Here is a 51,777-nt window from a genome sequence, read left to right on the forward strand (position 1 = left end):
CGGATCATTGGATCGGAAAACAACAAGTTCAAACGCTGGATCAAGGAGGCCATTGAAATCAGGAAACGAGGCACGGACAGCATTAACCGTGATGACGGCGCGTTCCTCCTTTCACACACCTGGGACACCCTCCTCCAGAGAACACCGGGCGACGGGAGGCGTGGTCAGTCTGAGCGACCTGCCAGGTCCATCAGGCTGACCACGCCTACAGGAAGTAACAACAGCTGATATACGACACGTCACCACCAACACCGGTGACAGTTCTGAAGATGGCTTGCAGCTAGCAGCCGAAACATGTCAACAAGGTAAATACACTTTACTGCATTGTCTTTAAAAAGAACCCAAGAAGTTAAAGTATATAAGAAGACAAAATGAACATCTGTTGCTTAATACTAGTTCAAAGTTTATGCTTATATGAATACATAAACGGTCGTGACAAGATATCAGTTTTCAATGGAGCTTTGTTCAGCTTCTCCAAACAGTGAGGCTATTCAATCAGATGTATTTTACCAGTCGAGGCTTCACAAAAATGTTGATTTAACCAACAGAAACAACTAAAAACTTAACAGTCATTTATCAATAAAAAATATACATGTATTCAAAACTTACGCACATCAGACTGCAGTTTACACTTGTGCCAGTCTGCTCCTAAAACTACAATAACCAAACTAAATCTCATTCTGTATGTTGTGATATTGATGAGCAAATGTGTTCTTGAGTGTGGGAATGACCATACAGTGAATATTTGATTTTGATTTGGGTTAACAGGAAAATTATCTGGAAACAAAGTACAACCTGACCAATGGCTTTGTTGACTGTCAGGAGAGTGGCCCTGTCCACAACAGGATCTACTCCATCACTATCAATGTGGGAATTCTCTCAGCTATGGGTCAGGCTCACTCCAAGAAACAGGCCAGAGCCCGTGCAGTGGTCAACATTCTGGAACCTCTGAAGGAAATGTGTCGTAAAATGGACCTTAAACCCAATGGGCACCTGTTCGAAGTGGCACAGGCAAATGGGTGGGGGTTCCCGAAGTACGTGCTGTTAGACTCCAGGCTTCTCCCCTGGGGCTGGCTCTTCACTATGAGGGTCTCAGTGCAGGGGGTAGATGCAGTTGGGACAGGTCCTACCAAGAAAGCTGCCAAACACAATGCAGCAGCCAAAATGTTAGAGGTATTGGAATTTGAGTGCCCCAAGTACAACCCCCTAATTGATAAAAACATCTCAACAACTCTACAGGTACAAAGACAAAGATGTACTTTTTATGACACAAACATTATATCTGTAAAGCTTAAATATCTATAAATAAGAACAATAGTAGAGTACATTTAAAGCTGTGAAATGTATTAGATTTTTTTTTCCCCAGTAGATGAGATGTGAAACTTGCTGGAAATATAAACTGTTGGTCAAAGCATTTGGTTGCAGTTTGTTTCTAAATTTGTGTTATTTGTTTCTAGAGCTTATCCCACATTTGAATGCCATTATTAATAATTAATATTTATTTCATCTATATTTACGTTGAACCAGGTTATTAAGCAGCAGGTGGACGAAAAAGGACCTGATGGAGAACAGGACTTTCATTAAATTCTGAAACGTGTTGGAATCAGGATCATCAGGATATGTGCGGATCTCCTGATGTCATTGTAGAGGAGATTGTAGAATACCTTAAAAAGGCCTCTGATTGTTGGACCTGAGATGTCGAGGTAAAATGCAAAAAAAAACATTTGCTCCTATATAGAAACACTGCTATACATAGATCTTATCTTATCAATTACTGATACTGTTAGAACAGCACTTAATCATGATTCTTTTACAGTGAACCAGAGGGTGAAATGGAAGGCGTTTTTGGAGGGCTGTGGGAAAAGGTGCAGCCAAAGACCTCCTAAAGGATATTAAACTGCAGTAGGCTCAGATGAGCGCAGAGGATGAGGCCTTTTAGGAATCTATGTTGAAACACATCGACAATCGCCTCAGCAACTTCCTCCTAAGAAGACGGGACTCTCTCGACTGTGTGCAGCTGTGGGCAAATTCTTCTGTGCCCAATGAACTTATTCATTGCATTTCAAAAAGCATTATGTTTTTGTCTTCTTTTATGTAAGATAATAATCAATACTTTGTGGTGTTAATAAAACAATAAAGGCCAACAATTCAAACTAATACTTGAGTAATACAAATATTTATAAAAAATATACTCACTTTTTTGACTTTGCATTGCATTCAGTTTTAATGTCCAACAATCATGAATATGTCACATGTAAGAATTGTAATGCTAATGTATTCTTAATTACAACAAATATGGTCAAGTTATTTACATTATAATCTAATGTTTTGGTTCTCAAGGCAATTATTCAATCAGAACTGTGTTTGAATGCCAAAATCCAGTTGGAAGGTCTCTTTTTAATCTGAATCCTCACTACCTAAACCACAGCACCTGTAGCCAGCCATTATGCTGCTGTATATGCTGTCCAATTACTGAACATGTGGAAACCTTGTATATGTCCTTACATGTTAATTTATTGGCAACTCAGGTTCAGGTGTGATTACCTTTTTTAAAACTAATAAAATTCAGGCTACATAAAGTTCTTTTAAAACTGCACTATGTAGCATTTCTGTAAGAAGGTGCAGTACATGCGTGCGTCCACCCTGTTGCTTTCATTTGAATATTCCTCAGTATGGGATAAACATATCTGCCTTGCAGATATGTTTATTCTGCTAATACAGTTATTTTTGCTGCTTAAAACAAACTTGTAAAATAAACTTGCGGCAATAGTAGTAGAGTAGTAGTAGTAGCTGTTGTTGTAGTAGTGTTGGCAGTAGTGGGGTAGCAGTAATAGTAGCAGTAGACAAATTAAGGCTTAGATAGATTTAAGAGTAGGAAATTTAGTCCACTGCACCTGGGGTTCCTTCTCCAGATCTTGAGCTACTGACTGATTAACTGAGCGTGTGGAATTTACTGTTCATGTTTTGGATTGATGGAGGAAACAGGGCAGCCCAGAAGTCAGAGCTGGAACGTTCTTGCAAAGAGGAGAGTCATTGTGCCATCATACTAGCAGCAACAGCAGCACTAGCAGACAAAGTCCAGTCCGGTCATATATCTCTCCTTGGGCTGTGGAGGACACCTGCTTAGAGAAGCTGTGTGTTACTATGGCCCCCAGGAGCCTCACAAACCTCCCACTGGAGTCTTCAGAGCCTTCATCCAGAATTTATGATGTCTGCATATACACAAACCAACTGAGAGGGGTAGAGAGCTTCACTTTCACTGGGTTTGTTTAGAATAGGTTGGCTGTAGAGTAGAACCTGCCATTCTTCATACAGAAACAATTAGTAATATGGGCACCCTGGGCACAAATGAGCAATTGAAGATGGTCCAAAATGGTAAAATGCATTACTCTTGTAAATTACAGCATATTGTGTTTTACTGCAAAAATGCAATCAAATTCATACACTAAACAGCACCAGTGCTTCTATGTTACAAACTGGTGATGTGGCACAAAGATTCATATTTATAGTGCTCTATATTTTATATTGTTATAAAAATGAATGGATTGATTTCATAAGTAAGTCAATAATAATAATAATAATAATAATAATAATAATATTATTATTATTATTATTATTATTATTATTGTTATTATTATTATTATTATTATAGTTGTTGTAGTTGGCGGACTATTCCAGTACAATTAAGCAGCCTACCACCATTAGTCAAGTAAGGAGCTCCCCTCCATAACTGCGCCCCTGCACGCTCTTTGGCTAAACCCCAAACTGTAGCCCAAAAAACGCAGAACCAACCAAAGGCATGAACACGCGCTGAGAAATGACCCGTTTGTTTGATGTGAGTGAAAAGTGTGTAGAGGAAGCGGGACAGGTGTTTGTGCGCGTGCGGACGTGTGTGTGTCTGTGCGTAACGGCGTGCGTAAAAGCCGGGGGAGCGCGCAGAGCTGAGAGAGGCGCGCTCCCGCTCGCAGAGGAGCAGGTGCGCAGCGCATTACCATACAGCTGAGGAGAGAAGCCAACTCACTCCTTGCGCTCTCACAATGACGCTGGCCACGCGAGCCGACTCCGCTATGCGCGTGCCCTGTCGCTCGCACGCGCTTCTTTTCTATTCACTGAAGGAGAGCGCGCGCAGGCAGGAGTCGTTTACCTCATCGCGTTGCTGTGCCAAGGAATGTTTTCTTTTAGTCGTCGCTTATTTGGTGGCAATTCAAGACCCAAATTCTTCCCACAATTAGAAATAACTTAAGAACTGTGTCGTGCGCGTGAGAGGGCGTGCGCGTGCGTGTGGATGAAAAGAAAAAAGGAGGAGTGTAAACAATTAGCTCAGTCAGGGTTCTTCTGTTTTAGAGATTCATTTCAACACACTTTTTTTGACAATTGGACCACATTTTTGAGGCTTAGAGTTTCAAACGTATACGTATACGTTTCAAACATTCACATTCAAATGCACCAAACATGTTTTCACCAGTTCATTTGTGAACTTAATACTGAAGTGGGTATAATACTCAGCTACTCTTACTCAGTTAAGTAATATTTAAGAAGTAACAGTACTCTGATCTAAAAATAACTTCCACAAATTCCAAAAAACTTTATCTTGACAATACTACATTTTGTGCACTATTTGATATCATGTCCTTCCAGTTAAGTTAAATCTGATGTTACGTCCTGACTCAATTTTTCCCCAAATAGCTTTTCACTCTTACTCAAGTAATTTCTTGAACTATTTCATACTTTACTTGTGTAATATTATTTTCCAAGTAATGTTAGTCTTACTTGAGTATATTTTTGGGCTACTCTGCTCATATCTGCATTGATGTTTGATTGTATTCCTATTAAGATTTGCAGCCATTTATAGCAGAGGGAGCAGAGTTTTCCTTTGGGGGAGGGACAAACATGTTCTGCCCTCTTGATGCATTTCTTAGACTGTATTGCCATCATTTAAGCAGCACTGTATCTATTGATGACTTAACATTTCTTGATTGGACATCAAACATTATCTTATCACACTAATAACACTCAACTCACACTAAATGACCTATCTCTGTTACTATTTATACTGAAGAAAAAGTCCATATCTTTACTTTAATCTGGCACTTTAGCATTTTGTAAAAAAAAAATATATATATATATAACCTTCTATATCATATTGGCATTATATTTTAAGACCAAGTAAATATCTCCACTCTGAGACTGATTTAAAAAAAAGGTTTATCTTTTAATCACGCCTTGTTACTTACATATTTATTAGTCTTATCTAAGGTATTCAGCATTCTGTCTGAATAGAGAAGGGTCTGGAAATGGACCATAGAGCATAAAAACCTCTGTGCTAACTTGGAAAGATCCAGGCACAGCTGCTAATTTGTGTCATGTCTCAAATGCGGAAGACATCTCCTCTCTAAAATTCTTTTAACATTCAGAACAAAGTATATAACTTATTTTAACTGAGATAAGTAATAGTTGAGTGCTTTAATTGCTAATTCTGTAGAAAACTGAGCTGTTTTAGTCCTCTGTGTTATTTTTTCCTCCTTGTTTACATATAAACAGCCATGTCTGCTTTGACAGAACCAGACTAAAACTAAAGTTTTGTCAGAGCGTATGGTTCTGGCTGTCCTCGTAAACTACATAGTCATGTAACTTTATTATGCTGATAGTGTTGTGTTAGTTTATTGTAACTCTTTACAGCATAATTTATCTTTATCTTGAGTTTGATAGCATGTCCCTATTTTCCTGTTCTTCTTGACCTTTGCATTATATATATTGGTGGACTGGGCTGCTGTGGAGTTTGCATGTTTCTCCCCATGTCTGGATGGGTTTCTTCCAGACACTCCAGTTTAGACCATTGTTTTTTTTTTTTTTTTTGTTTTGTTTGTTTTGTTTTTTTGTTTATCCACAAGGGAAATTATCTGGACACAGTAGCTCACACAGAGACATAAATATAATGACAAAGATCAAAAATATAAATGGTAAAAAAAATTAATGGTATAAATTCAAAAGTTTCCCCCATCTAGCCAAAACATTGGGCAACAATAGCACAGGGCAGAATGCCCTGGAAGCACTGGTTAAAGGAAGGGTCAAATGCAAGAATACATTTCAGTCACAAATGGATCATGAGGGATTCATAAAATATACCTGAACCTTAAACCTTGACTAAAATTATTAGAGAAATGGTGGACCTCATGCAGTAAATCCATATACCTAAAGTTATGGATGCCCCTTTTCCTATAATTTAAGTCAGTTTTCTTAATTTCCCATTAAAGAACATAGCTGTGATTAGAATGTGTTTTAAATCAACACACTTCACTTTCAGAATGCATACATGGTTAATTGGATGCTTGAATTTTCAACAGAAGTGGTTTACAGTTGATAATTGGAAATCTCATGCAGAGTTAAAGATTGTCCCCCACTGACTGTCATTCAAATGTTAAGAAATACTAAGTCAGTACTATACAGTTATAATGCCGATGGCTGTATTGATCTGTGTCTTTTCAGTTTTGGAGGGTCCATCTGCAGGTTATTGATAGATCTGGAGCACATATGATCCCCTGCAGAGGACTAACAGGGAGTGATTGACAGTCTCATGCTAAAAAGCTCTGACATTCAACAGTTTTCTGGAGTCCTCACATTGCTAGGCCAATTTGGTCTTAACTAAAACGATGGGGTATCATGGAAAGTCAACTTTTTGGAGCTTTGTTCCATGCTATAACTTTGTTCTCACATGAAAAAGAAGCTTGAAGTGGGTTTATGTGTTATCTAATGCGTATTTGAGTAATCTTGTGATCTCCCCTAGGCATTACTGAAACCCTCCTTATACAATTAGTAGTGCTAGCCCAATCTTACAAGAGTTAGGCCACAAGTCTACAAAACCAGGAAGCTCTCTGCAGCATTCCCACATAGCCATTTTTCATGAATATATAAGAGCATGATACAAAACAATACACTACCATTTCACAAACTTGATGTTTTTGTTTTGCTTTGTTATCAGTTTTTTTTTTTTTTTTTTTTTTAATGAAAGGAAAGCACAACTTGCGCAGGAAACTGCCTCTTGTTTCTCAACTGTTTGTGTGGAAATAGTACATTTCATTTTAAAAGTCCAGATTATAATCACATATTGGTCTGCATGTGAAGCACTTACTGGCCAACTTCTTAAATACACCTGTTCACATGCATGTTGACACAGATCAGTCAGCAATATGTTTTTCGTGTAACTTAATACTTTTCACAGGACAAAGAAAGAAAAATCACATACTTCTAAATGTTAAAACGTACACACTGAGTACAACACAATCATTTTCTATTCTATGTCAAATAACAAAGATTTCTAATTGTGTTTTTGCAATAAAAGTTTGATTCAATAAAAGTTAACAATAATTGCCCCATGTGTTATATGTCAAGATATGTCAAATCATGTTACATCTCTAATCCCAAAAAACTATCAAAAGAATGATTCCTGTTGCAGAAAATTCTGAAACTTTCCAAATCAACAGCACAATGTTATTATACATTTTTAGGTGAGTCATATGGACAATACAATATGATATTTCTTCATGGCATCAAAGTAGTTAGAAAGAGCAATAACAGTATAATCTAGTCTGCAGCATATTTTAATCTCCAAAATCCTATAGACCCCTGGAAGCAGCTGTGGAAGGTCATATTGCTTCACTGTGAGAGAATGCTAAATGCTAATGCTAATGTGACAGTGTAGTGTAGGAGGAGGCACAACACAGCACCAGGTCCATGGAGCTGGAGGAGGAATATGTTACTATCAGCTGTCAATCAAATGCCTCCTGAGAGTCTCAACTGGTGGGTCTGTGTCCAAGTGTCTGAAAAAATGTACACTGACGTGACTAATAATACATGTTTAATAATAATAATACATTTTATTCAGACTGCTTTCAAAGCTCTCAAGATCAGAATTATCACCATCTGTTAAAAGTGTGTTATTAGTTATTGTTAATACTATTAGTTTCATAATTACTTACATCTCTAGGCAAGGCAGTAACATCACCACAGAGACAAGCAGGTGTATCCTCCTTCTCCAGAAAGGTTACATAATGCACCTTTTTCCATATACCCTTTTTCCAGGAACTCATAGTGATGATTTACCATGCAGCCATCCGTTTTGTCACAGGTGCTTCGTGTACCCATTACTGTGCACTTTATTTCCTGGTGAAGTGACACTCTCTCCACACCCACAGACAAACTCACTGGTTATTGTTCATTTACAAATGTTTAATAACATGTAACACTCCATCCTACCTCAGCTCACTGCACATCCACAGCTCTAGCCGCACACTGCACTCCAACACATGCATGACCCTGGTTATTCCTAAAGCCTGCACAGCTTTGGGTCGCTCCTCATTTCAGTTCTCTGCAGCAAATGACTGGAACCACCTTCAACAGACATTGCAGATGCTTTTAACACTTTTATATCTTTATTCTGCAAATGTTTCACTGTCTCACATCTCTTTTCACTGTTTCTTGTTATGGTTGATGTGTGAGCGTATTCTTCTTGTGCTGTTTTGTGCTGCCTCTTGGTCAAGTTGTCATTGCAAATGAGGAGGTGTTCTCAACTGACTTACCTGGTAAAATACTGAATAAATAAAATAAAAATATCCAGCTTCTTCATACTTGAATGTGGTAAGCTACTTCTTCAGCCACAGCTGCCATGGTGTAGACTAATGGAAGCAAGACTGCCAATCTGCGCCATCTGCTGCTCTGAAGACCGCCATATTCATACATAGGTAAGGTGGGTAAAGTGTCTTGCCCAACAACATAAGGGCAGTTGAAGGGGGCAGAACCTCTACACTGTTTATATGTCTGTCAGAATTTGAAAATGTACTGTTCTGCAATTGATCTGTAACTTGGTTTGGCGGCTTACTGCCATACTGTGGAACATTCCAGGAAAGCAATAAAATCTCTATGGAAACAAGCAGCTGGTGAATCATCTCCCAGAAAAGTTACATAGAGCACTTTTTAAATCAACAAGTGTGGTCTGCTTTCTCTTGTCAACAAAAAATGGATTCTAACTGTACCAAAGTGTAATTTGATAAAGGCACCATGGCACCATTAGCCAGCTAGCCCAAATGCTAAAGGCTTACTCCACCAAGCACAAAACATTTCAATGGAAACTTTAAGATTTTCAAAACAAAAACTAGAAACTACATTTAGGCATACAGCAGCAGGTAGATTTCAAAACCAATCGTGAAATAACCCCGTCTAAACTACAAACAATCCCAAAATAAAGCCATAGCCTAAACTAGCAGTAAACCAGGGCTAACCCGGGACTAAAGCGCTCCCACGCTGCTGTGATGTTGCTCTATTGTAAAGGCACAGGGCCAGATTGGGAGACAGTGCAGTGTGGAGGGAGGAGGAGGTGCATTTCCATGTCATTACCATAGCATGTGTCCGGTGGTATATAACGGCACAGAGGCACGCGCACAGCCCACAGAAAGACACAAACGGGACAAGGGAAGCATGTTGGACAATTGAGAAACAGAAAAACACCCCGTCCACGCTTCCACCATAAGGATTTTCAGTATTGGATTATAACGCGTGGTGGACTCAAGACGCAGCGAACTTTTGGGAATTACCGCTTTTATATTCGTGCTCCTCGGGACACGACTCAATGAATGAAAGAGACAGAAGCGCGCTCTCGATGCATCAACAACAGCGGGACTGAAACAGAGGAGGCACCCAAGCTCTTCACCTATTTATTTTATATTTATTTTATATTTATTGAATATGGGGCACGTTATCCTGCTGACTTTCTCCGTCATGTCTATGCTACTTTGCCAGGTAAGAGTCGCTATAATGAACTTTTACGCACGCATTAAAGTTACGTAGAACAGATAGCAAAGTATTGAAATTAGAATTAACAGGTAGTTTTCATGTCAAGAAAGTAGATGCAAGTTGTATTATGGTGATAACTTGCACTTTTTTGTATTGTAGCTCACTTGATTGGTACAAACTACAGCATCCTTCAGTGCGCTAACTAGAGTAACTTTCTTTGCAGGGCTTGTGTTCGGGAGTCTTTGAGCTGAAGTTACAAGAATTTTTGAACAAGAAGGGAATACAGGGAAACAAAAACTGCTGTAAAGGCGGACTGACGTCATCTTTCCAACAGCAGTGCGAGTGTAAAACATTTTTCAGAATCTGTCTCAAGCACTACCAGCCCAACGCGTCGCCTGAGCCCCCGTGTACGTACGGCGGAGCTGTGACGCCAGTGCTTGGGTCCAACTCCTTCCAAGTCCCCGAAGCCATTCCGGAGAGCGCCTTCACCAACCCAGTCAGGATAAACTTCGGCTTCACGTGGCCGGTAAGTGTGCACAGTAGTAAAAGTAACCGTGCGTAAAAGCGTGAAGACAGATGAAATGGCGCCTTTTTGTCTCTCGTAAAAGCGGTGTTTAGTTTCATTGGGTGCACGCTAGCGCTATAGTCGCCTTGGGTCTTTTCTTGCCTGATGTTATCGCCGCATCACGCTGGCCACCTGTCTCACCAAGCCATTTGTGTTCCCAGGGGACCTTCTCACTGATCATCGAGGCATTGCACACGGACTCCAAAGACGACCTCTCCACAGGTAACGAGCCCCACACGAGCCTTTTACGCACGCCACGCGCACGTCACACACGCGCGCACGTTCCCTTTCCCATGCGTCTTTTGTCTCATAGAGGATTCAGTATGCGTCTTGCACTATGCTGTTGTGTTATTCGTAAAACCCACAAAAGAAGACCCTATTGTAAACGTTGAGCGTGTCAAAACAGGTTTCCCTTATCAAACTTGTTGAAGTATATGGAGTTTCGTGAATAACTTTAAAAAAATACAAAGGGATTTCACTAATCAAGAAGTGTAGAAATTGTGAGATAGGTGAAGAACAGTTCAGAACTCCCTAATTGGTTGTAGCAATGCTTGAGTTCATCCTATCTATAAATTAGCCAAACATATGTGATTCCATAATTCCAACCCACAACACTGTTCTGTTACACTTTTAATAACTTTCTTTTTATTCATTGTAGAAAACCCAGATCGCATCATCAGCACTATGACAACACAGAGGCACCTAACTGTTGGCGACGAATGGTCCCAGGACCTCCACAGCAGCGGAAGAACTGAACTCAAATACTCATATAGATTTGTATGTGATGAGCACTACTATGGCGAGGGATGCTCCGTCTTCTGCAGACCCAGGGACGATGCTTTCGGACACTTCACCTGTGGAGAGAGAGGAGAAATCGTCTGTGATGCTGGCTGGAAAGGACAATACTGCACAGAACGTGAGTAGAACAAATAATTAGGATAGAAACTGGTTGATTAAACTGGAAAGAACGCCATTGGAAAGTAGGTTAGAAGTTGAGGATGTGTTGTTTCTTGTATTGTGAATAGGAAGTGGATTGATATCGCATACGAAACTTAGACAAAGCTTAATTTCAAATGTGCTTTGATTCTTGACTATAACAGAAGAAAGTAGACAAAAAGCCAGTGAAAGTTGCACATATCAAAGCTGGCATATTGGTTCAACTTCCAAAATAGTATGGTTCTCCACTATTTAGAAATGGGCTGAAATGCATAGACATTTCAATTACATCTTAGGTAATAAAGCACATTGTACATTGAGGTAATTATTGAGACGTATAGGAGTTGATTGGGTTTAGCCATCAAAACAGCTATTCATTCATTGTATTTCAGCCAAGTGATAAATTATGTATACCAAAACATAGCCAAAACAGTTCAAATATCAAACTGAAAATGATGGCTTAGCTTGGTCTGTTTTGCCCAGTTTCTTGTATCCAAAGTGCAATTCAGCTTGACTAATGAGTGAGTGCCGTTAGAAAGGGCGAAGACAACTTATGCGTAAACAGCCCCAGTGCCCTAACTCCCCCCCATCCTCCCCACCTCCTCCTCTTCTCCTCTCCTCCTCTCCCACACGACCACTTGATTTATTCTAAGGAAAGTTTTTTGGGGGAATAATCTCACGCGTGCCATAAATTTACATGCTGCCTCCGGATTGGCCCGTGCCGCGGTGGGCTTGGCTTTTGATTGGTCGAGGCGGGGCATGTATTGTTTGAAGTAGGCAGCTGCCGGCAGAGTGTAGACAATGGAGCAGCTGTCTCGCACTGGCAATACACTCGCCACCTGTCCACTCTTATCTGCCCCAATCCGAGACATTAAGGGGAGCGCGCAAAAGAGGGGGAGAATAAAAGAGTTTTGACCCTGAAGCAAAAGAAGAAGGGAGGAAAAAAAGAAAGGAGTTTGGTGGTAGTGGAGGTGGGGTGGGGTCTTAAGGGGGCTTGCATTCACACACTATTGCCTTTGTCCCAGGCCTATGTTAAGCAGCAAATTCTTCCACGCTGATAAAGAGATAAGCAAGAGGTAGCATCCACCAGGCTTAGGACAATTGGCAGGGCTATTGTAGTCAGTAACTTTGAATTTAGTTGAAAAAGTTTGCATTCAAGATAACACAGAGAGATTGTGATATTTTGAATTGAAACAGGTTGCTGACAAAAGGGTTAGGGGAAAAGGCATTGGTCATTGTTACTGTTTTAGACACCAGATACAGAAAAGCATTTACTTTATATACTTTATGTATTGTATTGTATATTGTATTGTATGTAAAAACTTCAACTGAAAATTGTTTTTGAAAGTTATATACATCTGGGGGGAAAAAAAGCCTCGGTTAACAAGAAAGAACATATCAAATGAAATAAAGAGAAAAAAATTACGAGTGGATAGATTTAAAATTTAAATTGTAATATAGTATTTACTTGTAATCACTTTATTTTCTATCATTTTTTAAATACTTTTAAATGTTTTTTACAGCCATCTGTCTTCCTGGGTGTGATGACGAACACGGATTTTGCGAGAAACCAGGCGAGTGCAAGTAAGTGTACCATGATTGGCTGGTTATTTAGCAAAAGGTAATGTGATTGGCCCAAACTCACCTGTGTTTTTCCTTATTTTTATTTGAACAGGTGCAGAGTAGGATTCAAAGGGCGATACTGCGATGAGTGTATCCGCTATCCGGGCTGCCTCCACGGGACCTGCCAACAGCCCTGGCAGTGTAACTGCCAAGAAGGATGGGGTGGTCTCTTCTGCAACCAAGGTGAGATTTAGATTATTGTATTAAGCGAATTGGATAATCTACATTCAGTCTCCTATAGTATAATTGTGTGTTCACTGTTGCTTATAATGCAGAGTTGCTAGTATAGGCTTACTTATAGTGGTGCCCTGAATGGAAATAGGGGAGTGAACGGCTTTATTAAATGAAATAAAAGTTTCACAGTTAAGATGCATACAAACATAGAAACCATCGAACTGAAGAGCCTAAACATTTAGCAAAATGGTAAACATTACATTCTAATAAAGATATAAAAGTCCAGGAACAGTGCAATTTTATATTCCCTTGATGAATTACTGGACTCTCTTAGATCCAAAATAGACAAAAGCAAACCAAAACTTTTATATAAATGACAGAAATTTCACAGCCAACAGTTACTTAAGTACATGAACAATACCTAATAATAAAAAGTTAAATCTGACTCCTGGAATGAGTCTTTTGAAGTTTGAAGTTGTCTGTGGGTGGCAACATGAAGCTATTTCCAATGCATTTGTGTGCACCAGACATAAAAAGGAGTCAGGGTGGGTGGGGTGGCTAGTTTAAAGGGGGGTCAACAGAACAGCAGTTGTTTTGGGGGATGAGGATCTTGGACAGCAGGCCAGCGGCGACTAGAGCGGTAACAAAAAACCACTGGAGAGACAGAAGCAGAGCAAGAGGAGCGCAAGTGTTCATACGACAAAAGGCCTCACTGTCGCCAGACCTAATCCACATGTGTTACTCACTCTCCCTCTTTCTCTGCCTCTTTTTTTCCACAGATCTAAACTACTGCACTCACCACAAACCCTGCATGAATGGAGCCACTTGTAGTAACACAGGCCAGGGCAGTTACACCTGTTCGTGTCGCCCGGGATTCACTGGAGCCAGCTGCGAAATCCAAGTCAACGAATGCGCTGGAAACCCCTGTCGCAATGGAGGGAGCTGTACGGTAAGCCTGCTAAAAAACAGATTAAAAGATACATAGTTTAAACAATAGGCAACATGTGGCACAGTGACAGCAGTGGGTAGCACTGAAAATGACTTGTTGAGTAACTGTTGTTGTAACAGTAAGCTGAAAAGGGCTATTCATGGGGTTCAGCCTCCTGTTATTGGTGACATTTTGAGTACTTTTCACCATTTATAGATATAATATTTTGGTTTAAATTCACAAACAGTATAGAAACAGTCCGACTTTTTCATCATTCTGAAATCATAAATAGCAGTGGTTTTCGAACATTTCAGCCAGCTAAGCTCTAAAACAGGACTATTCTAGGTGTAAACCAGGTCTAAAATTAGATTACAAAATTGCTCCTCTAGTTCCAAAAAAAAAATGACCTAAGGACCAAAGGATGAAAAGTGACTCTAAACCAGATGGAGATAAAATACTTTTGTTTAAGTGAAAGCAATATATTATCCTTGGCACTTAATCTGTAAATGTAAAAACAAATAATGTGGACAGTTGCAAATTTTGTACTTTTTTTGCTTTAGTCAACCTGGCATGTCGACCTGATGATTTATTCTTTCCTAAAAATACAAATGAGCGCCAACTATCACATTTGGACATCATGTAAAGTTATACTCTCTTCCTTCTAAAGGATATGGAAAACACATACAAGTGCACTTGCCCACATGGTTTCTATGGAAACAACTGTGAGCTCAGTGCCATGACCTGTGCTGATGGGCCATGCACCAATGGGGGGCGCTGCAGCGATAACCCTGACGGAGGCTACTTCTGCCAATGTCCCAGCGGCTACGCAGGCTTCACCTGCGAGAAGAAGATCGACCACTGCACCTCCAGTCCCTGCTCCAACGGTGAGAGACTACAGCCCGACTAGTCCAGAATCTGGCAACAACGTTTTTTTTTTACATTTTTTTAATAGATTATAAAACACTTCTCTTATAAGTTTTGTGTGTTTGATTGACAGGAGCTCGCTGTGTGGACCTGGTGAACTCATACATCTGTCAGTGTCCGGAAGGCTTCACGGGGATGAACTGTGACCACACGGGCGACGAGTGTGGAACATACCCCTGTCAGAATGGAGGCACCTGTCAGGAGGGTCTTGATGGCTACACCTGTACCTGCCCACCTGGCTACACAGGCCAGAACTGCAGCTCACCCATCAGCCGCTGTGAACACAATCCCTGTCACAACGGAGCCACCTGCCATGAGAGGAACAACCGCTACGTGTGCGCCTGCGCCCCGGGTTATGGTGGACGCAATTGTCAGTTCCTTTTGCCTGAACATGCGGCTGTGCGGGGGTCAGACGTGCCCTGGATGGCTGTGGGCTCTGGGGTGGCTCTGGTCCTGTTACTTTTAGCAGGCTGTGCAGTACTGGTCGGGTTTTACCGCTCCAAAGCTCAGCGTGGAGGGCCAGTTGAGGTCACTGGTGAAATCGAACCAATCAACAACCTCAACCTGACCAACAACTGTCACCGCAGCGACCGTGACCTAGCGGTGAGCGTCATGCCCATGCCTGGCGTCAAAAACATCAACAAAAAGATGGACTTCAGCAGCGCAGACCCAGAGGAGGGCTCCTCCCCAGGACGCAGCAGCTACAAAAGCCGGCCCCTCACCGGAGACTACAACCTCCAGGAAGTGCACTATGACCACAGCGCCAAAGACTCCATGTTAGAGGCTGCCTGTGACGACAAGTGCCACTCACTCGACTCCTTTGAGTTTGAGGAGAAACCAAGCAAACGATTAAAATGGTACATATTTCTCTCCTTAAATTGTATGTGTTACTCTCTAATATAATGTAATAACTGAGCTCATCTTTCTGTTTCCCAACAGTGATGCTTCAGAAAAGAAAGCCCCAGAACTGTCTGCATGTGCGGACACCAAGTACAAATCTGTGTTTGTCATGTCGGAGGAGAAGGACGAATGTATAATTGCAACAGAGGTGAGTCCCCATTCATAGACTTGTGTTGTTTGTAGTCCTTACCTGAGTCACTGCTCCTATGATAGTGCTGTATGCCTGTAGTCCATACCCTGACCTGTGCCTCTTGTCTCCACAGGTATAGAGCTGCATTGGCTGCCCGTTGCACATTGCTCTATGGAGAGTTTTAACTCCTCAGATGCTGCTGAACCCGGGGGGATGTCCCGCCTTGAGACTGCTGCTGATAGTTTACTGATATTCAGATGAGCTGGTTCTCTACAGGAGGCTGAGCGCAGGGGCGCGGCCTGTGGGAGGAGGACTGGCGGGGTAATATTATGGTCATAGAACCACTAGCTTTCACTGCCTTTTTCGGGAAAGGGGTAAACGATGTAATGGACTCATGCTCCAGTTTCTGCAACATTTGCACCCAGGCCTTTTCTGCCCCACGCGCCGAGGCTGAGCGCTGCATGGATGTGATGTTTGGCCATAGTGGCCTAATGTACTGATCACTGTGTAACTGAAGTGTCTCCAAACCCCATGACATAGTATTGTTCTTTTCTCTTCTTTTGGACAGAAACTTTGTCTTAATTACATATGTTTTTGATACAGATTGCCCTTTTGTAAAATACTGAAAAACAAGAAAAAGATTTAAAGTTATGATTTAATTTAAGTTAATTTAATTATTTGTGTTGTTTTATTTGATATTGTATATTTGTGATGTTTGTTATCATTATTTAAGTTGCTTTTTATTTTAATTATGATATTTGCAAAGGCACTTCAGGTCAATGGGACTTTTTAATAAAATGTTATTTAAATGGGATTGTATTGTACAAATGTTATGTCACTGTGTCCTTTACCATTTGTTGAATGAAGGAATTAGCCAAGACTATTTTTCCAAATAAATATTGATAAATGTGATTCTGTGACTCTGCATTGGTGCTTTGGTTGGGAATAAGGACTCACAGGTTTCAGCTTTCTGTTATACGGTGTCATTTAAGGGACATTCATTTATTCAAATGACATAATATATTTTAAATTGTTAATCACTATGGCAGCAGTCCTTAAACACATGAGTATCATAGTAGGAATTATTTAATATATGTATATACCGAAAATCTTCTTCCTCTAAAACTAGCCCTTTAAAGTTGTTTTTGGAATTGGGTGGAAGCAGTGCTGTAAACAGACTCCCCAGTGAGACATCCATCTGAATTTTAGGGCCATGAATTACCTGACTTTCTTTGGGGCGCGGAGGTGGGAGGGGCCAGGGTGGTGTGGGGGCATTGTTTTTGGTGAATGGGCCTCTGTGCGTCTCCACGGCGACACTCGGAGCTCGTGGCAGCAGAAAAACTCACCAAGGGGTCCGGCCGCCAATACAACAGATGTTCATGATTAACTTTGTTCACAGGAGCACACAGCCTCACTGCAAAAAACAGACTGCATGACTTTAAAAATGGAAGTTGTTTTGACTAGATTTGACCACTTACATTTACTATTAGGTACATTTGGTTGGGACAGGTTTTCACTTTTTTTCAGAAAACGCCTACTAGAAAGTGTTTTATTTGTTTTCTAACTTTATTTAAACATGAGGTTTCATTATGATTCAGAATCTCTGAACACACTGCAAAAAAGTCTGCATGACCTTAAATCTCAGAAAAAAAAGTTGTTGTTGTTGGGCAGGTATACAACAACTCACAATACAACTGGATACAACTGCTCACCTACGAAGAACTGGGTCACCTGCCACTAGAAACATCTTCAGTTTGCTGTGGAGAAGAATAAAAAACAATATGACACTGAAATAGCTCAGCAAAAAAACAAGAGCAAAATCACATGGCAAGGTGGCAATTAAGTGGTAGGAAACACCTTACCTGAAAACAACCAGACCCTGAATTGACTGTATACGTTATTTGTCAATAGAGCTGTTACCTGGAGAAAGTGATGCATGGCAACCCGCTGCTACCTGTGACAGAACCAGCGCTGGAAGAGCCTTAAGGATCTTGTCAATCTAATTTAACCTATCCTGAGCTCCATAATAAGTAGGGAGGCCCCCCAGCTCCAAATGGATCCCTACAGAGTAAGACACTAGAGGGAGCCCTCAGCCATCAGAAGACTCCAGAGCTTAGCAAGAAACTGCAGACCTAAGACGACCCACCAGGGTGACCAGAGGCGTATCACCTCAGCGGTACAGAGAGGTCTAGAGCTGTGTCACTTTGGTCACTGGGACAATGACCATTTTTGCAGGCAGGGATGTAACTGGTAGTTTTACCAGCTTGCTTTTTTGTTGCCTTTTGGTCGCAGTGTGGTTTGGGTGTATGTGACACAGTTTGTTTCTGTCTCACCCTGTAAGGTAAATGTTCATCCTTATTAATTTTGGCTAATACTTCCATGAAAAACAAATTGAAGATAACCACACTTACTTGTTGAAGATCAGTCAGCATATAACTAATGCGTCTCTTTGTGGTCGTTTCCCTCCCATAAGGTGTGTGTATGTGAGAGTGAGTGATCCATACGACGGGTGGTGGCAGCACAACCACCCCCACTGTTATCAGCACATGCTCCGCCTGCCTAACACAGCTACAGAGATGGTCCCATCATCAGATCCCCAACCTCTGTCTCAGACCCTAACACACCTGCACTTTAGTAGCTACTCCTCATTTTAACTGGACTTTACACATTTTTGTTTTGTAAAAAAATAAATTATTTTCTGTGACTTTGTTTCTGTCTCTGCTCATTTGACAACTGGTCTGGGAAAACACACACACACACACACAGAGAGAGAAAGAGAGAGAGAGTAGAGAGAGAGAGAGAGAGACAGAGACAGACAGAGACAGAAGGAGAAATTGAGAACTACAAAAGAGTATAAACATAAAAGATAGAAGGGGTTGAGAGAAGAGAGGAAGGGAAAAAAGGTTGAAGGATTGAGAAAGTGAGAGAATAAGATGGATGGACAGATAAGGAGAGATAGAGAGGAGGAAGACGGGGGAGTGAGAGATAGAGATAACTAAAAGGATTTAGAGAGAGAGAAGAGAGGGGGCGTGAGCACGAGATTGAGAAGGAAGGAGAGAAAAATAGATGAACAAACAGTGAGCTAAAGAGAGGGGGAGTAAGAGAGAAAGATTTATAAATGGACTGACAAAGAGAGAGCAAAGTTGAGAGAGGAAGAGAGAGAGAAAAGAGAGAAAAAACATCATACATTAAAGCGTTTTTTTTTTTTAACTAAAGTGACCATATAGTGTATCTGAACAAATAGCCTTAGACTTATGGAGGCACTGACACAAGTAGACAATGATGGAATTGACAATGGTGCACTGACAAAGGCTGTCCCTCCCTCGGCATGCTGGGTAATGCAGGCTCATTGGGAAACAGATGTGCCGGAGGAACAGATGCCTCCTGGCCACAGCTCAGCCTCCTTCAATGGGACACACAGATACAAGCTGTTGTGGTGTATAAAGGAGATAAAGAGGGGAGATAAGCAAGAGACCAGAGTGCGGACATTATGGAGTTAGTATAAGTGCATGCGTTCAGTGTAAAATAACTGTAAAAGTGTATTGTTGTTTTTATTACCTCCGCCAAGGAGGTTATGTTTTTGCCGGCGTTTGTCTATTTGTTTGTTTTGTTAGCAACATAACTCAAAAAGTTATCGACCGATTTTGATGAAATTTTCAGGATTTGTTGGAAATGTGAAAAGGAAGAACTGATTTCATTTTGGGGGTGATCCAGAAGAAATCCTGGATTCTGGATCACTTTGAAATTTTAGTTAACATTGTGGTAAATGGGACCAAAAATTTTGTTTCTCAATATCTCGGTTAATTATTGACCAAACCCCATGAAATTTGACTCAGGGATGGACAATGGGATCCTCTTTCATATTCCAAAGGCTGATCTGGATCTGACCCAGAAGACTGATTTTATCACAATTGATATAAAAAATGGGGGTAGTCCTTGGTGGAGGTCTGCGCTCTCTGAGTGCTTTTCTAGTTTTTTTCTGCATTATTTTAAACAAAACAACAAAAAGTCATAGGGTAACTTTCTGGATTTTGAAAGACAACTGCCTGATTTCATGGAAATAAAACATTAAAACCATACTTTTCTTGATGGTCCTCCACCAGGCCAAATAAGAGTCTGTTTTGTGGAGATACAAGCCTGCTCACAAGGAAGCATGTTTTAAGAATATAATAAATAAAGCAAACATTTAGTACATGTTGAGAATCAGCTTTTAAATTGCATAGCTGTCCTTTACTTTGGTCAAACTTTAGTTTGATCTATTTACAAAATATAGGCTGTATAAGTAAAAGCATACAAAAATCATAAATATTTAAAAATTACAACTTTTACTATAGCCATGACTAATTTTATCCAGCTAAAAAGTAATGCAGTATAAACAAGGGTTTAAGTTCCTAATACTTTTACTTCATTAAAAATTAGCTTTTACTTTAGTGCAGTTTGTACTTGTAAAGGAACTAGTATCCCTTACACAATTAGTTATATAGGCCTATAGCCTATGTAAAATGTCTATTAGTAATATGGTGTAAAAATAAATTGGCTTGAATAAGCATTTTTGAGTGGTTAAAACTAAGCTTCTTCCTATCCAAAATACTGCATTACATTACTTAAAGATATGTTATTGAAAGCACCAATTTGTCCAGTGAGAGCTAAAACAAATACCAGGGGTGTCAAACTCAAATTCACAGAGGGCCAAAATTAAAAACTAGGATTAAGTCATGGGCCAAACTAAATATTTATTGAAAAATGTCAACAACATCTGCATGTTTTTTCTTCTTTCGACATATGTAATATTAAACTGTTTCTTATTAAAATAAATATTTAATAATAGTTTTGCTTAAACATTGAATCCAGAACAAGCATCATATATATAATAGCAACAAAATTTTAAATAAATAATGTCTCTATAGTCTATCTGTAGCCGGCGGGCCAGCTCTAATACATATTTAATATGATCTTGCGGGCCAAATATAATTATATCATTGGCCAAATTTGGCCCCCAGGCCTGAGTTTGACATGTCAGCCTTAGACTCTGCTGTTAGTCAGTCATTCACAATCCCATTCATTCTCATACATTACATGGGTAATCCCTGTATTCAAGCCTGTTGCCCTGCTGAGAAGAATATGCAGTAAACTCCATTGTTAACATGCATTAGCAGCTTTTGGGTGTGGAACTATCAGCCAGTCATGACACAGAACAAAATACAGTCTCTATGACTAAAGGTGTATGTTGGTTCTTTCTGTAATTTGAAGTTTGTTAAACACAAAATCAGACAGGAGACATTGTTTGGCCAGAAGCCATAGAAGACTTTTATTTGGAGAAAGAAATCTTTGAAATCACTCATTTTTAAAATTCAATTAATTCATCGAGTACGACATCGAAGATCTCAGAAAAAGTTAAAATCATGCCTTTAGCTTTTTACAGAAAACATGTGGTTTTACCATGACTATAAAATGACCGTTTCTGTTCGGACATATTTTTACCTTTGTTAAAGAAATAATGTAGAAAAACAATTATTAAGTTCCCTCCCAATGAAACAAAAACAGAAAGGCAAAACACAGTACATTACAATGCGCTGACATGGCTTTAAGCACACATATACAGTACTGTACAAGGGTCCGCCTCGACAGATGCACCAAACTTCACTCAAACACTTCAGCCCTTCTCTGTGGAGAGAAGCAGGCCTCAGAGGCTGCACTCAGCACCAAGTTTAACACAAACGTTAGCTTTAGCCTAGCTCCCTTTGTGGTTAGCTTTAGCCTAGCTCACTTTGGACTACAGCATCACAGTACCGACCTGATGGAGGATACAGTGTGCAGAGGCCTAGGCCTGCTCCCAGAGAAGAGGCCTTTCCACATCAGACATTTCATGTCAAATAGCCTATTATAGTGAACTCCAGACAGAAGGGATTTTAATATGTCTTAGCTGGGTTCACTTGTATTTAAAAGTGAAGTTAAGTTGAATTTTAGGCATATTTTCTTGTCACTTGTCAAATCTGACAGTGACTAAGGTCCATATTAAGCAAGTTTCAATTAAAGGCTCTTACGCTTCAGAAAATTACAGAATATTATAGAATGCTTCGACTCACAAACATTAAGAAAAAGCTGGGACACAAGGATTTAAAAATCACCTTTTAGGTGTAAAAAGGAACTAAAAAACAATCTTAGGCCAAATACTTCTGGGAACAACATCAAGGTCTAAGTTACACTATGTGCAAACTCAAGTGTGCATAGAGATCAGATCTAATAAATATTAGAGTGGCAGCTCACACTGTCACCGCTTTGACTTAGTCAAAACTCAAGGGCTGATTGTACATGTTATGATTAATTTAGTTTTACTAAAACATTACAAAGTCTATTTCATAGTGCTGCAAGATTTTTTTTTTCCATTTTTTTAAGCAACAAACACTTCCCATGTTTTAAAGATCCCAAAAAGACGAACACAAACACTCAATAGAAATCCTGAAAAAGTCATTGATTTGTCTTGATTTCACCTGGTTCACTTTTGTGAATGGCTCTTATTTTAAAAAGATTTTTAAGCTTTAAGCCTTATTTCTGCATCAAAGAATCACATGAGCAACAGAGGACAGACTGAGCGCTAAGCGATGTACAGGACTTTACACAAGGATTTAGTAAACTATCTTAGCTTTCACTGTTTCGGATGTAGCTTACAGATGTGGAGCACAATGCCTGTCTTTGGACCACAGAGGTAATCATAGGTGTGTGTGGATGTGTAAAACTTGCCGAAATGTTTCCCAAACATTTCAGGAGGATAGTGTCCATCCTGGTTCGAGGTATATGATCCTGGGGCCGACCGGTGGCGCCGTGGAAAATGTTAAAAGCTGTTTTGATGATGAGGTGAAGGTCATTCACAACACTGGACCCCCCTTACCCCCCTCCCCCCTCCCCCCAGACCTCTGTGATGTGAGAGCTTCCATTACACTACACTGCTCTTCTTCATAGCATCATTCAGCAACTGTGTTGCTCTGCTCTGAAATAGCTTCATTCACTTCAATTCAACCAATTCAGGATCTGTAAATCTGTAAAGTCCCCGTAGCCTTGTGAACAGGCTTACAAAAACTATTTTCAGTCCTTGTAAGTTTTTTAAAGTGACAAATCTTAGGGAAAAAACATCTTGTAAGTGGTCTGTTGAGGGTACATGAGGAGGTATTTGTGTATGAGTGTGAGTGAGGTACTTAGGCAGTGATAAAACATACTCTTGAGTTCCTATAGTACTGCATTGTATTGAAAATAGAGGAAGAGTAACGGTTTGCATTGACCAGCCAGAACTTTATGACCAGGTTTTAAAAAAAACAACAACCAAAAAAACAAAACAAAAAAAAGGTTTTCATGATGCACAGTGGCAGAGTGGTTAGTGCTAATGTAAGAATGTTTAGAATCATCTATATTGGCTAATGATAGCAAATGACTTGGTCCTGTTATAGCTCTGGTTTAGTCCAGGTTTAGTTCTGACTTAAAACAATTTGTACAATACTTAAATTACTTTTTTTGAATTCTTTGTGTTTAATTAATCTACTATATTAAACACATATTCAATTGGTGCCCAAAACCATAACTTAAAGTGTAATTAATTAAAGTGTAATTAACTTGTTGCTTGGTGGCTATTGCTTAAACTTAAAATTCAATCAAAGAAGCATCTATTTAACTTTAACCATATCCTTTCCATTCATATAAATTCACCTATATACATTTCTGTATAATTTTTTTTCTCATAGATTTGACATAAATTCAGATTAAACTCTTGATAAAACTTCACAGGATAATAATCTCTCGTAGGGTTAAGAAAAACATTGCATTTTTAATCTACAACTATGCACCAAAAAATTAAACCACGATGTGTCAGGTCAGATTTCTATGGTAGTATTTGCCTTTAGACAAAATTAAGATATTTTTGTCCTGGCTTATGGTTAATATCTCTGTTTCTACTGGACTTATCCACATGAAAGAAATACTGGTATACAGTTCAACGTTTTCTCTATCAAAACAAATTAATTCAAGTGAAATTGTGTTTTCACAATAGCCTCTAGAAGTGGTGGTATTATTCAATCACAGAAGAATGATTGGTATCAAATTCATTACTTTATGCCCTTTATGCCATAAGATTAATATGGCAAAATGAATAGGCCTATGGTTTGTGACAGATAAGTTTGGGTATTTCTTTCAAAAGCTGTAAATCGCCTATAGAGTTATATAAGTTTCTGTCCTCCATCTGAAAATATGGCAACCTTTTCTACACCATGGTCATGTAACCTATTCTTCAGGAAGTTTGGAAATTTTTACTTGAAAGATTTTGTTAAAAAATACTGAATTAAAAATGCAACTCTACAAAGTATCCAGCAATATAAATATCTATAGGTGATCTATTATAGCTTATCTGATTAACCATGGCTTTCAGCGCGATGAAAAGTCAGGACTGTTGCTAGCTAAATATTCTTTCTTTGAATGGTCAAGAGTCCTTAAAATGGTACCCGCAAGAGGAAATTGAAACCCATGAATATATATATACTATACTATATTTTAGCCTGAGATTTATACTGGTCATAATGATATGGCTGGTCTATATATGTGTACATGCAGGTCCTTTATTTAATAGTATTAGCACCAACACTGTTTTGGCCACAGTTAAAATATTGCACAAGAGTTCAGCTTATGTTAAAAGAGGTAATGGTTGGATAACAGTAGAATGTGCGATCCAAAGAAAAAACTGCTTATAAAACTGTAGAAAATACCCGTGCAGAGGAGACCAAGTACATTTTGTTTTTCCTTAAAATTTGTCACTTTATGTGAATTTTTAATTTAGTTTCTCTCGAGTCACATTATACTTTGATTGACAGGTTTCTGTAGATCAAACACGATCCCCACAGTGTAGCGCTAATGCTAACGTTACCTGTGTGCCATTATTACTACAGTTAATGGGCTTCTATGTGACAGCTGTCAGAAATGCTAGCTGCTCGGGCTATTTCACATTTAACCAGATTAATAATAGATCTAGTATACCCTATTTCCATACCTAATGCCTTGGTTAGTTGCAATAGTACTTTGTCCCTGGACATGTATTATATGGGGCGTACAAAGTAGATGTGGCTGTGAAATGCACGTAAAACTATTAAAACATTAACAAAAGCTACTATGTATGTCAGATTAGACTGTCCAGTCACTACAAAGTTTCAGATAACCCACTCCTTATCTACTAATCCGTATTATCCAAATCAAATATTTTTTTTCCATGTAAAAATTTCAATGCCTATCGACCAAGTCAATCTGTTCTAAATAGTCTTTTACTTGTGTGGGGTTTCAGTCATGCTCCATCACAGCACTAAGTGAGGCACATTATAATGAATTAGCAAGTTTATGTGATATAAAAAGAGAGAGAAAGAGAAACAATTTTACTTGTATTTTTTGGTGTTTTGATCCTGAATATGTTGAATAATTTGTGAATGAAGTGAATTTAGCATTGCCCCCTCCCACCCCATTATGCTAACCCTTTTCGTGACTGCTTTATGTTGCTAACCTCTTTGGTGACTCCAGGTGTCTTAAACAGGGTTCCTACTCTTAACCTTCGCAAAAAAAAAAAACTATTATATTTGGCTATTTTGTTTATATAGCCTATGTTCTATGGCTGTTTAGCATTAATGATTGTTAGCGATGATTACAGCATTAATGTCACAACACAGAGCAATGACAGCTACGTTTTTTTTTCTTTTAAAACTACAATTTACATCTTAAAAAACAAGGTCCGTGTCCATGTTGAGTTTTTCAGTTCCTTCTTTAGGGGAAAAGTGCTGGGATATATGCAGTCCGTGCAAAAAAGTGAACATTTTCCTTACAGTATGGTTTCCATGACAACTCGGCACCACTGTGACTGCAGTAAAATGTATAGAAGGCTATAGTTAAAATGAAAGCTTTGCACATGCAGCAAGGAAGTATCTATGAATATCTATGTAATTTTACATGGAGGACTTTATTTTTTGAGCCAATATACCACCAGCTATATTATGCTACCTGTAAATTAAAAAAATATATAATGTGTGGCTAGAGGCAGCTTTCCATCTTAGACAAAAGAAACAACCAAAATCCATTCTAATGTAATACAATATCAATGTAATTTGGAATAGTGTAAAAATCCAAATATGTTTACTTGCTATTTCACAATCTGTAATAAATTACATTTAACTAAGAAATGGTCAAATTGATGCGATTGACAGATTTAAAGGCTACAACATTTATATTCTAGTTTCAGTGCAATATACTATTAAATTGAAAACACCTAATTATCAAATTGATAAAAACATGCTAATTGCTACATCATTCTTAATCTACTTTGACAGCTTTCAGCTCACCTCATTTGGAAAAAGTGCCAGTTAGACTAGCAGCATTACAACTGCTAAAATGTTCTTTGGGTCACTGCACATAAAATAGTGCTTGTAACAAATAAAGTGTTTTAAATCCTTTTTCACTGAAGCAATGAAGTATGTCAAAATGGACACAGACCTGAAGATGAATTTTTTTCTAGGGGTTTCTTCCCAAATGTCTTGTGCAATTTCCTATTTAAGATCCTATAAATGTACATGTTGCCTGTTTGTAGGAACCCTGAAATGTGTCTTTAGCTGTTCCCACCACAAGAATGAGGCTGAATTTGACTAACAGTTTCTTAAGTGTACTTTACGTGGGTGCCATATTGGACAGGTCAACTGTGCAGTCAAATAATATTGGCAGTGGTACATACACATCATGAGATTTCAAATTTTTCACAAAAGTTGTCATTAAACATTATTACATTGTGTTGACCTGCCCAATGTGGTGATTCAATGATATCTGTGTATTTAACTAAATTCTTATAAGAGCTGTTGAAAGAGAGTTTTGCAAGTTTTGATGCCCATAGGTTCTCTCATTTTGGCAACAACCAATGACTGCTACATGTGAAATGCTTTGGGAACTATAAGCTTTGCCTATAGAGAAAAATCTAAATCTAAGTGCAATTGCTGGCAAGACTTATTGTCTGTAATTACTTTTTGGTCATACCTGCCAATCAAAAACATTCAATTCTTCACATTAAAATTTTGTGTATTTTCTTATAATTCACTTCATAAAGCGAATGGGTCTGACTGCTCAGTCTATTATTTAATTTACTATAGATCATAGCATAATCTTCATTTTCAGGGACATGACACTTGAAACTATTGAGAGCAGCAGAGAACTTGCATTGTCCTTACTCTCTTTCATGGCTCTTGTTTTGGGCTAAATATGTCTACATTCCCCCTCCCTCCCATGTGTGATCACATCCTGTGCCTAAGAGGTGGGCGCCCCGTGGCTGGGCATGTTGGCCATGCCTCCGACCATGCCCTGGTTCGGGGCCATACCTGAGGGCCCGCCCAGTGCCGGGGGACTGTGCTTGGTGCTTGGTGAGGTCATGTCTCGTCCCGGGGCCTGGGGGGCGCTGTGGTGCGCATGCTGCAGGGCGTGGCGCTCCAGGAGGGTGCGGTGAGTGAAGGCGCGGTGGCACACGTTACATTGGAAGGTGCGCTCTGCTCGGTGCGTGCGCATGTGCACGTTCAGGGAGCTCTTCTGAGTGAAGCGTTTGCCACACATGGAGCACTGGAACGCCCTGACACCTGTGTGCACCACCATGTGTTTGAGGAGGTAGTCGCGCAGTGAGAAGGACCGCCAGCAGATGGAGCACTGGTGAGGTTTCTGACCTGCACAGGGTAAAAACGTCCATTGTTAGGCCTGTGATTACTATATTGATTTAACATTAAACAAATAATACATGGAACAATCATTTTTGGGGGTCCATATTTATCATGGGTGCTTTTTATTTGTAAAAGTGGGGAACTCTTTTGTACTAAAGTACGATTTGAGCTAATAAATACACTGACTCATCACATGTTAGTAATTAACTCATGATTTTTAATAATATTGCATATTTACAATATCTATATTTCTGGGGGCATTTCAATATGATAATTTATCATCTATATTTTCTTCAGCAATAGATCCCACTTTAAAATTTGTTATTGTGACAGGTCTATGTGCCTGTGTCACTGTTAAAGGTTAGCATGAGCTACATCATACATGATGAAAACAATGATATTTGCTTAAGAGATAAGACTTGAACAAAATGTACAAGGGCCACAGAAGTTTCCTGAGTCTTATCATGCTATGTGTGATTATCCATCTGTAACTTGCTGACCACTGCCAAATATTTAAATACTGATTTATGGCTTGGCTAAGTCTTCATTGAGAATGAATGGAGCAGGAAGAGCACATCCGCACATTTTGAGATAACCGGAACTAAGCAGCAATGTGACAGGCGGCTAAACGCTTAAACATGTCACATATTAAACCAAGACAAACAAACAATTTCTTTACTTGCTGGAATACAGGCTTAAAGACATTTTGTCAACTATATAGTACAATCTATGATGCCCGTGGATCAATATAAATAACAATATTGGTCTAAAACGACCTAATGAAAGAAACAAGTCTGCTGATTGGAAAATTGCAGAGCCCAATAGCCCCTGGTTCCAGAAGTTAGCTATGTGGTAACTAATGATCACAAGACCTTTTATACTTATTTCTGTATCTATTTCTGTTAACTTGTAAAACAATTTGCATTATTGTGCATTTCAAATGGCCATTTTGGACTTCAGAAATGTCTATGCGATAAATGAAAGGAAAATTTTCTCCTGGGACCAGAGCAGACTTCAAAGTGGGAGGGACATTTGAGTTTCATTATGATCCTTTCCCTGCTTGCCCCAGTACGGCTAGTCACTGTAAACAGAGCTGAATCCTACATGAATAAAGAACTAAAATTAGGGAACAAAGTATGTTGAAAATGAGATGATGAAAATGCGGGGAGAATGGACAAATGATGTCTAGAATGCAGGATAATAAAGATTATTCAAACATGCATGAAACATTCTAAATACAACTTCGAGAGGGTTAATGAAAAGGGAAAACAATTATAACATGTTTAAAAGCTCTGAAAAAGTTGATTTTGCACAATATGTCTCCTTTAAAGGAAGTATTCCGGCACAGCTTGAGCTCACAAACAACAGCCGGCTGTAAAATGTAATGTAAACGCTATAAGAGTTTAGGCCCTGAGGTCGTCCTTCCAACAAAACAGAGAAACTTCCTTAAGTACTATCAGCTGTGAAATTACTGCAGAGCACTTAAGAGTTTGAAGGAGTCTGAAAAGTTGGAACTTATGGATTGCTACTACTACTGCATAGCCTATTTGCAAACCTTACTTTATCAAGCAAATTCTAGCTCTAAAGATCTATAAAATGGTAAGACATGCCCAAATTCTAAAAATCATACTTTTACATAATATAAATAATATTAATGACAACGGCATTAATGATTAAAGACAAAACTTAACTCCTCATCCAAACTAATTTATCCAGTTTATAATTTGAAAGAATACTTTAACAGCATGCCTTAAGCTGTAAAAACATAACCTATTATGTTTCCAGACACAGGTTCACACAGATTTGAATGCTCATTCCCAAAACCCCAGTATCTTTAATTGTGCTTTTGTAGTCTCCAGCTCCAGTAAGAGCTCAGTGACTGTCAGTGGGTTTGAACCAGTATTGTTCAAACATTGAAACCAAGACATATATAAAAGGCTCCAGGACTTCCCTGAAAAAGAGATTCCATATATCAGTGGGACTGACCTGGTCAAATAAAGGTAAATAAAAAAATATACCACAATTTGAAACACAGATGATGTTAGGGTCATGGACTGGTGGTCAATACCAGAGGTTTCAGTATAGATATTTCCAATCTGTCACTGTGACGAACAAGGTTCAGAAACATCTGTCATAAAATGTTTGCCATAAAATGTTTCCAACATGCGTGCGCCACATCCTTGGTCTTTTTAAAGGCAAAAAACAAATCACATTCTCACTATGAACTCAGATTTCGTTGTTATAGATGTAAAACAGCTTCTTTGTATATTGTCCCTTTAAACATAGTAGTTAAGTAACACCACTGTAAAACCAGGCAATATCCAGTGATTTTATGCATCTACCTGCAGAGCACACAGACACATGCATGTAACCGCCAGTGTCCATATCCTCCTGCTGCCACACTATTCTCTGCTCTTACCTGCCTTTTATGATCTAAACTTGCTTTCTGTCCATGTTATGCTATAGATGTGGATCACATACTGTAAAGTGAGAATGAGAAAACCTGGGCCATATCACATTGCTGGTTATATATTGTGATAGAGTATGATATGAATTTGGAATATCATGACACAACTGATCAGCTGATTTTCATCTCAGTTGTGAAGGGAACAGGCAGAGATTGTGGGTCATTTCTAAACCTAAAGCCCAGAGAAACTTAAGCCCAATTTATGGTCCAGCGTCAAATCGTCTGCATCAGGACGGAGAGAGTCTACGTTGCTGTGAGCCCCCTCTGCAGAGCCTCTGCGTCAACTGACATGCACCTCCAAAATTTTCTAACTACGCGTCGAAACGACACAGATCCTAGCCTCCTAGTGTTGTGGTGGTGAATTACTTTGCAGCGCACAGACCTCAACGCGGATCCATAAATCAAAAAATGACAGCGACAAGGCGATGGTGGCAGTGTGCGTTGAGTAGGCCTGGGTATCATTAAAAGATTGCCAATACGATACATACCTCGACACATAGGCCACGATACGATACATATCTCGATACAGTGCACTTTCAGTTTGAAATAATATATGTCAAATCAATTCGAAACCGTTCAGTAAAAAATAATGGCTAAATCATGGCTGTGATACTGAACGTCTTTGTTAAACCACTTTTTGTGCAAAGTTCATATGAAACAGACACATTTTAATCCTCAAAAAAGTGAAAATGTCAAATGTGTTGCATAAACAAGTTTCCTTCCTCTAAAAAAGCAACAAAACTGTAGCGCTGTAACAAAATTATTTAGTAAAATATACCAAAAAATACTCTTAGCGATATATCGATACAGCAGCCCACGATATCGATACTGTATCATCACAATAAATGATACGATATAGCAATATTTCAATATTTTTGCACACCCCTAGCACTGAGTCAACGCAGAACCATAATTCGCCCTTTAAACACAGCCAGCAACTAGCATCCTACTACTTACTTCCTGATTCCTGACTCTGACAATGAAACTCTTTAGATTAGACTTATTTTGACCTCAAGAGCTGCTTATACAGTATATTTGTTCGGAGGCAGGACAAATTTTCCTCAAATACATGGAAGGAAATTGGGTACAGGGCTTTTAAATTGCCCAACAAGAAGGCCAGACCTGTCCCACCAAACAGTGAAATATGTGTAAAATGCGAGTGACTTCTCACCGGAGTGGATGAACATGTGCTTGCTGTAGTTTTTCCGGGAGCGCAGAGATTTGCCACAGTGCGTGCAGTCGAATGAGGTTTCCGATCCCTGCGATGAGGGAGAGGGCCCCGCTGAACAGGATGAGGTGGAAGGGGGAGGGACCGGTGGCATCTGAGTGGGAGGCGGGGCCTGTTGATTAGGCTCTGCCCCGGCCATGTTGTCCATCCCCGTCATTGGTCCTCCCACGAAATATGGAGCGGGCTGCGATTGGCTCACTGGGTACTGGAACAAGAGCTGATGAAGAGAACATCACAATCTTTATTATTTATTATTATTAACAATTATTCATGATTATTGCTAGATTTCAGATGACATCACAACATTCTATAGGCCAATAATATATAATATAGATGGGGGTTAGCTAAAATAATAACTGTTAAAATGCAGATTTTTGTTGTGATACAATAAATTCTAGGTTTCAGTCACCAACACTGCCATGAGATATCCAAAAGGTAAATGCACAAAGTCCAGTGTATAATCAATAGTGCTGTCATGCGATTAAAAAAATTGAGAGATTAATTAATTATGATCTGTAATTAATTAATCTAATTAATCTCATTTTAATCTCACCTAAAAATTGCTGAGAAAAGCCTTCAATTTGAGGTATTTTCATTAAATTCATTATTACATTATTGTGGCAGATCAAAAGACTAATATAGATTTAAAAAAGTGACTTTATAAAGTCATTTATTGTTTAACAAATCTCTCCAAATTGGCTGTTGAGCCCAAGTCTCCATGAATAAGAAACTGTTTGTTGTAAAGCAGCAAAAATGAGGAAATCTGAACATAATAACTTTTGTCTACTTAAAGACAATAAAAAGTCCAGTCTTCCCTTAACCACATTAAAAATATTATTGATAGAGAAATGCTTTATATATGAGATCACTGGTTTTAGTCCTGGTTTAGACCTGGTTTAGACCTACTTTAGTCCTAGTTTAATCCTGGAATGGATTAATCCTGGTTTTAGTCCTGGTGTTAGTTCTGGTTTAGTCCTGGTGTTAGTCCTGGTGTTAGTCCTGGTTTAGTCCTGGTTTAGACCTGGTTTAGACCTGGTTTAGACCTGGTTTAGTCCTGGTTTTAGTCTTGGTGTTAGTTCTGGTTTAGAGGCGCACAGGAGGAAGCGCGGTTTACACCGCGTACGCGAGAAAACACGATCCACACGCGGCTCACGGGAGGACAGCGATGTCCGCGCAGTGTCTACGGAAGGAAACGTGGTCCGCGCGTTTTCAGGTTAATGACGATGATGAAGGTGTGTGTTTGTGTTTGTGTGTATTTGTGTTTGTGTGTATTTGTGTTTGTGTGTATTTGTGTTTGTGTGTATTTGTGTGTGTTTGTGTGCGTGTCCCCTCATGTGGCAGGTCACTATAGGACAGTAGTGCAGACATCATGAGCCTATGCAGGTTGTTTTCAGGCGATATTATATTAGTTATTTTCTTTTATATTTCACGTCGGGAGAATAATTTCCAAGACACGAATGTGTTTTTACCTGTGCACTGCTGCCTCTGTTCTACTGGCTCTTCGACCTCGTCCATTGTGCGACTGATGCCGCCAACGTTAACATGACGTTTACATCGCTGTTACTGCGCGTGTTTTGTGTGGCTTTCCGGCAATGAGTGGAATTACCGAAATAAAAAAATGTATAAATGTGTTTGTGTGTGTGTGTGTGTTGTTGTCCCAACAACACATAAAAACAGGTTTTATAATAAAGAAACTCACATACAGAAACACTAAAGTTAGAGATTAAAAATGAGATTAACGTGATTAAAAAACATAACGCGCTAAATATGACTGTAATTAATTAATCGTAATTAACGCGATAATTTGACACCCCTAATAATCAATAGAAAAAAAAAAGGCTCATGCCCCCAATCTGGAATTGCCACCATAACCAAAGAACAAATGAAATTCTTATTTTTCTTTATCTCACTGGAAGCCAGTGGTTACTGGCACTGCATCCAACAGATCAATTCGTGTATGCAAAACAACAGTTTGACAATGACTGAAGTCAAATCTAGGGGTAATAATAATAATAATAACAGCCACATTAAACCATTAACATCAACAGCTTTTAACCATCTAAAAATGTTGTATAAATTAAACTAAACCACACCTTTCCATGAGTTTGTAGTAGGTTAGAATACTATAATGGCCTACTCACTGTAAGACACCTACAGGACATCCAGGACACTGTTGCTTGGGCCCTGACTTTGAATTGTCGTAATTAGCAACTGGCACAAACTACAATTATGTGTAAACAACAAAAATATCCACACTTAATAATTATCCCCCCCAAAAAAAAAAAAAAAAAAAAAAAAAAAAAAAAAAAAACTGCTAACCCCGTCGTTTAGATCTCAAATTGCATGGGATTCTTGTATAGAGCTGCACCTAAATTTCATATTATATCATATTGATATTGCTATTTGCTATCATATTGGCAATGCTTAATTAGCGGTAATGAATGGCACTGAGTCCCCTGTTGGAGTTTTTTTTGTTATCAAATTCTATGATAGACAGTGGTTTATATTTAAATTAATTTGCATTAGCAACATTAGCAACCCTTATCTGGCATTGGGGTGTGTTTTTAAAGATTATAGATTGCTAAAATTGACAATACACAACCATAACATTTTTGAATTGTTGTAAGACAATGGTTAACTCATTCAAACAAAACCAAATGAAAAACATTTTAAAAAATGCAAAAATACTTTTGTAGCTTAAACATAAATCTTTAAATTAGCCTCTAGTCGTTTAGCTGCAGAAATCCACTTCTCCTAACAACCTGGAGCTTTGTAGGTCTAGTAAAAAAGGCTCTGATTTTCTTTAATGGTATAGCAGACATATTTTAGAATTGAATTCATCTATTCTAATCATAATTACAATGTTTATCACAATACTAAAATTTCACTAAATATTGTGCTAGAAATAAACCTGGCTTGTCTGCCTATTTATACACATTTTGATACCACAATTACAAAAGACAATACGATAATAATTTCCATGCCCATGCACACATCCTTGTCAATCAGCTTCCTAGATTACATTACACATACAGTGCCTGAGGAATAAACAGAGTGTCTTACCGGGTTGGTCATGGACTGTGAGGTTGGAGGCGGAGTCAGGGGCTTGTTGACACGCCCCCTAGGGTTAAACTGCATGGGCTGAGCTGGTTCACTTTGAGGCCAAAAACTCTCTGAAAAGACGCCCTGTTCATCATAGAAATCCTACAAAAAAAAAAAAAAAAAAAGCAGATGTCAAAATCAAATTACATGCAAAAAAGTTAAATGACTACAATAGAAGCTGGTGAGCCAACAGTGAAAATAGGGTTGCAAGGTTACTAGCAATTGATTCTAAATCACAATTAGTAAATGGGTGTATTTTTTTTTTATTTAATAATTAATTTCAACAACAAAACATGCAGAAAAGCTGCTAACCCTGTAGTTTAGATCTGTACAGACATGTTCTGAAATGTGATTCTTGTATTAGTTTGTCAGTTCATATATCAGTCTTTTTATTGAATTTTATCTGTGGAATCAGGATTTCTGAAAATAAATGTAAAAATGTATTACTATGGACTGAAACCATGGGTCAGAATTTAAAAAGTCCTGTCAGAATCAAAAATGACTTATATTAATCCCAAAGGGGTGATTCTTTTTGTTATAGACATGCAGCTGACCAGCAGAAGAGATAGAGTTATGTAACCTAGGGTTGAAATCAAATCCATTTCAATCCAGTCCTGGTTTTCCCATTTTGTTAGTCCAAACCAGTCTGGGGTTTTCTATGCTTATGCCACCAATGTAACAATTATTTGCAATTATTGACACTATGATCAAACAACAGTGAAAGCCTTAATCTTCTTTCATTTCCATTTTCTCACATGTTACCCTAGTGGCCTGGTTTATAAAATCTAACTTGAGGAATGAATGAAGTAAAGCTGCAACATAACCTGTCAGATGAAAAATGACTTTTTGTACTTTTTTGGAGCATATATTCTATGGAAATAACTTAATTTTGCTTCTAAAATTGCCATGATTATAATTTTTTAGCTTTTAAGATTATATTGTGACCTGAATAATCACTACTGAATCGACTACTTCATCCTATGTGATATGATGCCAATGATATTATTATTTTTATTTTATTTGAGAGTGGTATCATTTACAAACTTCATCAGCTTTTCGGGAGTCACAGCAGGAGGTGTAGCAGTTGATGCACAATGAGAAGAGTATAGGGAAAAGGACACAACACTGTGAACCCGTGCTGATAGGACTCCAGGTATGGTTTTAATTAGTCCCTTGCTGGGACAATTCTCGTCCCTCTGCTTGGGCCTATTAAGCGAATAGTGAAAGAATATAATATATAATATTATACTATTACACTGCTAACCTTTTTTAGGTTATATTAAAATTCCTGCTTAAAAAATGAATTCTATTACTTATTTATTTAGCTTATGTTTATCTTCTTTAGACAAAGCAAAAACTGCGCTAGCACAAGGAGATAATCCTTACGGCATACATTTGTTGGCCGGAACTCATACTCATTTTCTTTGCTCTATAGAACCACAGTGGTAACCTCTGCACCAATGTGACAATGCAGTGCTGATTTACCATCTTGTTCCACACAGTGAAGGGTTCTCTGTTTGACACAAACTGATTGTGAAGATATATCACTAACTATCATAAAATCATTACTCCTCTCTTTTCACAAACCGTCAACATGACAGAAGAGATGCACAAACATATTTTTTAAACTTTGTAGAAGAAGGTTGAGTTCTATGGTTTGGTGAAAGCCCCTGTAAATAAACACCCCCCAGTGAACCACTTGTGAAACAACAGTGGTTCATGAGTCACGTGACATGCTTCATAGAACATCTACAGGCTGGTTAATAGTCCAGTCAAGATCCTGTGTTAAAGTCATTCCCCCTTCAAAGCGCTATCACAACACAGTATGCACCCCCTAATGAAACTTCTGCATATTGCATTAGTTTTGTCAAGTTGCTGTGTACAATTTTGTATCATGTTTTTGTATATTTGTGGAGAATTATCATGTGAGAGCATGAATGAAGTGGGTTGTCTGGTTGTCTCTTTACTTGCCTACACCTATAACCACGGTCTGGTAGAAGGCTCTGTAGCCTGTTAATTTCTCCCACTACTCAAAGCTAAAGCAACTATTCCATAATCAAAATCTCTGGATCATTTGCTGGTATGGACATTTCAAACTGAACAAGAAATCCAAAGGACTTTTGCGTGGTGCGTGGATTCATTTCCTGAGTTTCCAAACTGAACTGAGAGAACTGCACTCTGGTTTTTGTTTTGGCTAAAGCCACCTCAAACTCCAACATCCAATAACATTGAATCATGGACAATTATTTGATTTAATTTGGTTTGCTTTATCAGTATATGTTTAGTTTAGTCCCTGCCTCCCAGCGGTTCTTCCTTACCATGTACTACATCTGTTATAATATTATTGCACAATAATAAGCCAAACACTTGTAAGTTATCAATAATAAAGTAAAAAAAAGGCTTTTATCAGCTAAAGCCCATTTGAAAATAATAATTAAAAACTTGCATTAATTTGCATATTGTCCATCAATTACAGAAGTATCAACTGCAAAATATGGAAAAAAAAAAAAAAAAAAAGACAAAATATACTTAGAAACTTAGAAATTACTGAATCTTGATTACAATTTGATTAATTGGACAGCCCTAATTCTACCAATTCTGACCTCAATCTAAATGTTAAACTAGGGTCCTAAGATCCTTATATTGTTGTGATGTAAAATAAACCAAATCCATTTTAAATTGAAGACATAATCCAGAGCAACCAAAAGCACCAAGGAAGAACATGCAAACATACATCACTTTTTTCCAGTAAGGCCTTACCATTGTGCTACTTTTTAAAACCTTAACCTAACTAACCTTGACTTAACTTTAATCTAATGACAGTAGAAAATACAATCAGATAATCTTTTTAAATCTGCACTGCATGTAACATTTCTGGTTGTCTACATAGAGATGTAATTGCTTTGCCTGGAATATCTCATAGTATGGCATTAAACTTGTGTAGATCCATAGAAACAAGCACCGGGCCATGTTACAGGTCACATGTCTGTAAAGGTGAACTCATTCACAACAAAATGCATACATACAATACATACATTTGAGCAATAAAAACATGTGAAATAAAAGCAACATATATGCGTTCAGTGCCATACTGTGTAACATTACAGGCAAAACAAATACAAGTTACATAGTTTAAGTAATTTGGAATACTTACAAACTGCATTGCGACTGTCCTTACTAGAAAAACTTACATGCTAGGGCTCTCAAACTATCTTAAACTTGTGTGACAGTCTTGTGTGAGCAGAGGTAGTTTTCCTGTTCCTCTTGTACATTCATATATGTACAGAGTGCCTAACATTATTTGCATGCACAACATACAGTATTTTCACCCACCAAAGATAGCATGTTGTGGTTAGACCTGTCGTGCGACTTTTCTGTATTGTACAGTATGTCCCAAAGCTGAGATAATAGGAGCATTTGCCAAAAAGGGTGGAGCTGGATTAATGTATATGACATATCGCATGTAAGAGATTAAAATGCTGTCAACTATTATGTAACTTTATATCAAACCTGTAGTGATAAACAAGGTTTAACTAGATAAATTAAGACTGAATCAAATTTTTGTTTGCATTTATTTATTTCAACATTAATCACAGAAAAGGCTGTAATTTTTGAAGTACCATAATTTCCTCTGCAAACAACTACATAATTCTTTTATTAGTTTGTCAGTTCATATTTAATGTAATTTACTGTCAAATCATCTAGTTGCATTTAAATGTGAATTTTGAGCAGAATCTTATTAAAACATAAATAGCAAATCTAATCAATTAGATATTATCATTTTACTTTTATGTCTTGCCAGCAACCTGTGACTACTGAGGATGACAAGCAGTTGAAATATGTTAAAGAAGACCAAATTAATCTCTTTAGGGGTGGGTGCTATTGTGAAAAAATATGTAATTGTGAGCTAAATCTGTGATGATGGTATTTTGATGATCTTATCATGATTCAGATTTTTTTTTTTGTGTGTGTAATGTAGCTTTTTGCTCTAACATAGACACTTTCCCCACCCCCTTCTCCTATTGGTCAGCCTCTGCTTGGCTCTGAGTGATTGACAGGTTAATTTATTTATTTTCTTATTTTTTTACCTTCATTTAACCAGGACAGACTAACTGGTACCTGAGTCCTGTCCCCAGAGGGGACTCTATTGTACATGTTTTAGCAGTAGGGAAAACCGGAGCACCTGGGACAATATGCAAACTCCCCAAAGAAAGGCCCTGTGCCACCCTGGAGTCAAACTCTAGACCATCTTACTGTGAGCCAACAGTGCTAATCAGTGCTCCACAGACAATGTAGTACAAAACAAAGCATCCAAACAAAAGGCTGTTTTGTTTTATTCTTGTTAATCTTATTGAAGTGTATTAAAAAAATTGACATATTATTATCTATCATCTTTTATCTTATTATTATCTCCTCTATTAAAGGGAAATAGTGTGTCTGATGTCTCTAGCCTCTAAATTGCATCTCCCTCCCTGCACCTGAATGCCTCACTTTGGAGGACTCTGACAGTGGAGTCTCTTTCTCTGTGTGGCAGATGTTGCTGGTACAGTCTGCAGAGTACAGCAGGCTGCGGCAGAATCCAACCGCTTCTCCTTCACTTCAGCATGGAGCCACCGGGAATTACTGCATATTATTCACATAGGCTAATGCAATACAGTGGATTTAAGTTTCGAATAATAAGTTGGGTTACAATGACATTCCATATATTGTACACCCTTATAGCAAGTACACTTTACCATTATAAAGTGGTTGCATTGCATAAGAACCTGGAAATTATGGGATTTTTTAAAAGGTACACTATGTAACTTTCCTGGTGCAGGATACACATTTACTCGTTTCCATGGAAATGTTATTTCTTTGCCAGTAATACTTGAATATACGGCATTAAACTTATCAAGATATCTAACATTCATTCAATTACAGGTTGTGTTATTGCCCTTGCCAGATGGTGTCATCTGCTTGTCTCCATGGAGATATATACATTTAATGCCATACCGTGAAACATTCCAGATAACGCAAAAATTTCTCACTGGAAACAAGCAGGTGATAGGCCCCCTATCAGAAAAGTCACATAACGCATAATTATTTTTATTTTATTTCTATTTATTTCTTTTTTCTTATAAAAGTTGACTTCTTTCTCAGTTTCCATCAGGTACAAAGATTACATTTATAAGTTATATCATCAAACACAAATTACCCATTTAAACAAAAAATAATAATTCTGCATTTTATTAGTAACATTATATTGTGTTCTCAAGTATCATGCAGTAACTTGTGTGCAGTAAAATGTATTTTTTACAGTATCCTATTAATGACCTCCTATTGCAGTTCTTAAACTTTTCACACCAAGTACCTACTATCAGATCTAAACCATGTCTAAAACCGGACTATTACAGGTCTAGGCTAGGCCTAATCCAGGTCCAAAACAGATCTGCGCAGTTGTTTTCCTAGTTCTAAACCTGTTGTAACCCAAAAAAGGACTAAATATGGATTAGATGGCAGATATTTGAACTGCAACGTAAAGTACCGCATTCATTATGAACAAACACTTTAGTAAGAATTTTTCAGATTTAGTCACAGTTTAGTCAAGAAATTTATTATTTTTATGAGTTAGGGTTTTAATTATTCAGTAACAAAGCCTGAATCATTCTTAATAATTGTTCATTATCAATTAAGTCTTTGTTCATGCTTCATGAAGGCAATTATTAAAAGTGTAGTTACTGTAATTGTTACTAAGGTATTTAAATTAGAAAATGTCTCTTTCGCATACACATTTTTACATGAAGCAGTTTTATTTTAGGCTGGCTTTTGGTTATGGCCTGTCCGACTCTGACAATGGTCTCTTGTAACCAGGTCTAAAACTGGGCAATAACAAGTCTTAACCAGGCCTTAACAAGGTTTAAACCAGGTCTAAAATAGGTCTGCACAACTGCTTTACCAATTCTGAACCTGTGATAACCCAAAAGTGGACAAAAATGTGCATTAAACTGATATTTCCAACAAATGCAACAGTTTGAGAAACAATGTCCTAATTAGTTAAATTAGAACATATCTCTATACAATTTTAAATAAAGGAGTTTCCTTATTCTTTTTTTTTTTTATCTAAAAGGTCGGCACAATTGTTTTGTAAAATATGGATTAAAATCATATTTGAAGAGCAGCATGAAACACTGCCCTAATGTATTCAAATTTGAAAATGTCTCTTTTGTGTACACTAGTTTTCTTAGCTCATTAGTTTTTGTTTGTGGCTCACCTGTCCGAATCCTGCCATGGTCTCTTGTGCATCCTGGTGGTCTCCCTCTCTCCGTCCGTCCTCCAGTGCATACACCGACCCATCAGTGTCCTGGACCCCCTCATCCTTCACCACCACGCCTTCTCCCCCCAGCACCTGCACATACAAAAGTAGATCTTAGAGAGAGAAAATACACGGCATGGAAAATACATTGGAAGGTAGAAGCAGTAGCAGCAGCAGCGGTAGCAGAGAGCGACAAAGAGCAGAGCAAGAGAAAGAGCAGCCTGCGGTTGTCCTTTTTTGTGCAAGCAGCAGGGGCTAACAAGTTTAATGACCTACAGTAAATATGCAGAAGTCCATAGAACAACAAGGCAAAAGGTGTTGAAGTTAGGATGAGGGCTTGTCTCCGATTGTGCAAAGTGCCGAAACATCTCAGCGCTATACGCCAATGCAGTGAGAAGAGGGAAAGCCAGCAGAAACAGAAAAGGAAAAAGCGGCGCGTTGCAGCTCTGCATGCCTGAAAGCTGTAACCATGGCAACCTCCCCCTCTCACCCCCTCCTCCTCCTCTTCCTCCCCTTCTCTTTTCTCCCTCCGCCCTCCCCTCTTACCTGAAGTCGGAGCGGCTGCCTCTGCTTGCGACTGTGCCCGGCCCCCCTATCTCCCCTGCGCTCGCGGTCCAGCTCCTCCTCCTCGCTGTAGCGGTCCATGCCCACCAGGTCATCAGAGAGGTCGTTGCCGCGGAGACTGTCCCGGCTGATGCTGTCCACGCTGCCCACCCCGGAGCTGCAGCCACCCGAAAGGTTTCCAGTGCTCCCCCCGCTAGCACCGTTAGCCGTCTGTGCTAACAGGTCACGCAGCTTGTACCTGTGTGGACAAATGCAAGGGCTATTTTATCTGACCAGACAAAGCAGACTGGAGAAAAACTATGTTACAACTACAAGTAAGACTGCAAGATTTGTCAAAATGCAATCTGATTAAAATTTGAATGGGTGCAATATGGCAAGACTGAAATTTCAAGTATTATAGTTTTCCATCTTTATAAAATGTATAAAACCTGTTAACCCTGTGGTTTATATATCTACTGATAGGTTCTGAAATGCATGTGATACTTGTATTAGTTTAGCAATTCATATTTCAGATAATAGTAATCTTCCTGAATGTGTTTAAACTGTGTACACTGAACAGAATCCAACTATTAAAACATAAATTAAAACTAGGTCTGCAACTAACAATTATTTTGTTAATTAATTACTGGAGAGACTCTTCTTTTAATTAGCTGAATAGTTGTTTAAAATGTGAAAGCTGAACATGAGATTTTTACCAAATTTTACCCAGACAGAGCTGAAAATGAATGGCTTCAGGTCATTCTAATAAAGTATATTATACAGACAGACTGAAAATGACTGTAAATAGCAAGATAGCAGTTGAATTATACTGATTTCAAAAGATTGTACTTTTGAAACCAGGCAATTTAATCTAAAACACAAAGCTACCTATTTCTCAAGTCATTTCCATGTAATTAATGCTCTGTGTAAGTCATAAAACCTCTTCTGTCAGCTTGAAGCATGTTTTAAGTCTGTTATAGACCAGTTATTCCATTATTAAATTAGTTGAGTTTAGTTATTAATTGTCACAATAGATAAGTTGCAATGAACTGATTAACTTGTTGCAGCCCTAATGGAATAACAATCACACTCCCCAGAAAAAAAATAGTTTAGTTCTAATCATACAAGTTGTCAAAAACAAACAAACAAACAAAAAACAATACCCAAAAAACTAAATGATACTAAAAATACAAAATACTAAAAACTAGACCAAAATAGACACTAATTTCAACAAGTTTTGATGCAGGAAGAAATCACAAATATAGGATAGATTTGAACCATAATAAATAATAAATAAGACCATGTAATAATATTTAAGAAAGTACTTAAGCACCATAGTCTTTCCATTATTGTGGAGAAGTTGGTATTAATCTTTTTTCTCAGTATCAAAATTGAGTTTTAGTAGTGATACTACAACTACATCTATTTATTTATGAAATGATCAACATCAGTGGTTTTTAAACTTTCTACAGACTACAATAATAATACCTTACATTTTTATTGCACTTAACACATTTAACAAGCCTCCCATAGCACCATGCACACATAGTCATTCAGTCAGATTTTGTTTCCTTATATTGATTGGATTTAATTTATTAAAAACAGATAAAAGTACTTTTAATATCAATTTCTTGAAAATAAACAGGCAGATTTAAATCTATGCAAATTAATTGCAAAAAACAGTGAAATTTCTTTCTCCAAAGTCTGAACTCTGCTCCAATGATGATGGCTGAGGGGCCACAATACCACAGTTTTTTTTCTATTTTTTAAAAATTAAAACAATACTAAGTACTTTAGGACATAATTTTTTGATACTGAATCTTGATAGTGGTCTAACCTTATGGGTGAAGGCATTTCAATAGTGCAAATAGTGCAGCTATGGTGGTCTGGTGGAGTGAATAGGCCAGTCTAAACAGATGAGTTTGGATTTGAAGTGTGGGAGTAAGTCAGTGTTGCGGAGGTCAGGAGGTTGTTCCAGAGCTGAGTAGAAGAGTGGCAGAGGGCACACAGAGTTGGAGAGAGGAGGAGGAGCGGAAGAAGAAAGAGGAGGAGCAGAAGGCACAGAGAGTTGGAGAGAGGAGGAGGAGCGCAGGAAGAAAGAGGAGGAGCAGAAGGCACAGAGAGCTGGAGAGAGGAGGAGGGTGCAGGGAGAAAGAGGAGGAGTAGATGACAGAGAGCTGGAGAGAGGAGGACAAGCGGAGAGCAGGTAGAAAGAGGAGGAGCAGAAGGCACAGAGAGTTGGAGAGAGGAGGAGGAGCGCAGGAAGAAAGAGGAGGAGCAGAGGGCACAGACAGCTGGAGAGAGGAGGCGGAGCGGAGGGAAAAAGAAGAGGAGCAGGAGGCACAGAGAGCTGGAGAGAGGAGGAGTGAAGGGAGAAAGAGGAGGAGCAGAAGGCACAGAGAGCTGGAGAGAGGAGGAGTGGAAGAAGAAAGAGGTGCAGAGGGCACAGAGAGCTGGAGAGAGGAGGAGGAGCAGAGGGAGCTCAGAGAGATATGAAGGTGTAAGGTTGTGGAGGGCTTTGAAACTGAGGAGCAGGATTTTGTATTGAATGTGGCCTGTGTAATGGGGAGCCGGTGGAGCTGTTGTAGGATGGGTGTGTGATGACATTTGGACTGAGTCATTTGTATTGATACTCTATACCGATACTCCCATGCCTACTTCAAGCCACATGCCTTGCCTATAGATTTTTAACACCCAAAGCAAATAATGAATCATTATTTAAAACTGAATCTCGATCTTGATTAAAATGTATTTAAAATTTTGCTTCCCATTAAACAAGATCTAAAACAATACAATGTCATCTATACTTGCATGTCTTTTTGATGCTATATCTCCCTGTGCATTAATAATAGAAATAGCAGTTTATGACACAATACACTTGGCACAATTAGTAGCGTCTCCACAGTATTCCTAAAAGTTTGTCTATACGTTTTGCTGTTGGTACGTGCTGTTTATGAGTCATCTACTGCAGTGCATAGCGGCAGCTTCAGCAGAGGTGAGTTACTGAATATCTAAAAGCAAAACATCTCATTTCATCCCACTGTGGCCTATAACATCACCTGTGACGTAGAACTCTGGGTAATAGATAATTTAGGTACTAAGAAGTTGACAGCAGAGAACTAAATATCTCAGTGTCCTTATAGAATCCTCCTGTGAACCAAACCCAAAAACCTGTAGTTTGAACTGGAACACATTCTTAAATGTATGTGATTTTTTTCATAGTTTTGGCAGTTAATAATAAAATTTGATTACAACTATGGCTCTAAAGGTGCATGTAACTTTTCAGGTTGGGGTCCAGCATATGGTTGTTCATGTAGGTGTTCATATGGACAACAAACTGGACTGAACTTACAACACAGACACACAAACAGGAGGGTCCTGGCTAAAGTCACACCTATGCTGGAGCATGAGTGTCGCCCCCTGCAGGACACCCTGTCTGGTCTGAAAAGCAGCTTCAGTGACAGCCTGATACACCCTCGATGTTAAAGAAGTACCGCAGGTCTTTTTTTTCTTCCTGGTACTGTCAGCCTGTACAATGAACAATGCTATCCCTGTACATGTGTCATTCACGTGTAGTAATCATGTGCAATACTGTAAAAAATATGATATACATATTATATATGTATTCTCTCTCTCTCTCTCTATACATATAAATTATCTATTTATCCTGCATTGTTGCGAGATAAATTTGTTGTGCATAATAATAGAGCCACTTATTGTATATAGTAGTGCTGTAGTCCCTTATTTTATTTTATTATACAAAGTGTTGTGTTCAATTAAATTTATTTATCTTGACTTTTGAGTGCCTATTTCTATCCTCTTGCTGTGCATTGCAATACTGTAATGTCTTCATTGCGGGACAAATAAAAGTTCTCTTGTCTTATCTTATATGCTCGTCTTGATTTCAAATGTTCCACAGTATGGCATTAAACTTGACTCTAATTCAGGGGTGGGCAATTATTTTTTTCCATGGGCCCACATGAGAAATAGAAAATATTGCCAAGGACCGAGCCAAAATGCTTAATTCAATTCTACAAAATACTTCTTGATAATTGTAAGAGAACAAGTTATGACTAAGCAGTGAAAACGTTAGGTTGCTTTACAAAAAATGTAATTTAAAAAAACATCTCTAAAATAAAAGCAATGCAGCTTTAGCTCATGCATGAGGTAAAATTATAAAATATGTTTATTTTGTAATTCCAAATTATCTTAAACGGGCCAGTCAGAGTCAACGAAAGGGTTATATATGGCCTGGGAGCTGCACAATGCCCAGGTCTGCTCTAATTGAATGAATGCAAGATATATTTTTATTGCTAGAAATACCTCAGAGAACATGCATTCTTCCTGTAAGCACCTCAAATCAGAGGCTTGTATTACAAAGCTGGCTGAACTCATCTTAGGCAAGTTTCTCTACTCAAATACACAAACCCAGATATGGGTGCCAATGGATAAGCGATGCTCTGAAACAGGTTCACAACTTGCTCTGTCAAACCCGGATTTCCTGAATGAAGCTGCACAGGTTCACAGTACAGGGACCAGGGTGAGGGCCAACCTACCAATTAGAATGATCTAAAAGGTGCTAAAAATAGCTATGTACTTGAAACACAAGGAACAAGGAAGGATCAACATCACAAAATAGTCAAGGATCTAAATAATAAAGAACAAACCAAAGGAAATCCAGTTGTTGTGGTCATAAGAAGTCTGCCCATCACATCCATGCAAGTAATGCCATGAAGATGCTTCTTCTACATTATTCATTCATATAGAAGAAGCAAAACCATAACATCTCTATGAGACAAGCAGATGGCAGGTCCTCCAATAGAAAAGTTACATAGTGCACCTTTAAATGGCCCGTACCTGCTTTCAAACCATGAGTCAGGAACATGTTTTAGTTTAAACTTTTGGTTTGTCTGCCCTTGTGAAATAGCACATAACACAGAAACAAATGTCTGTGATAGTGTCATGCAGTTGTTTCTCTTATAGTTCTCCCATCTCTCAATACCATTTACAGTTGATAGTTAGCAGTTGGGTTCCCATTATTCTTTGTAACAATGTGCCTGATTGGACAAAAAAAGCTTCTATGTTAGTTATTACAAGATAAAATGCTATGCATTTTTTAACTGCTTTATCATACGATGCATGATGTAAAGAGCATTTATCTTGACAAGAATAAAATCAGATATCAGGTCCTTTAATTGTGCATAAGATTTTACAATTTTCCTTTTTCCAATATTGAGCAGCCCTAAATCAAATATAACCATGAAGGTATTCAATATTGCACCTACCGGACATCCTGAGTGCAGGTTGGGCTCTGCTTCATCAGCATTTGTCCTGACCCGAGTCCGTCTCCTCCGCACATGCCTCCGGGCCCCATGTCTCCGAGCCCCATCAGACTCACTGCGTTCTGCTGCTCCATCCCTCCGCTCTCTGCAACATTCACGCCATTTCCCATTCCCGACATGTTACTCGCACAATCGGCCATGAAGTTGGAGAAGTTTGGATACCCGCCCGGATTACCAGAACAACTCCCACTGCTGTCGCGGCCTTTACCCCCTCCGCGGTCTTCTTGTTTGGGCAGGATACCTCCGAGCATAGCGCCCCCACTGGCTGCTGCTGCCGCCGCTGCTGCTGCTGCCCCTGCCGCGGCTTTCCTTTGTGAAATGATCTGCGTGCACTCGTCAATCACCGTTTTGATTTGTAAGATGCTGGCTGCGGTGAGGATGCACAGAGCCTGAGATTGGAGCACGACCAGGGAACCGCTGTACATAAAATCCACGAGCTGTTTGACCGTTTCAGCGGGCACTAGTGGCGGGACGGAGATTTCAGAGTGGCCCAGGAGCAGTTTATCTTGGAAAAATGGACTGCCAGCGGCTAGGACACAGGCGTGGGCCCGGAGAGAAGAGTCGTGGATGCGTACAGTGACGTCGCAGAATAGGCCTTCTCTTCTCTGGGTGCGCAGAGCTTCCAAAACAGACTGGCTGGAGTTGTGCAGGTGGATGTAGTGGACCGTCTCCGTGCCAGGGGCCATAGCAGCGTGCGGCGTGGGCGGAGGAGGGGGGGAGTCACTGGGGACCGGGTGGGAGATGGGGTGGGGGAGGGGAGGGAGGTGCCTGGGGTTCTGCGTCAGCTTGAGGGAGCAGGAGGACAGGGAGGGAAACGGGTCCAACGCATGGGCCACGGTGAGCCCTGTCTGGTCACACAGCCATGAGGCAAGAGGAGGGGGAGAAGTCTGCTGAGGGGAGGGGCAGGGGGTGTGGTCCTGAGCGAGAGAGAGCACAGCTTCAGTCACCTGTAGAAACAAAATTACAGTCATTAGTAGAGTGGCCAGTCATGATAATTACTATTAGAAGTGGAAGATATACCAAAAGATGAATAATATCTCAGTTATTGTTTGCAAAATAAGATTATTGAGTAAATTAACAGACTAAAATCTATTTATAAAGTCTGTAAAAAAGAGCCTATAACATAATCGTCCAAATAGCCCAAACAATCATGATATTTCTGCACTTTTATGTTACATTTCCTGTTTTTTGCAATGCTTCAACCTCAGCAAACACAACTGCAGGCATGTTTACAATTGTCTCTCACTGTTTATCACAATAATGGATGTTGGCATCGGAATAAGCCCAAAAATATTAAGATATAAATTTTGGTCAATAATGCCACTGCTACCCCTAATTATTACAATATTTTTAGTGGGACAATATTTATTGTACATACTTTTTTGCAAAAGACGTGATATATTTTCTTTATTTTTTGTGGCACATAACATTTGAACTATACAGGGTCGCTCAGTGTAAATATCGTCATACTTGTACACATTACATATTGCATTTCTTTCACTAAAGTGTCATACTTTTGCACAGTATTGCATGTTTTGGCACAATCTGAAAGAAATTACTCACATCACATCAAAAGTTCTGTTTATATTAGAATCTGGTAATATGATAACTCCAGAAATCAGAGAAATATCAGATTTTTAGTATTGATGCAAACAAAGTTACTGTTCATTGCAATGTAGTCAGTCAAGTGGGTTGTGTTCCAAGTAGCCTTTTATTTTAATTAGCACAAGAGAAAAACATCCATGCATGCTATGTTACACTTTGATTGCAATTGACAGCATGATTATGACATGATTGTGACTTAATTAGAACATGATCATGATGAGTCCCTGAGACTCCCAACACTGCTGCGGTTAACAACTAGGTGCAATACAATTATCAATGTGATTTTCTTGTGTATTAAAGGAGCAATATCAGACTTTTGTGATAGAGGGTCCAACACATGTCTCCATGGAGGTGTTATTGCTTTGCTGAATGTTCTGCAGTGTCGCATGAAGCTCATCTAACTCCACTGAGACAAGCAGGTGTCACCAGGATAAGTTAAATCTGTGGAGACTGGCTGTTCACAGTAAGAATGTATGTTTTAATTTATTAATTAGAATTTAAGCGAAATTCATTAGTTTAATGCAATACTGTGGAGCATTCCAGACAAAGCACCAACATCATCATGAAGACAAGTAGACAAGAGAAAAGTTGCATAGTGCACCTTTTAAAAAAATGGGCTCCTATGACAGTGCTCGCGCTGTCTCCTGGCAAAATGACAATAAAATCGCGCGTCAGGCCTAAAAAAATCCCGTATGAATAATTTTAACTGTGTACATTTCGAGACAAACAATTCCCCACATTAAAGAGTCCTCGCTCCGATGCGGACGGAGACGTCTCGGCGCATCACCTGACTCACCTGTGGTGACAGCACGTGCCGCGGGTCAGTTTCGTGCTGCTCTGTGGGTGGCCCTAATGCACCGCACATGACACACTTCTGTTACAAACCCGACGACTCGATGTAAAGGTAAAAAACACTAAAGCCCCTACACTGTGTCATCGATACACCCTGTTCTCTACAACAAATGCTTTAATGCACAAACAACAAGAACAAACTGGTTAAGCGCTGGCAGCTAACGGTGGCTAGCGTTAGCTGTTGACATTAGCGCCCAAGCTCTCGCACAGAAATCTGCAAAAGCATCTGGGTTTACTCGTGCAAACCACATAATTTTATCAAAGAAGTCGTTACGGGGTCACACCGAACATGTTAACCAAGCTGGCACGTTGCCCAGCCTTCTATTTATTCGAGTTCAACCCATGCTACCAAGATTTGCTAACGTGGCTACAATGCTGGCTAGCCATCACCGTCTGCCAACTATCAAAGTTAGCATGCTGCCAGTTCTTTATGTTCCGAGCACGCATCGTTACATGCAATATGCTCGTTGTTCATGTGGCGTTATTAACGTGTTATATGTGTTACCTACCCGCAGTGTCAGCCCGCCGCTTGTGTGTTAGAGGCAGATTGATGCCGCAGGAAGCCCTCCGTGATCCAACCTGAGCTGCAGACAAACAGTAGACTAGACCGAGACAGACAGCCCGACCCACGCGCATCGGGCACTGCTGGAGCGGCTGGTGCGACTGCGGATTATTGCCCCTATCCACAGCCGTGAATGAATGCTGCCAGGCGGGTTCTGTTCTACTGTTTCAGCCCTTGATCACACCCAAAGTAAAGTAGGACAAATACCTGCACAGTGCCAGCTGGCTGCATGCAAACTATCTGCAGGAACACCCACACACTTTCTGGTTATCTCAACAAAGAAACATAGGGAAAGTGAGGCTATTGTTAAGCTTTCATTTGCATTCAAATAAAATAGCAAATAGCCATGTTTACTCAAAGTAGGTTACTACGTAAGTAATAATTGAAGGACTAATAATAGCTTAATTGAACTAAAATATACCAAAATAAACAATAGCAGCTTTTTTTTTCATTCTGTCCAGGCACTAACATTATTAAGCCACAATGTCAAATTTGAGTTGAACCGTTATAGTGTATGGATTAGCTATTTCAGTCTTCAGCCCACCTTCATTACATTAGCAGATTGCTGGAGTAGGATTATATTAGGGCACATATTAAAGTTTGCTTCCAAATAATTGTTGTTATTCTAAAATGACATTTATATAATACATGGGTACATTGGGTACATATATATATATATATATATATATATATATATATATATATATATATATATATATATATATATATATATATATATATATATATATATAGGGGTGTCAAATTATCGCGTTAATTGCGATTAATTAATTACAGTCATATTTAGCGCGTTATGTTTTTTAATCTGATTTTTAATCTCTAACTTTAGTGTTTCTGTATGCGAGTTGCTTTATTATAAAACCTGTTTTTATGTGTTGTTGGGACAACAACAACACACACACACACACACACACACACACAAAAAACACATTTATACATTTTTTTATTTCGGTAATTCTACTCATTGACGGAAACCCACACAAAACACGCGCAGTAACAGCGATGTAAACGTCATGTTCACGTTGGCGGCGTCAGGACGAGGTCGAAGAGCCAGTAGAACAGAGTCAGCAGTGCACAGGTAAAAACGCATTCGTGTCTTGGAAATTCTTCTCCCGACGTGAAATATAAAAGAAAATAACAAATATAATATCGCCTACAACTTAAATGTCACTGGTGAAAACAACCTGCATAGGCTCATGATGTCTGCACTACTGTCCTATACACAAACACACACAAACACAAACAAACAAACACACACCTTCATCATCGTCATCAACCTGAGAACGCGCGGACCACGTTTCCTTCCGTAGACACTGCGCGGACACCGATGTGCTCCCGTGCGCCGCGTGTGGATCGTGTTTTCTCGCATACGCGGCGTAAACCGCGCTTCCTCCTGTGCGCCTCTAAACCAGAACTAACACCAAGACTAAAACCAGGACTAACCCAGTCCAGGACTAAACCAGGACTAAACCAGAACTAACACCAGGTCTAAACCAGGTCTAAACCAGGACTAAACCAGCACTAAAACCAGAACTAAAACCAGGTCTAAACCAGGACTAAACCAGGATTAAACCAGAACTAAAAGCAGAACTAAAACCAGGCCTAAACCAGGTCTAAACCAGGACTAAACCAGAACTAACACCAGGACTAAAACAGGATTATCCATTCCAGGACTAAACTAGGACTAAACTAGGATTAAAGCAGGTCTAAACCAGGACTAAAACAAGGATTAAAACCAGTGATTTCATATATAAAGCATTTTTCTCTATGAATAATATTTTTAATATGGTTAAGGAAAGACTGGACTTTTTATTGTCTTTAAGTAGACAAAAGTTATTATGTTCAGATTTCCTCGTCTTTGCTACTTTACAGCAAACAGTTTCTTATTCATGGAGACTTGGGCTCAACAGCCAATTTGGACAGATTTGTTAAACAATAAATTACTTTATAAAGTCACTTTTTTTAATCTATATCAGTCTTTTGATCTGCCACAATAATGTAATAATTAATTTAAATGAAAATACCTCAAATTGAAGTATTTTTTCAGCAATTTTTAGGTGAGATTAAAATGAGATTAATTAGATTAATT

At 38.9% G+C, this 51,777-nt stretch overlaps 2 protein-coding genes across 2 annotated transcripts; one reads left to right on the forward strand and one right to left on the reverse strand.

The window, feature by feature from the left end:
- Positions 1-9,729: 9,729 nt before the first annotated feature.
- On the forward strand, positions 9,730-16,105 carry LOC110155962 (delta-like protein A). Its single transcript, XM_020920139.1, has 11 exons — positions 9,730-9,792; positions 10,010-10,312; positions 10,513-10,573; positions 11,010-11,267; positions 12,811-12,871; positions 12,963-13,093; positions 13,864-14,033; positions 14,680-14,896; positions 15,010-15,793; positions 15,876-15,984; positions 16,100-16,105. Exons 1-11 carry the CDS (start codon positions 9,739-9,741, stop codon positions 16,103-16,105), a joined length of 2,154 nt encoding a protein of 717 aa, XP_020775798.1. The 5' UTR covers positions 9,730-9,738.
- Positions 16,106-22,868: 6,763 nt separating this feature from the next.
- Positions 22,869-49,890, reverse strand: zbtb45 (zinc finger and BTB domain containing 45). The gene is made up of 7 exons (XM_020920175.2): positions 49,618-49,890; positions 46,595-47,598; positions 41,313-41,568; positions 40,725-40,859; positions 34,433-34,573; positions 31,313-31,586; positions 22,869-27,680 (listed from the first exon to the last, which is right to left on the reverse strand). The coding sequence occupies exons 2-7, from the start codon at positions 47,335-47,337 to the stop codon at positions 27,274-27,276; spliced, it is 1,956 nt and encodes a 651-aa protein (XP_020775834.1). The 5' UTR covers positions 47,338-47,598; positions 49,618-49,890; the 3' UTR covers positions 22,869-27,273.
- Between the last annotated feature and the right edge of the window lie 1,887 nt (positions 49,891-51,777).

The sequence above is a fragment of the Boleophthalmus pectinirostris genome, unplaced genomic scaffold, assembly GCF_026225935.1.
Source record: "Boleophthalmus pectinirostris isolate CB_2022bp ecotype Guang Dong unplaced genomic scaffold, ASM2622593v1 HiC_scaffold_22, whole genome shotgun sequence".
NCBI classification, from domain to species: domain Eukaryota; kingdom Metazoa; phylum Chordata; class Actinopteri; order Gobiiformes; family Gobiidae; genus Boleophthalmus; species Boleophthalmus pectinirostris.

Bases quoted from the DNA above. Each gene is read 5' to 3' on its own strand.
- zbtb45 (XM_020920175.2), bottom strand. From the start codon at position 47,337: ATGGCCCCTGGCACGGAGACGGTCCACTACATCCACCTGCACAACTCC. The intron at 41,569-46,594 runs GTAGGTGCAATA...TTGTCCACACAG, and splicing joins ACCTGCACTCAGGATGTCCG to GTACAAGCTGCGTGACCTGT. The intron at 34,574-40,724 runs GTGAGCCACAAA...TTTTTTTTGTAG, and splicing joins CCATGGCAGGATTCGGACAG to GATTTCTATGATGAACAGGG.
- LOC110155962 (XM_020920139.1), top strand. From the start codon at position 9,739: ATGGGGCACGTTATCCTGCTGACTTTCTCCGTCATGTCTATGCTACTT. The intron at 10,313-10,512 runs GTAAGTGTGCAC...TTGTGTTCCCAG, and splicing joins ACTTCGGCTTCACGTGGCCG to GGGACCTTCTCACTGATCAT. The intron at 10,574-11,009 runs GTAACGAGCCCC...TATTCATTGTAG, and splicing joins CAAAGACGACCTCTCCACAG to AAAACCCAGATCGCATCATC.